Source organism: Ambystoma mexicanum, chromosome 8 (genome assembly GCF_040938575.1).
Source record: "Ambystoma mexicanum isolate Mex_15411 chromosome 8, UKY_AmexF1_1, whole genome shotgun sequence".
Lineage (NCBI taxonomy): Eukaryota > Metazoa > Chordata > Amphibia > Caudata > Ambystomatidae > Ambystoma > Ambystoma mexicanum.
In genome coordinates, this window is record NC_090929.1 from 1,556,387,230 (window position 1) to 1,556,459,318 (window position 72,089).

Genomic DNA, 72,089 nt, shown 5'->3' on the forward strand with positions numbered 1-72,089 from the left:
ACTGTTCATAAATCACAAGGGTTGACATTGGAAGCAGCACTTATTAACTTTGGTCATATAGTGTTTAAAGAAGGAATATCATATGTAGCATTGTCACGTGTGAACAATATAAAAGGTTGATTTGTACTAAACTTTAATGAAAGAAAAGTGACAGCTGACATTTCTTGCCTTGAAGAATATAATAGGTTGTGGGTAATGTATGCTCCTCACCTGAACCTTAAACCTGTACCTGCTAAGCACTTAGCCAGGAAACATAAGAAGTCAATTAAAGTACATTCAAATGAAATCATTACTTTTAGGACTAAGAAACAACAGAATCTACTGGAGTTGGAGAGTTGTTCAACTATAAGATACTCTCAATGCAGCTTTATGTATGGTGTTTCAAATGACTCCATTGATACAGGAAGGACCTTCCACACCAGAGAAGCAGGTATGTGTGGAACTTTCATTTCTTAAAATATCTGTAGATGAAAAACCACACAGTACACATTCAGCAATGTCAATCTGAAATGTAGTATCTGTTAAAAGTGGAAATCAACAATGTTGTCAAAATACACAGGAATATAGTCAAGAATTTGTCATGACTGTCTTCAATGTGTTAGTGCAGGAAAGTGTTAGTGTACATAGTTATGTAGGAATTAGTTAAAAGTAGATTCATATGTGTCCACAATTTAAGAAAGATTGCATTACTCAGGATCTTTCTGAAAGATTTGTAGATGCTCCTATCCCTGATTAGAAACTTGTAAATTGTTCTGATCATATAACTAAAGCATTCCATGACATGCAATGCAGCGACTGTGGTTGTAATTTACAATCAACACTGCAAAATATAGTTTTTACTAAGTATGTATTGATTATGTTTCAAATATACTGTGTAGATGGTGGGACAATTAACACATCTGTAAAGAATTTTGGAACTAGTCAAGGTTCTGTAAGTAAGAAAACTTTTAAGACAGGTGCAATTATTTTTCATGAGGGAGCATCCATTCACTGGGGACATTTCACGACATTGGTGGGTACAGAAGTAGATTGGCTTGTTTGTAATGACTCTTAAGTCACATACCAAGCTAGATTGCCAAACAGTTTAAAGTATGCTTACTTAATGCTATTAGAACCAAAGTGTTAACATTACATTTTTGTATTCTTTGTGAATGTAAACATGCAAAATGTAAGTTTTAAATGGAAAAATAGCATAATACGTGTTTAATGTAAAGTAGAAGATGGATTGTTACTGGGATGTATTTTAAGAACAGTGCAAAATAAATGTAGAGGTAAGAACCTGAAGGTTATATTAATAAGAAGAGAAAACAGCATTCTGCAATCTTCTACTTCTGTTTTATTGTGTATAACAGTGTATATTGTAACATGTACAAGTGTTCCCTATAAGCACTAGGTTACATAAATGGGTGCATGTACATTATTCTGAGTGTAAGGGAGTGAAAAAGCTTGTGACTGTTTACATATGAAACAAGTAAACAGTAGTTTGTAAATACAAAAACAATCAAGTACAATGTTTGTAAAATAAATGAGATATAACTACTGATACCAGATTTAGGAAAGAATTTAGATATACTGTGTTTACTTGTTATGTGTATAGGTGGTGAAAATAAGTGCGCACACGTTTTAAGAAAAGTTTTCCAATTCAATAAAAAAACAGCTTTCTTTAAGTATTTGTTTGTTCAATGTTTTAATATGTTCTATGTGTAGTGTGGATGTTTTCCGAAAAGTTGTACAATGTACTTAGTGATTAAATTGTGGATGTTTTTTCTTTTTTTATAGTAGGTTTTAGAAAATTGTCATTAGCTTCTTAGGTGTGTAGGTGGCCAAAAAGGATGCATACCAAATTAGAAAAGAAGTATTGTAATGGTAATGTAGATATACATTTCATATTTTAGAATTAAAAATTATTCCACAATGCACACATCTATCTGTACCAAAAGAAGTTTAAATAACCATTCCTAGTTTTTAAACATTTTAAATATGATGGGTACATTTTGAAAGGTCATTATGAACTGTAGGTGAACAAATAAAGTATGGACATGGCATTTGAACTTTATTAGTGTAGGTTTTGTAAATGTTAATGTGTTTGCACGCACAAAGGCTTTTATTGTCTACCTATTATTTGAAATATTGGTATGACTATAATTTAAAATAAAATGTATACTCAAACTAATATTACACTATTGGCATGTCTTCATTTATGAATTCGTAAAACAGAAGACATAGTTAGGTTATATGTCTTGGTTTCTTGGTTAAGGTTGCATACATTAATATGTGAATCTGTCATCATTTAATATTAAATAATGTTTGTACAGTATTTTAACATATCTTCATTGTAGTGAAATGCCTTTATAGGTGCAAAAACTATTGAGATTATGGGCAATTCTTTTAAGAATTTGCTGATGCAAAACCAAGTTTGTAGTTACCTAAATGATTAGTATAGTTGAGGTAATCATATTGCATTTACTTCCTGTACTACACTGCTGCAACCCTTTCTTTTTCAAAGTGTCATTTTTTAATGGTGTTTTTGATACAATGTTTATTGTATACATTGTTTACATTTTTATTTTACATGTTATATAGATATACTTGTAAAAAGTGAGCTAGAATCCAATTTGTATATGTTTATATATTTATTGTAAAATATTTAAAATAACTGAATAGAGGTGTTTTTTCTCTCCTCTATTACATGCTTAATGAATAAAACCATTTATTGGTTGTGTACTGGGAATGCATTAAGTATATATATATATATATATATATATATATATATATATATATATATATATATATATATATATATATTATTATTTTTTGTTTAATTTTTTTTTCACATAACTGTTTATTTTAAACAGTCACAAAATTCGGGCCACACTCTCCATAGCGAAAAAATTAGTTTCAGGGCACTTCATTCAAAATACTTTCCTCTTTATTAGATTCAATGCAATGGAATCAAGGCAAAACAAAGTTAAAATAGCCATACAATTTAGGCTCTCCCATTAAGTGTAGCAAGGGATATGTGTGACGCGTTTCACGTCTTTCTCACAGCTTTTTCACAACAAAATGCATACTCCTGAAAGTGCTTGTTAAATTGCACATTGCATGATGGGATTCAGAGGTAGAAAGAGGACTAGTATAGTATACGTTAAAAATATTTTTTTCTTCATGGCCTGTTCAAATATTCAGCAATGAGCGAGATAATACACCCACATTTAAAATCCATGTTCTCTAATTGGGATAAATAATTATTATTTGCTTCAATGTGACATTGTTGATATAAAGTGCATTGTGCATTATTTCTTTCTAAGGTGCCATAGTACATAGGTTGCATATTTTTCTAATATTGACAAAAAATGCCCCAATACATTGATAACATATTTTTTCTCTATAAAGTGCTATAGTGCATTAAAAGCATACTACTCCATAAAGTGCTAAAGTGCATTAGCAGCATCATTTTCTATAAAGAACTATAGTGCATTAGCAGCATATTTATCTATCAAATGTCAACATGTATTCATAGCATCATCTATGCATAGTGCTTCAATGAATAAGCAATATACCTTATTTTGATTTCCTAAATGGGGTCACCATAAAGTGCATAGTGCATTAGTGCATCAACAACTTTAAATGAACTCTACCCAAATCCTTGCATAATGCTAGCAGCATATCCCATGGAACAAACCTATTTTTCATCACTTAGTACTTGACCAACATGCAACTATATCCTCTGCATTTTGAATCATTTTATCATCCAATTCATTATTGAACCTCCAACAAGCATTGTGAATTGTGAAATTAAAACCAACTTAGAAAAGATTTAAGAGAAATAGCAATCACCATTAAAAAACTAATGAGTTAAAAACAAAAAGCATAGCAAGTCAGCATTGTATAATCAGTATAAATATTAACCCTCAGTGTTCATTAGGACATTTGAAACTACATTGGATGCATAATTTTGAACAATATACACAGTCTGACTTATTGACCCAAGAACGTATATAATTCTTCGTCAATGTTGTGCCCATTTGGTTGTTTGCTTTCATAGTCGAAAATACAATGGTTTTCTTTTTGTCATAACGTAGGTACTCTATTGCCTCCCCGTAGACGAGTTGCAATCTTATGAATGCCAAAGAACCCAAAACTTTCCATATTATTTCCATGCCGTTCCGCAAAATGTTTGGCCATTGGATAGTTTGCATCATTATGTGCAATAGCTCGTACATGCTGTTGTATCCAGATCTTTAATTTGCACTTCGTGCTCCCAATGTACCATTTTCGACGCATACATGTCAAAACATATACGACATATTCAGTCATGCACGTGATCCTATCCAATATAAAGACAGTGTTGCCCAATACTGGATGTTTAAATGTTGCACAATTTGTGGCATATTTGCAAACATTACATGTTGTACACTTGACAAAGACTTTTCTTTGGGTACCAAGCCAACTTGACGTATTTATATCTTCTTCTTTAGCCATGTAACTTTGTACCAATGTGTCGTTGATGGAACGATTCCTTCTAAAAAATAATTTCAGGATTTAACTTTAGATTGTGACAAAGATCCTTGACTGCCAAAAGGATTTTCCAATGTCTTTGCATTATTTTTCTGATCATTGGGGCTTGTGTATCAAAGGTTAGGATTAGATGTGTAGTATCTGTATCTGTTTTTGACTTTATTACTTTGGAAGGTGCCATCAAAAGGTTCTGTCTCTCTTGTTTCCTTGCCTTAATGTATGCTCTTTGAATTACTTTTTAGGGTATTGTTGTTTTCTGAAGCCATGAGCACAGTAGTAGTGCTCCTACGTATCCTGATAAATTCCCCATATGGGACACACCATATTAAGCTCTTACGGTGTCCAGTTGTAGCATGTAATGGGGTATTTGATCCTGTCGATTTTCTATGTAGCTTGCATCTTACAGTTTGATTCACTACCCTCAAATTCACATATAAGAAAGTAATAATGGTATGGCTGTGTGTCTCCGTAAATCTTAAATTATTTGTATTCTGATTTAACCATTTCACAAAATCCAGCCATCCTTGTACTGGTCCTTTCCAAATTACAAACAGATTGTCTATGTATCTCAGCCAGAGAATCCCATTTTTTGTTATTTCTGAGTTCTGTTCAGACCATACCTCAAGTTCTTCCCATGCGCCCATCGTTAAGTTGGCATAGGGTGGCGCAAAGATTGTACCCATAGCAGTTCCCTGAACTTGTCTAAAATATTTGTCGTTAAAAAGGAACACATTGTTTGTTAGGCAGAGATCTATCATTTCCATCACCATTTCTATGTGCTTGAGATAGTTCAGAAATGTAGTATTCAAATAGTGTCTACCTGTTCGTTTGCCGTAGTCATGGCCAATTGATGTATAAAGAGGGACGACATCCATAGTTTACATTATATAGTCAGATTCCCATGGTATATCGTCAACACGGGATAAAAAGTCTTTGGTATCTCTTAGATAGGATGGAAGGCTGGAGACAAATGGGAACAGAACCTCATCTACATATTTTGCATTTTTTCCAGGGCTGACCCTATTTGAGAAACAATGGGTCTCCCTTGGGACTTAATATTTTTGTGTATTTTGGGGAGAAAATATATCATTGGTGTGATTGAATTGGTAGTTTCAAGAAATGTGCAGGACTCTTCCGTCAGTATTCCTTTTTCTTCCCATATAACAAGAAATAATTTCAATTTTTCCTCCAATTCTTTAATCAGATTATTTTTAACCCTTTCATAACATTTTGCATGATTTAATCTTTTTTGTTTTGCAGGACAATATTTCGTCCCTTATCGGAGGGTTTAATAGTGCAATGTGTCAGTTCTTGAAGTTCTTGAAGTGCTTTCCTATCTTTTACTGACATATTGTCTTTGAATCTTCGTTTTTCCTTTTCACACATATCCTTTAAATCTACAATCACAAGGTTTTGAAAAGCCTCTATACTGTTCCCCATATTGGATGTGGGATTGAACTTTGATTTTTGTTTCAATTTGCTTTTTGCACTACAATCCATACTTATATTAAGTTCCGTGAGATTAACTGGTTCTTGTTCCATGCCTACAGCAAGTCCCTTTTCCAATCCAATCAGATCTGACATTATATTTAATTCACCAATCTTAACTTCAGTTCTTCCTTTTGCTTCTTGGATGGGACATATAATTTGTTCATTGTCTGAGAAGAATTTTTTTAAGTGTATTTTACGTATAAAATGGTCAAAATATATTCAAGTTTATACATAGTAATTATTTGATGTGGGGCAGAAGTTGAGTCCCAAACTTAGTATTTTTCGTTGCTCGGCAGTGATGACATGCTCCGATAGATTGATGATCTTCAGATTATTCTCATCAACTTGACTATCTTCTTTCATTTCCCAGAGTGCAGCAATCTGATAGGGGTATTGCTCATGGCATTTGTTGTCCCTCTGCCCCCTCCTCAATTTTTTCGGTCTCCTCTTCCTCTTCCCCGAGTTTGGGTACCTCCTCGTATTGGTTTGGTCTTCTTGCCATCCTGTCGTAATAGACGCATCTCGTCTAAAACATTTAGGCAGATATTTGGTTCTTCATTGTCACTCCCTGTAACATCTGACTCAGATGCGGATGAGTTCTCTTTCATATCTCTCTCTACTGCTTCCACTGATGTCATTGGTTTGTTGTTCACCACCTGTCTCAATTAGTCAAACCTTCTGGCAAAGGTGTAAACCATACCATGCTCGTAATCTTCCCTGTCTCATAGGAATTTCCTCTGTTTTCTTTGTTTTATCTCTTCTTCATAGGTAACAAGATATTTTCCTATGTTAATTTTCAATTTTTTACCTTCTTCACTTTCCGATATTAGTTTTAACTTGTCTTCCACCTCTTTAATTTTATCCAGTACTTTAATTCTGTCACTGCCACCATACTTCACTAATGGTTGTAATAAGGTTTTGGAACATCCATTCGTTGCATCTCTCCATTCTTTAAGCATATGTGGATCTTGTTCTTCAAATGAAGGAATAATCAGGATTCTTAAGACCCGGGGAATTCTCCCCACTTCAATATAGTTCTTCAAGGAATGTTCCTCCCACCATTTGCTCACTTCCTTTCGTTGCAGCTTTTGAAATTCCTGTATCAAACCAACTTCTCTGTCACTTTGTACTTCTTTGATTATATTGGGTAAAGTTTTGCTGGCTTGCAATGCTTCATCAAACAAAGTTATGGCATGTGCCTTTCTTGTAGCTTCTCTACTTGCTTGGGAGTTTTCCATTATAGATCCCACATTCCGGAAGCTGTTGCAGTGTCCTTCCTTACTTAAATTGTTCATGTTGTTACTTCCTTAAACAATCCACGTGGTTCAAAAAATGCAGCTATGGAGTTTTAAATGCACAATAATTATTACTCTGCACAAGCCGTGGTTTTCACTTAAGGTTGCATTCTATTCTCAGAATATACGTACAGCAGTGATTCATGCATGCAGCACGATGGGGGTACTCACCCTGCTTTGCTTCACCAGTTGTTCTCCAGTTCTCAGTGCTTTAACCGTGCACTTCAAAAAGATTTACAGTTCTCCCACTGGTGCTCACCCCGTGTTGACACTTTGCAACGTGTAATTATTCTTTCACATAACAATATGCAAAGATTCTGCTGTTCCACGTCACTAACAAAACGAACCATGACCAATTAACATTACAAAAGTACAAATATATATATATATATTCAAAAGAATTTCAAGGAAAGATGCAGGATAGAGTATACACAGTACCTCCAACTTTAGCCAAAACGTATTCCTTTATTAATCACAAGTAGTGCAAATATTCAGTAAAAAGCATACATGACAGTACCTGGCCAGACCAGGCATGAAGCAGCACTCACCCCAACGGGTGGAAAAGACACCACGCATTCCGCTCAACTCGCGAGCTTCCTCAGGCTTGTAGTTGTTCCCAACTAATGTTTTCTCATTTATAAATAGCCTCGCAGGCCATGTGGTTGGCTCCTCCCAGCTGCCATTCAGGCATCACGTGATCGCCAGATTGAATTAACTGGAAACAAACTCTATGGTTCAGTGTGGTGGTAAATCCACCATCTCGAAGTGTCCATTATTACATGGAACATGGGTGTATTTGTTGTGGAATTCAAATACTATAAAGCCAACTAAAATTCTCCACAGTGAGGCAAACAGTCCGCATGGTGAAGTGAGTGCACAAAAACGGCTGCAGCTGCCACAGCTCAATTTCAGTAATGTCCGCCTGCATAATACGCAGTGCATTATGGGCCTGCTAGTCGCCAGCTCACCAAAAAGTGCAAGTGCATCTTGGGAGAAAAAAAGGGTGCAGAAATAGAGATAAAATGCAAATGCATATCGTCCCATGTGGGATAATACAGTACACATTTTTGCATTTTATCTCTTTTCCTGCACCTTTTTTCTCCCAAGATGCACTTGCACTTTTCCTGGGTATTAGTCTTAGCAGTGCATGGTGGTGGCACGAGTTATGGTTGCTTAGCTTACCAGAACTGGCGAATTTCAGGGGTTTTTCGGTTTTACTTGGAACCATAACGTCCCTTTAAGAAAGTTTTTTTTTACTGAATTTCATAGGTTGTTAGTAGCACAATTTAACCATAACGTCACTTTAACAAAGTTTTTTCATGGCCCACGGTAGCGGCCGTGTAGTTATGGTTAAGTTGCTAAACCCATAGGAAGAGCACTTTTTGGGCAGCTTATAACTTAGCTCCAGGTGGACGAATCTTCACCAAACTTTGCAGAAAAAAGTATATGGCCCACTCTAAATTGTTTTGCAAACTTTGGTGAGGTTTCATCAAGGATGGGGACCCACATTTTTTTTTTCCATAGACTGAATGGAGAAATAATTTGCTCACGCCTACAGCCCAAACCGCTGGACGGATTTTCACTAAATTTGCGGCAGCGGCTTGGTCCCGAAAACATGTATTTCTTTTTAAAATGACCAAAAAGTAGGTCCAAAAAAAACTGTGATATCTGTGTCCTGTCTGCGGACACACTTCCCTGTGCGCTCCATGGACAGGACTCCAATTGGCGAGTGGGTCGTCATCATGTCCGCGGAAAAGCAATGTTTTTGCTGATTGGTTGGAGTGAAGCATGAGGTGTGTCACATTTTCTTGATGCGCCCGGCATGTTGGATTTGTGGAAATCCGCGGAGAGCGCTGCATGGAACAGAGCAGAAATCTAATTTAGGGGAGTTTGTTGGGGTGGAAGAGTGGCTGGAGAGGGTGGGGAAGTGAGAGATGGTTCAATTGCTGTATTTGTTTAGCTGGAAGAAGGCCGTGATGGTATTGCGGTGTCCGCGGTCACCGCAGACATACTAAACACTGGCCACACTACTGGGTATTTTACTATGCTTGATGTATTGGTTTTGGGTAGTTAGTTGAGTCTTGGGTGAAGAGGGTATATATTGAAGAGTGTGTGTTTTGGCTGTAATTATTGTTTTAGGATGTTATAGGTCTTGAGGTGGTTGTGTTATGTTTTTGGGTTGTGGTCAGCAGGCAGGTGTTTGCTTGCATAGGTGTGTCATGCTGCAGTGGTTGTGGCCAGGGCCTAGAGTCTTGGGTGCAAGCAAACATTTTGGGTTGTGGTCAGTGGTCAGGTGTTTGCTTGCATGGGTGTGTTATGTTGTGGTGGTTGTGACTCAAATCATTGTATACTTACTGTTTGCTTTGTTGAGGCTGTATGCAGTTTTTTGGCCAGGCCATGCACCCAGGACTCTAGGTCCTGGTCACAACCACCACAGCAAAACACACCATGCAAGCAAACAATTTTGGGTTGTGGTCAGTGATCAGGTGTTTCCTTGCATAGGTGTGTTATGTTGCGGTGGCTGTGACTGCAATAATTGTATACTTTCTGTTTGCTTTTTTGATGCTGTATGCATTTTTTTGCATGGTATGGGAACATGGAGCAGACATTGTTTTTTCATTCTCTGTGATAAAAGAAAAGATCACATGTTAGTGTAGGTAGTTTGTAATGAGCTATTGCATTGCATAGCAGACATTTCTGTTGATAGTCATAGTTAGTACTTTACAAGCACTATGCTTCGAACCAGTGTACCGTGCAATTTGCTCAGTTCCTGTGTTTGTTCGTATAATAATTGTGTCTTTGGGAAAATAAAATCCATGCAGGATTAAAAAAAAAACTTTCTACATTATGGTACAATCTTTTTTGGTGGTTGATTTCAGTAGGAGGATTTCAGTAGGAGGAATTGAATGGGGTTTGGTTTTTGGTTTGGAGGTAGTGGTACTATTGTTGCAGTTAGATATCTGTTGGCGTATTCTAATTGTTTATTTCTTGTTGCATTTTGGCAGTATTCATTTATCTGTTTGGTTGTTGCAGAATTTTGGGGCAGTTAGATACCTGTTAGCGTATTCTAACTGTTGATATTTTTGAAGTTGTTAAGGGTATTTTTATATGTAATATGTGTTGCAGAGTTTCCTTAAAAAAAATGTACATTGCAGTTTTCTGGTTGTAGTTAGATACCAGTTGGATACCAGTTGGCGTATTCACTGTTAGATAGCTGTTGCCTTATTCTATTAGTTTATGGATTTAAAGGTTATTGAGGACATTTTATAGATGTTCATACTCAGATTAGTGAATACATTTTGGAATATTAAGTAAGCATTTACAAGATTTGCTGGTAACATCTGTTCTAGAGTAATGGAAGTATCATTACATTGGAACCATCAATATTTTTTTTTATTCATGCAATGTAGTGACCTGCATTGGTTGTGGCTCCTGCGTGGTAGATTATGCATACTGTTGTGAAGGTTTCTTGCCAAGTGATACTTGTCCATGTGTGAATCCAGTCAGCTTGCAGTTGTTTTGGTACCATCTGCATTGTAACACAAAAGCATTACTATTACGTATTCACTATGTGACTGTATTTGTAAGGTGGAACGATTATCGAAATTGCAAGTAGTACATAATCTGCCATTGTTTGCATTTTGTACAAGCTACTGAAATGGAATGGATTCACAGTTAGGTATGAATGAATACACAAAGCATTCATTAGGGACTTGTTCCTGTGCCACATGGCTGCAGAGAGTGCATGTATGTTTCCACATATATGAAATCTGAAAGATTTCATGTATAGGTATGTTTTTGTTTTCCAGTACTTGTAGTAAGTACATTAGAAATTCTTGTGGATCTTCTTTTGTGGTTATAGTGAATCTGACCATTCCAGCAGTAGTCCAATTCCTACCTTATTCCAGAAACACTGTAAGTGTTGTCAGTATTGTTGGTTGCATTTCTGTGAAGGACTAACATTTGCAAACATAATTGGTCTGTCCTGTTTAAGTAAATGTTTTCAACAATTGGTGGTATTTGGAATAGAATATTGATTGCTACATTTACATAACAATTTACACCAGTTGTATTGGAAAAATTTGATGGAAGTGCACATTGTTTCTTTGAAGAGGTAGTTGCTTTTGTTTGTGCAGCATGTCCTTCTTTGGTTGTGGTCATTCATGAAGTATTAGCTTCTTTTAATTTCTTTGGATGTATTGTTATGAGATCCTGCATAATTTGAATCTGAACTAGTTTTCTTTTGAAAACTTTTGCTTTTTGAGGAACAGGGTAGGTTTTGAGATGGAGTGCGTAGATTGCACATAGTCTATTGTATTCTACAATACAAGGAATATCAGGACTTACTTTACTTGCATCAAAGTTGACTAGAACTAGTCATTCAAGTGTACATAGGCATGAGAGTGCTACATAGCTCATGCCTTCTTTAAACACTGTGCTGCCAATATCTATCAATGGTTAATCTAGGGTAAGACCTTGTGATTTGCCAATGGTGACTGTGTATGCTAGAGATAGAGAAAATTGTTCTCTGTGTACATACATGTCTTTGAAAAGAAGGAATCAGGCTGTTGCGCATCCTATCCTTTTAACTTCTGAGAGTTTGTCAAAGTGAATATTGACAAACTGAATGTTGTTGTCACGTGGGTATGTTTGAAAGCCAACAACTGTACCAAGTGCTCCATTAACTAGTCCTTGCTCCATGTCAAAGTTATGTTTGAGCATTTCTCCACAGTTTAAAGACAATTGTAATATTTTCTCCAAACCAGCTGTGTTAGAGATAGAGTTTTCTAAGGTATTAAGTCGTGCTGTGGCTTGTTCACACATGGGTAGGGTCATACCGTGCACATCCAGTTTGTCTGTAGAGTAAATTTGAACTATTGGTTGCATTTCTTTTTTCAGCATTGTTTCATTGAATTGTGCAAAGCTTGCAAGAGTTGGCATCAAGGACATAGAATTTACATTTTTGTGTGCTAATTGTTCCATGACATCAGTAGCAAATGGGTTATGCCCGTAGAGTGCATGGATGTGTCTGGTATTTAATATACCTTGTGCTTCTTTAGATATTACACCAACTCTAATACTTTTCAAAATGTTGCCATAGGTGATATCTGCAGGCTGATGCATGTTTTCAGTTAATTCTGTGGTTTGGAAATGTTGCTAAAGATTGACATTTCCTATGCTGCCAAGAGTTATATGGCATAGTTTGTGCCTTAAGTTTTTAAAAATAGGTTCACCTTTAGCTCGTGTTAACTGAAGAAGTTCTCCGAAAACAATAATGTGTTTTCATCCAAAGAGTTATTCGTAGTCTGTTTTGAGGACCTCCTGTAATCTGAGGTAAATCAAAGCCAACATTAGGTTGCAGACCATGCTCACCTCATCTATTAGGAACATTTTCATTTGTTTCAAAACTCTGTGTAGTTTCATTTCAGCTTCTGGTGAACGTTTGTAGTAGTCTAATTTGTTTTGGTGTTCTACTGGAAGGAGTAGCAATTAGTGTAAAGTGACACTGCCTATGTTGTAGGAACCTAAACCTGTGGGGGGCAGTTACAACAGCTGACAGTTTGTTGTTTGTCAATACAAGTTTTAGTTTCGTACTGGATACCATGTTCAATTTGTTTAGTTATTTCCAGGAAATTGCTACACTGTTCATTGTTTAATTGTGATTTGAGTATGGCAAAGTCTTCTGTAGACCCTTCATACTGGCACATGGTGTTTTCTACTTCAGTCATGGCTAATCCTGCCTCATTTGCTATGAATGGCTGTCCAAGTGAATCTTGGCTTTCTCTTAGAGAGGGTTGACTGCTGTCAGGAGTGTCTATATTTAGTTGTGCCTGGAGTTCTTCTTATTGTTGCTGTTCATTGTCTAATATGGTTTTGTTCTGTGTATAATTTATATCTGTTATAGTGCTTTCATTTGCTTTGAAAGCATCTTTATAGGAGACATGGGTATCTGATAAATCTTCTTTTCTCCATGGTTTAAAAAGTTGTAGTAGGGCCATCTAATAAAGTTCTTTATGTTGAGGAGTATTTAATGACAATTTCATATGATTAATTAGGCTGCATTTGGTAAGTTTCACTAGGCTGCCTTCACAGTTTTCGACTCTGTATCTACCTTTCTTCTAATCTGGTTTAATATTATTTTTGTATGTGAAGTTTTGGGCTACGTGGTATAGACACATGGTTTCCAAAGTGATACTCCTGTTTGGGTGGTATGTGTCTAGTAAGTTGTTTTCCAAAATGTCTTGTCTGTTGAGATCATTTTTGGCTATTGGTTCTATGTCTTCTTAAGATTTGAGAACTCTTTTTCAGGATTTAGCAGGACCAAGGCTTAGCCATATTATGTTTTCAGAATTCCCATACAAGGCAGTACTGGTTAAACAGACTGCAGCTTAGTAGCAGCCACATTCTCTATGAGAGAGCATTTTTATGCCAAAGCTGTACAATTTCTGTGACAGTGTTTTGTCAGATGATATGTCGTCCCAGAGGTCTATCATCTCTGTTTTCTCTGCTTTGGTTAAGAAGGCTGTGACATATCGTACAACTGCAGTGGAATTGTCTGCAATGTATTGCACATCTATATTTGTAATCCATAGGAGGGCAATGATTGCATTGTAATCATTGATGTACTTTGATGTACTTTGAACCTTCTGTTCTTTTTATGCTGTATGTGTTCTTAGGTGATGTACCTTTGACACTATGTCTAACCGAAGACATGATGTTGTTCACTTGTCATATATACAGCAATTGCCAACCCTAGTTACATTTTTTAGTGACCATTTTTTGTTAACCCTTTTCCCATTTCCTACCTCTGTTTTCCTTATTCCCCAAAACAGTCCTTTTCAGGAATAACTTTTCAGTTATAAAAATAGACAATAACAACACATACTGTGTATATGGATCAAAGACCTTTAATTGATCCTTGCAATACAGTGTGTAAAAAAAGTACATAGCATTATGTATTTCATCATATCCATGGATATAACCTGTGGAAGCTGCAGGTAAACCACCCCCACCCAGTCATTGCTGCACTTAGCCACACCTATATCTTGGTAGCCCGGGCTAGAAAACCATTAAAAAATAGAAATATGCACATATATATGTGGGTGGTAGTCTTGTAAAATGTTATTTCAGGATACATTGAGTGTACTCTGTGTACACATTTAATTTAATACTTTTATAACTTTCCATTCATCAACAGTACATAAACATGTAAACACTTTAAAAAGTTAAGTAAATATGCAAAGTTTTTTAAGAACTGGTTTATTTGGGTGGGAATCTGGTTGCACAATCTCTTTTTATTTGACTTGCTACACATGTTTTCACTTTTTAACTGTTTGCACCCACAGACACTGTTTGTGAACAGGCCATCATGCCGCATGGGTCCAGTGACATGATGAATGTGTCCTCTGTCATCCGCGAACATGATGGCTATCCGCATACACCCATCAGGTGGGAATCGCAGTACACATGCGTTTGGGTGTCCGTAGAACAGGTGTGGTGTTCGCAGGCTAATTAAAAGTGCATCATGCAAAAACAGACATGTCGGGACACCATGCCTGTCCGTGGGCACCTCCATTTAGAGTGCAGACAGTGGTACTGACCACAGACTCATAAATGGTGTTTTAATAAAAAAAGAAATATCACAAATTGATATACAACATATTTATGGTATGAAAATACATTTATTCATGAAAGGAATGGGGTATCGGAATGGGAAACATAAATAGGAGAATTAGGAATTTCTGCATAATAATGGTGATGGGAGGAAGGGAGTGAGGATTCATCAAAGCTTCTTTGATTTTAATTTTCAGAATTTGATGGGGATGATTGCTGGGGACAAGGGGGACAGGTCCAAGAAGGACTGTCAAAGGGAACATTTTTAATGACATGATTTTTCACATATTGTAAACGTTCTTTAAAATCATTACCTGGTTCATCTCATTTTGTAGACAAGTTCATGATTTGATTATGTACACTTGGGGATAGGGGTACTCTTTGTTATTCTTGGGGTTGGTTATAATTGAATTGGGGTGTGGTTTCTTCATGAAAATTATGAACTGTAAGACAAAAATAAATAATTAATTTAGTGAGGTACATTCAAATGACATTGTTTGTTTGCATTAAAACATGTATTGTAGACCATTAGAGATGTTATCACCATTCATTTCTTCTTTTGGGAAGTTCTCCTCTAACCATTCAAGTGTGTTTGCCATTTCTGTCAAAATGAAAAAAGCAGGATTTTTGTTTATAATACATGTTTACGTAATGAATGCTAATAATAACGAAATAAATACAGTGTAATTACTGTTTGGTGAGAGATTGTTTTGGAATAAGCGCTTGGTGTATGTTAGTTTCTATGAACAGTTGTATTGAAGTGATAATATCAGGTGTACCGTTATGGTTTATGCTTGGTGCATTACATTATATTGTGTTTTATAAATACAAAATAATGTGTACATTTTCAAGTAATCATTTCTACAAAAGGGTATATTTGGGTGCAGTAAATAAAAGTAAGTTGTTTTATGTATATGTGTTTGTTGGTTGATGGGTAGAACATCTTCTGTTGTCCCCTATGCTTCTGGGCTGTGTGAATGCCACCTGATGTCCGCAAACGTATGTACTGTTCACGGACTCCACAGATGCTACATTGTTGATTAATACAATGGGCCTCATTAGGACCCAGGCGGACTTCGCGGTGCTAAATGCACCGCGAAGCATGGCGGAAAGCCGCCGATAGCGCCATGGGGGTTGGCGGATTTACCGCCCCATTCCGACCTCGGCGGAGCGGTAAATCCCCAATCCCCATTCTGCCCTTCCCCATTCCCATTTTTGCCCCATAGGGTATAATGGGAGTGGGGAAGGAGTTAATTACGCCACCGTAAAATACGGTGGCGTAATTAACAACGAGGTCCCGTAGCGCCATGGTTTTCTCCGCCTGGTAAAACCAGGCGGAAAAGGCCGCCATGGCGCTACGGGAACTCGTAGTATGGCGGAGAGGTACGCCATGCACTACGCTGGCGTAACACCCTCTCCGCCAGGGTCCTAATGAGGCCCAATATAAGTAACTTGTAGCAGATTAAGGGTGCACTGGTAAAAACCTATGAAATTCAGTGAAAAAACTTTCTTAAAGGGACGTTATGGTCACAAGTAAAACTGAAACTCCCCAGAAATTCACCAGTTATGGTAAGCAAAGCAACCATATCTCACCCCACCACTGTGCACTGTTAAGACTAACACAACATACCCCCACCACCCTACTTACCTTTCCTTCCTTCGTGCTGTGTCCCTGCAGCACTGGTTCCTTTTCACTTCTGTGATCGGGAACCAGTGCTGCAGCGTCCTTTTCTTTTTTTATTTTTTTTTGGGGGCAGCTGCAGGGGTTTCCCCCGCCGCTCACTATACTGTACTGTATAGTATAGTGAGCGGGGGTTGCGGGCGACACCCCTGCAGCCCCCAGCTTTTTACTTTTTTATTTTCTTCTGGCGGAGGCTGGGGGGTGTCCCCCGCAAGCCCCGCTCGCTGTAGTGAGTGGGGTGTTGCAGGGGACACGCCTTAGCCCCATACCGACCCCACCGAAACACCTAAACACATACCACAAAATGTTTGTAGTTAGAACTTTTCGTGGAGTGTGCTTTAGGTCTTTTGGTGGAATATGTAATTTTTATCCAGACATTTCATCCGAAACCAAAGTAGCAGATGCATAGTCACCCGCAACCAGAATGCGCACTAACGTTTACAAGCATATTCACCATTAGCCACAGGAAGACACCAGGGTCATTCATAAGGAGAAACTCTGACTGACTTACCTCTGTCTTAAACTATGAGTAAGTTAAGGAGTTACTCATATCACCCTTTTTGTGATTTGAATAACCTTCTCCGTGTTTAACTCAAGGTTAGATCAGAGCAAATCATCTGTGAATCCAACCCATCTTCTTTACATTGAAAACAACTGCAGAACTCAGATTGCCTAACCCACTCTCTGGGACCATCGCTCTTAGAGAGAAAAGTAAGGGACGGTTTAATGCCAAAGTGCACCAGATTAGAATAAAGACCTGATACATGACAAAGAGACTGATTCGCGAAGAAGTTACTATGATTACCTCTGACATATTCCTGATGTAAATCAGGAGAGGGCTATTTTATTAATGTATTTATTGTTTAAAGGTGCCTATACATAAAAAAGTGTTTCAAGGCGCAAGACAAAGGGGGAGGGAAGGGCAGGGATTAAGAGAAAACAAAACAGAAACGTTCCTTCTAGATCTTGAGACATTCAGATTGTGCAAGTGCTGTAACATGAAATGAGGGGTGCTGGGGAAGCTGAGTGCAGGTCAGGGAGGAAAACAGATGACGAACAAAACAAAAGCGTTCTTACTAGGCCTTTAGACATTGCAATTAACTCTGACTAACAATGATTTACACCCGAAAAGGGAGGAGTAAGTTAGAACTAAGAGTTACTCATAGTAACTTCTTTTTGTATGAAAACATCTTCTCCAGGTTTAAGCCTGGATAAGTCAGAGTAACTTATTTGCGAGTCAGTCCCGAAGGCTAGTAGTGGTTAATGATAGGCTTGGGAATACAAGCAAAGTATTACGTCTTTTCAGGTTGCTGACATGCACAAACACATGTACAAACCATACACGCACACGCCATACACACTCACCCACGCACACACACATTCTCACACCATACAAACACACATACACAATCATAAACACACAACCAGACATGTTTCTTTATGTCTAATGGCTATTGACTCTCCTGCAAAGTTATATTTACTATCATAACTCCACAGACTTGTACACTACGGGTTGTTATCGTTTCTTCACATCGTGATTGTAAATGCACTCGCTTGTTTGTGTAAAGAAAACTTGTTTTAAGCATTATGAGGAATGGTCCCAATGGAGCCTTGATCCTCAATAGGATAATGTTCGTTTGATCCTGTCATAGAAACCTGTTTGAGGACAAAAACAGTCTCCATGGTGTGGGCTATGCATGTATGCTCATAAACACACAAACACACACCTTCTCTCTGCCTGTCTCTCTCTATCTCTTTCTGTCTGTCCGGCTCTCCCGCATTCTCTCTCTCTCTCTCTCGCTCTCGCTCTCAGTGTCTCCCATGCAATCAATTGAGCTTGACTTGTATATGACTTTGCAAAGTTCCTTTTTCTGCCTCACATAGCTGCATAGTTTTCTATAAAACAGGCCAACACAGGGATCAGACTGATGCATCCCATAAATACAGAAAATAAATACCAGTCAAAGCGTACATCAACTTTCCCCTTAGTGGTGCTATTTCAATTTATAATAAAATTGCACCTTGAGGGGCAAGCATCCTGATTGCATATAAATGCATAATTTACCTTCTTAACCTCTCCGCATTTCAGCATTAGACTAATAGCAGCTTGCAGGCAGACTTGGGAAATACTCCAGAGGGAATGACACTGCATCAATTCATAGTTAATATGATTATAGATTTACTTAAGATGCTGTTCAAAACAGTGCATTTTTTTTTAGTTGCTAGGTTAGTTTCCTAGCTCCTGTTCTTGAATATGAAAAACGAAATCTTTGCATATTCTTTATTGTGTGGTCATTGAATTCCATTTCAATGTCCCAATCAAATCAAAGCTCGTTTTTCTTTTCTGCCTTTCAGAGACTAGGAATGAACTCTGATGTTTGACTTTGAGTAATTGGCACAGGAGGTTACTATCTCCCGACCTCAACACACCACATAAACAGGTTTTGGCAAAGGCAATAGGTCTGCCTTGTTAAATGCTGATTTCCTTTGTGATTCAGCGCAGGGCAGGATTTAGAAAAAGAACACCAACCATAACAGTAACAATGTAAGGCAACACAAAAGAAAAAAAACTTCAATGTGCCAAGCCGCAGGGAAACAAACCGTGTTTTTATAAGCGTCATTCACACATCTCACCCCAATTTAGACAACTCCACTTTCTCTTCTTTATTTTCTGTCTTTCAGATCCTTCACACTCACAGCGCTGGACCAACAGCCCCACAAGTACGCGGTCTGCCCTGAGCCTTGGAAACATTTTAATGTTCATTTTTTGGGGCCTCGCAGTGCTTCTCTCATTGGCCCGCGGCCCGAGACCCAGCTTCCCCCCCCCCCCACAGCCCACCCTTGCCGCCTCTGATTGTTGCTCCAGAACATGTGACCGGGAACACCGAAAAGAGAATTTGTGTGAATTACCCATATCCGAAATGAATGAGGAAGAAAAGACTATTTGTTCGCAAATAACATTGTTTTTACTACCACCGGCCATTTCGGGATACCGCGCACCCACCAACCCCCATACTTACCAATTGACGGCACACTCCGCTGTGTGCCGCCGACTAGCCGTGCCCCTGCGACACACCTTCCCAATCACAGAATTGATTGGGAGCAGGCGTCGCAATGTCCTTTTCTTATTTTTGTTTTATGCGAACGGGTTTGGGGGAATCCCCCGCATCCCATGCTGACATTATGGTGAAAAAGGGTGTGGGGGGACACTCCGGAAGCCCCCGCCCTCCTTCTTCACTATAATGCCACCAAATGGGGCATTTGGTCGAATATTATGGCCAAAATTCGAACGAATGTCCCATTCAAAACATTTTATTCAGTCTTTTTGGGTGTTTCCCCAAGGTGTCTTTCTGATCCTTCATGCTCACCACGCAGGACCTCCAGCCCAACAGGGATGCGGTCTGCCCTAGATTAATTTTAATCTCCAGTTATTTGAGCGCTGCAGCGCTTCTCTCATTGGTCCTCAGCCCATGACTCAGCTTCTTCTCCTCCCTTCCACAGCCCGCCCTCACTGCTTCTGATTGTTGCTCCGGGTCAGGACGCCCGGAACACCGAAAAGACATGGCGAAGGCGGACAGAAAGGCACCTTTCTGATCTTCTGCGTTGACAGTATAGGACCCCCACCGCCACAAGTATACGGGCCGCCCTGCATCTTGTATTTATTTTAATCACCATTTCTTGGAGTGCCGCAGTTCTTCTCTCGTTAGCCCTCAATCTGAGACCCAGCTTCTCCTCCCACAGCCCGCCCTCACCTCCTCTGATTGGTGGTCTGGGTCACGAGACCCGAAACACCTATTTGAGCCCTCCACCCAGGGCAGCCAGCTAAGGGCCAAGGCAAAGGGCACCTCCCTGGGCACCTCCGTCACTTGTTTGCCTGTATGCCCAGGTGCCCCAGACCTACCTGGCCCTGACACTTGTGGGCTGCAACAATAGGTATGGGGTGACAAATGGTGTGCCATATAGAACTGTTATAGGCCAATCCAGCTACTGTTTAGTGCTGTAGGCCTGTAATACAAATCTAGCTACTGTTGAGTACTGTAGGCCTATAATTCGTATCTACCTCCTGTTTAGTGATGCAGGCATGTTATTTAAATCTAGGTAATGTTCTGTGCCAACTCCTGGCATCTTTTTCAACAAAGATAGTGCTGTAGGCATGTAATTCGAATCTACATACGGATCTATGTGATCACTGCAACCGTCATAATTACGACGGCCGAAAATGCCGACTTTTTGTTTATTCTTTTTTTAAACCCCCTTTACACCACATACATATGCAAGACCCCCCGCTACCCCCCATATTAATATTATATCATATACCCCCCCCTACATATATATTAAAAAAGTCAGCATTTTCAGCCGTCGTAATTGTGAGGGCGACATTTTGGGCCATTACCCTACATACTTGTAGTGCTGTGGCTTGTAATTTGAATCCAGCTACTGTTTAGTGTTGTAGGCCTGTAATACAAATCTAGTTACTGTTTAGTACTGTAGGCATATAATTCAAATCTAATCTCTTGTTTAGTGATGCAGGCATGTCATTTAAATCTAGCTAATGTTTTTTGCCACTTCCTGGAATCTTTTTCAACAAGGATAGTGCTGTAGGCATGTAATTTGAATCTACATACTTGTAGTGCTGTGGCTTGTAATTTGAATCTAGCTACTGTTTGTGCCACTAACCTGCATCTTTTTCCATGGGGACATTGCCATAGACCTGTATTTCGAATCTAGCTGCTTGTTGAATTTAGCTACTGTTTTGTGCCACTACCCTCCATCTTTTTCCACAGGGATAGTTCCATAGACCTTCATTTAGAATCTCGCTGCTGTTTTGTGCCAATACCGTGCATCTTTTTCTACAGGGATAGTGCCATAGGCTTGCTTCTACCTCCACTGGTGTAGGTGCTGTTTCTTTCAACTAACATCCCTGCCGTCTCCTCCTCCTCCCTACGCCTGCCTACACTGTACTACATATAAGAAATCCACGTGCATCCTCATCCAGCTGAAAGAACAAAGAAATATCGAGGCTGAGTACCACAAAGGAGATACACCAATCACGGGCTAAAAAGATTCACATATCTTTTATTACTGTACAGTTTACAAAGCAAAACAGATATCTATCTGGCTCCCAACGCCTCACAGTGTGTACCAGCCAACAAGAAGAGGTGAGAGAGAGCTGAACATCTAAACATTTGTGCTTTTATACAATTCGTGTAATATTGTCCAGCCTCTCTTCACGTTAATAATTCGTGGTCTAGAGTTCGTGCCTAGTTCACATAAATATTTTACAATATTATGCAAAGGATTACATAGGTTTGCATTTCCATGAAGACATAATAGTGATATATGTTCTCGGATCCCGCGGTAAGCCTTATACTAAGTTTCTTCACAATGTAGTTCGGCTAAAGCATACTCTCGACGTTTGTTCTTCATTGTCCCAATGTTTAACAAGGATAAGGCTTGTGAGCGCAGACAACACTTAAATGACAGTAAATATGAAGCACAAGGTCTCTTTGCTCAGTCTAAACAGTCGGCTCTTGCACGACCTAAACATTAACAGAACTCAAAAGTTGGAAGGCTTGACTGCAAGTCGAAAACATAGACCACCATTTTAGAACGTAAAACACACAAGTGGAAATCAAAATGGCAGATCAATTTTAAAATGGCAGCGAAGTTTAACCCACAAATTGGAATTTTGCAACACGGTTTTCCGTGTAGCGCGAATAGGCTCAGGTCAATATAAATACTAAGGAGGCACTATATAATTACCATTTAACACAGCTAGCATGTACGGTACACTCGACTGTGGCTGCTTGCATATCCCTTGCCACACTCATACATCTCCCTCTCTGCCATGCCAAGCAGCTCCAAAGTTAGAGGGGTACTCTGGCACACCAGAAACTTTTCCACACCATCATCCAGATCCCACCCCTACTTACCACCTCTTCTTCCTCGAACTGGCCCCCAGGAGAAAACACACACCCACTCTGTCCTTCCCAGACCAACCACCCATCTCTCACACCCAGACCTCCCTACAGACTCTCCCTCATGGGTGAACTATAATTCCCAGACTAGTTGGTGGGGGCATTGATGAGTCATGTAAGGAGTCAAAAAGACAGTAATGAGAACGCACAGAAAGTATTCCAGTTGATCTGTATGGTATGATATGATCTTCACTCCCTTATCACAACTATATATCAGTCATGACTCACTGGTATGTATTGCACTCACAAATACAAACATATGACACTATCTGTGTGGAAAAGATGCAAGGTAGGCGCACAAAACAGTAGCTAGATTTGAAATGCAGGCCTATGCACTATACCCATGGAAAATGATCAAGGGTAGTCTCACAAAACAGTAGCTAAATTCACAGAAGAAGTCCTTGTTGCTTAATGCAACACTATCCAGAAGACCCTAGCAAGAGTCACCTCTAAACCTCATCACCAAATGACCTTCAATACACTTTATCCAACACTCCTAAATTTCCTTAGTGAAGATTCCTTAAAAGCTTTTAAAGGTTCTTGCCTTAACACAGCCCACCTCTCTAATTTACTACTCTCGCTTGATACCTCCTATAGTGCAGTTTAGGCACATTCTCACTGTGCATCACCATATCAGTGCAGTTTTCTCGTATGTTGGACTGCACCATCAGTCTAGATGCCCAACTCCATACTCCACTATTGCCAATACACATCCACAGGAATAGTTGAAGAAAAACAAAGATGTTCCCAGTCTCACTGCGCCAAGAAATTATAATTAGTTGTTTGTGCAAAGAGAAGCCTTTATTGTTTGTGCGAAGAGAAGCCTGACACGTGTTTCGAGCTGTGTACAGCTTTTCATCAGAGGCTTAGGTTGCAGCAATAAGAACTCCACATTTAGAGTAGGACAATGCCAGATACAGTTCTCGAAATGCCTCGCAGTTGCGGAAAGCTCCAAATGCCTCGCAGTTGCGGAAAGCTCAATGACCGTTTGTTTCAGTCTACTCGTGTTACCATTGCACCATTGTTACCATTACTCGTGCAATGGTAACACGCGCAGATGGAATTAAACTAGGCTTGTTATGGGCCAGGTATGAATTATCACTTATCTTCTCCAGATCTATGACTAAGCCATTATTAAAACAGAAGGGTCTTTAGTTTGTTACGAAATGAGGTCAGAGATTCAAGTCTCCTCATTTCCAGCAGAGGGAGACTGTTCCAGAATCTTGGCCCAAAGACTGAGAATCTACAGTGACGATGGGATACACAGTGAGTAGATCTTATTGACCGAGAAGGACAGTACAGCTTCAGTCTATTCGCCAGATATCCGGGTACTAAATTATTAAGACATTTGTAGATCATGTAGCGGATTTTGAATTTCATCCGGTCCTCCACTGCTAGTTAGTCGGAGTCAATTGTTGAACCGACTGTTGTAGACCCAAAATTGGTGCAGATTGTTTTACCCTAAAACTTAATCTAACTGCTGTATTTTGGGCTCTTTGTAGTCTATGTATCTGTTTGGTAGGATCACAGAGCTAGCTCAGGAATATCACAGGGAAATGTGGTTTGGGAAGGGAGGGGCAGTTAGTGGGTGGGAATAGACATAGGAACTAGCATGGCCATAAGTCAATGGGTGGTTAAATAACCGAACAGCACCCACAGAATGTGTGCCTCTGCTCACATCACATCTCCCGCCTATCTTCGTCATAATAGGCACAACTAAAAAAACAAATCTCTCAGAAACCCGCCTGATTCAAAGGTGGAGTAATCCAGGGGTTCCGTAATTTCTTAAATAAAGGAGAGCGTAGTAAATGAATATCAGTTTCCTTTACGTTACTGGAGAAAAATAATCAATCTTAGGTATGAGGATGCCACTTAACTGCAAAAGTTGTCAAAGGCAAACAGCTAACACAGAATTTCAGACACAGAAGTCTGGTGTAGCCAGACAATGTAAGGTTCAATTCCTGGAGAAACCTGATAGTCCAGGTACATCAGAAATAGTTACTGGTCAAAGCTGGACATAATCATATCCTGCAAAATGCAATCTGTAAAGGCAGTTTGAAATAAACTGATAATTTGTGCGTTTGGTTCATTTACTGCAAAAAGAGATCCACTGCATACATGAAAGTCTCTCTTGCCCATCAGAGTCAGCCCGAATATATTGATGATATGATATGATATGAAATGATAAGTAATTCATAACACACCTGTACACAAGTGTTTCTAGGCGCGACAAGACAAGGGAGGGGAGAGAGAGAGAGGACAAGACAAACAATCTTACTAGAACTTGAGTCATTAAGATCGTGCATGTGTGAGAATGAGAATGCAAGGGGAATAGGAGGGGGGAAGTGCAAGGGAGAGTGGAGGGGAAACAGCAGCAATGCTCTGAGTGAGTGCAGCCAGGGAAGGGCGGCTCTGGGTAGTGCAAGGAGAACAAGGGACTGTAGTGTTACAGTTACAGCCCCTAAGTGCATGGTAGCCCTGGGGGCAATGCAAGGGTGACTAATCAACAAAGAGCCTTGTACCCAGTGAGACTCTGAGTGTAGCCAAGCAACCAGTTGGAACAGCAGACAGGTATGTCAGCATGGCAGGCAGAGAGAGAAAGCAGAGGAGAAGAGGAACGTTTTGAGCTGCTTCCGGAACTTGAGGTGGTCCGACTCAAGTTTGAGAGGCCATTCCAGAGGGAGGCACCTGCAGAGGAGATAGATCTATCCCCCACTCTCTGCCTGGAGAAACATCTAACCCTTAGAGAGTTGGTGGTAGCTGAGCAAAGGGCTTGAGAAGGAAGGTATTTTGGAAGGGAGCGTTGGATGTAGTGCATGCCCCAGCCCCAGAAAGCCTTGTTAACAATGCAATGGGTCTTGAACTTGATACTTTCAGCCACTGGGAGCCAGTGGAGAGATTTCAGGGCTGGAGAGATATGGTCCCTGGGCTTGAGGCCAAGGATAAATATTGCAGACCTGTTCTGAATTAGTTGCAGAGGGTGGAGAGAATAGGAAGGCAGATGGAGAAAGAGGCTGTTGCAGTAGTCCAGCCAAGAGAGAAGCAGGGCTCTAGAGACAGTGAGCTTCTGGGGACAGAGAGAAAGGGAAGGGTCCTTTTGAGAAGGTGCAGCTTGTAGTGGGACTTCTTGGCGATGTCCGAGACGTGAGGAGAGAAAGAGAGAGTAGAGTCAAAGATGACACCAATGTTTTTTGCCTCGCAGGAAGGCAAAGGAAGAGGGTCTAAGGCGGCCGGCCAGCATGAGAGAGGGAAAGCAGGGGCAGGGGTCCCAATGAGAAGGATCTTTGTCTTACTGGCATAGATCATTGTACCAATCCTGAATCACGGATAGACAGTTAGGAATGAGCGAGAGAGGATAGGAGGCTGAGGGGAGCCTGAAGGAAAGGTGAATGTCATCCGCATAACACAGAAAGTTAGAGGAAGGTAGACATCAGGTTGGCCGAATGGGCCAAGTAGAGGTTGAAAACCCATGGTGAGAGGATAGAGCTCTGGGGAACGCCACAGGTAGAGAGAGAGTGTTGGTGGAGAGGAAGGAACCAAGTTGGACATAGGAGGGGCGATCCAAGAGGAAGGAGGTCAGCCACTCCAGGGCCTGATCCGTGATGCCCAGGTTCTCACTCACAGAGTCGATTGATCCGGATGGTGTGGTTGTGTTTCAATGTAAGAGAATTGGAAAACCTGTGTATGAGATGTTGATTTAATATATTTTAAACTCCTGAAGTAAGTGGGGAATGGGTGGAGAAATCACTTGAGTTCAGATATTGCACTGTTTTGTGGGAATGCCGTAATGAATTTGATTATATTTTATTATGTGGGTGTATATGTAATGTATTTATTTATTGGTGTATTTCTGTTGCTCTTAATGCATGTAATTAAGGTTTTTATAAAGTATATTATACAATTTATAAAAATAAGTATGCCATCCGTTTTTGTGTGCTGAACATGAAAAATAATCTAAGCATTATCACATCCATTAGGTCTTCCTTTATAAATGCAAATATTGTAAAGACAATAAATGGCTACAGCATGAATGAAAATTCATTTCAAATATCCTGTGGGTGATGTCAGGCACATGCCGGACTGCAGGCATTTTTGGTCTCTATTTCAAAGTCCTGCTGTGAGGAATTCGACCATCTACATGCTTGTCATGTGCTCGCCTGGGCTCTTTGGACATTTTTAGTTAAATGAAATGATGGTAGAACAACCTCAGGAAAAATTGTGGGGCTAATCCACACACATTTACCTATGCACACAGAACAATAGCATACACACGTGTACTCTGGTGTGGACCCAACCTATTGGCACGGTCCGCCCATCATATTTAGTTGGAATGTGACAGCAAGGAGTACACAGTGTCATCTCCAGGAAGGTGGCAGACCAACCTTCCTCCTGCCATGGTCAGTCTGATTACCTGGTAAAGGTTCCATGGAACCGCCCTGCTCTTTTGTTGGGCCCTGCAGCTGGTGGCAGCGATTAACATACCAATAGAGGGTACTTCAAAAAGTCCCACCTGGGGTCTGGCTGCAGAAGTTAACAAAGGGGACAGGGCACTCAACAACCTCTCATATGTCCTGCCCTCAGTATCAATGACAGTGAACTGTCATGTCTGGGTCTGTTGTGCACAGTAGACCACTCCGTTAGGGGACCCCATTCATAAGGTACAATAATGTGGTTTGCAGGAGCCAGAGAGTCTGGTCTTGCCATAGCTTCAAGGAAACCTGCTGCTTTAACATGGACCACATAGGGAGGGGCATTAAGAAGAGAGACTCTTCAAACATAACAGTCAGGAAGATGGGTGGGATTTAGTAGTACAAGGGAGGGAGCCAAGAGCTATTTCTGTTGTGAGAAGGGTTCCGCCATGTTAGTTCAGGGGCACATATTGTTCCTGTTTTCACCCCCTTACCTTTCCTGTTGCAAAGCACTCTGGTTATGACCTCACGCATAAAGGAGATTGTTGGTAGGGGCCCAAAGATGGGTTAATTAAGCTAGACTTAGCCTACACCAATCCCTGTGGCCCACTTGGCTTTCAAAGAGGGCTGAACCCCTCTTTTGGCAGATCATCTGAAGACGTCACAAGAGGTAGCAAGAGCAACTCAACCGTGGAACCTGGCTGAGGATTCAAACTGCCTTACATCTTCTGCCAGTGAAGGAAGGTCAGGATATCCAAAGAGGTAAGCAAGATACAGAACTCAGAGGACCCTCCAGCCGCTACAGAACCTGTACCCAGCCAGCACACAGTATGCTCTGTTAGGCTCTGCAGCAAGCTTCCTAGAGAGGAAATTCCAGAATGTCTCTGAACCTACAACCAAGGACAAGGCAGCTGCTTGCAACACACTCCTCAGCTTTGGGCCATCCACCTTAATGGACAACATAAGCCCATTGAAGAAGCTGGGAGAAATGCCTCAGCGAGCATCTATCAACGTCTGCCGTAAAGGACATTTTCTAGCAGAACCGTCTTGCTGTCTGATACCCACAGCTAACTCCTGTCTCCAACTCTGTCACAGAAGCCTGCAAAGTGCTCTGAAGCCAGCTCGACCCCATCGAGTACCAAGAGCACCAACAGCACAAAGTTCATTGTGGTTCTGTCCTCATGGCCCTTCCAAGGAGGCCCCTAGAGACATATTAAGACCCATTGCTCCCTTTGTGTTGAGCCAAGAAACCATAAACTGTTGTGGTTGTTATCCATACCGACTACCCTCTTGTCAGTATCCAGAGTGCATCCCTTTTCCTTCTTTGAAACTGTCTGTCCTCTGCATTCCTTTACAGGGTGGGTTGTATTTCATAGTGGTGTTAGACTGTCTTTTGTGACTAATGAAGTAGGTATTTTTAATACAACCTTGACTGGACACTCCTTTTATCATTGGGTAATAATTGCATTGTTGCTGTGCTGCAACTACCCAACGATCCACAACTTTTTGGAGATAAACCTGCCGTTCTGTCCACCTTACCAAAATTGGACAAGGAGGTTTATAATTTGCTTGTTATTCCAATCTGTTATGATCCCTTGTAGTGTGTTAGAGGTGTGGGGCTGATTGATGGGTGTGAAACCGATATTCACCCCTGAATCACTAATACCCCGGAAGTTGATTTGTCACACCTATCTTGTCACCTTTAGAAATGGAAAAGACACAAAATAACTTACTCTGCGAGTCACAAACCAAAAATAAATGCATAAACGGTAGTAACCTCAAGAAGGAACTAACGGTAACTTTGGTTAACACACTGGATTAGTAAAAAGTGTGATTCTGTACAACACTAGCATGTCATGTTAGTGTTTTAGTAAAGTGAACATGAAAATGAAAATTTTGCATGAAGGCAGCAAATGCAGGCATTAACTGCCTACCTAAAAACCAAACCAGGTTCTCATCGAACTGATTGCACAAATCACATACTATGTGAAAGTCAATGGGCTTATTTATAAGTATAGCATCAATGTAAAAAGTAGTGGTAAAAGGGCGGTAACAGATGTACCGCCTCTTTACTGCCACTTTAACCCACCACCATACTCCAGCACTTGACTGGTAGTTTTTCCTCCATCTTACCATCACAGAATAGGCGATTGCCCATATTTGAAAATCCTGCCTGTGATAGATAAATCCTCCAAATACCGACCAGAGTCCTATGGAACTGCATTAATGTGTATGAAAATTGCCAACCACCCACTCACAGTCAGCCAGGTATCCTGCAATTGCTAGTGGCAGTAACAGTATTTGAATTTGGCGATATTTCCCTGACTTGCTTTGTATCATTGCAGATTACAAATATCCTTAAATCTCTGGCCTGCTGTGGATGCTTCCACTTCAAATTTTTCTAATGTAGTGCAATTTCTCCTAATTCTAAGAAATTGTCCAAAAGGGATGTTTTGCCTTAGTTCTTTCGGGTGGAAGCTGTTGTTATGCAGTATGGTGTTCCTATGCGTCGGTTTTATGAATAAGCTGAGTGTAAGTTGGTTGTCTACTGCCATAATGGTGAGATCAAGGAAAGGAATGGAATTGATGTATTTGTCCATGGAGTTCAATTGATTAATCCAAGTGAAGAATTCATTTACATTCCCCTCCCCTCTCCTTCTAGGCACAGACAAATCCTGTCTCCCCGACTCAGGATGCAACATATTGGATATGCAATGTCTCCTCTCACTAATGGGAGACAAACCCGTTGTCAGCTGGGGCACTTTTTGGTCTCCAATGGCAACTCCGCAGCTCTGCGAATACGGGTTGCTATGGAAACACCCAGGTGTCTCTAGTCCTTCATCCATTTCCAGGGCACCGAAGCCAGGTACCTTAGCAACCGCCGAAGTCTTCGCCTCCTTCTGACAGTACAGATACAGACACAGCAAGGCTATACAGAGGCCAACCACTCTCGGGCGCAATATTTTCTTAGCATAGAGGCCAACCCATTGATCCCACCGCCTTGGTAAGCAGGATTAGATTAATCTACTACTGCTCCCCATTTGTCCTGCAAGCTTAGCGAGGACATTAGAAATTGCCTGAACCCATTGTGCACAGCGTGTTAATTTCCATTCTGACACACTGCACTTTATTATGCCTCCACAGACTAGATACCAGATGCCAAACGATGATTCCCGGAGGCATGCATTTTGCCCACTACCTTTCTGAAGAGGGTTCATCTTCCATGGACACTGTAAGTGAAGCTTTTTACCGGAACTCTTATTTTGATTCAACTCTGGTTTGAGAGGTCTGTGAGGAAGAAGACTTCGATGCCAGAAGGTATGGTGAAGTAAACTTTTTTCAAGTGGACCCACCATCTGAACTCGCCAACCGTCAAACTTTGAATGCTGCGTTCCAGTTTCACGAGCTCCGCAGGACTTGGCAACGTAGCTCGTGAAACTGGAACGCGGGCATGAATAGCAAAACAAAGATCATTACATATCTCCCTCCCTATAACAGAAAGTAAAACCCAACAAAATCAAGATAACAAAACTAAACAAATACCAAGTAACAAGAATAAGAAATAGAAAAGAGAACATTTTCACTGAACAAAATCCTTCATCCAACTGGGTTTACGTGTAAGTCTCTTTGCAGCATTACTGTTGAACACTTTAGAACATGTGCTTGAGGCATCAATTTCCCCCTCCTCAGATGTCATATGCTCATCACTCCCACTCTGAGCTTCCTCACATACACTCTTCACTCCCCACAGTCTGAGCTTTTGCAACCTGCCCTGAGACCACACTTCTCCTCCGTCCAAGATGACAACACTTCCACGCACCGCAGTAATTTTCTTCGGTCCAATGAATTTACTATCCACACACTTTTGTTTAGACCTGGGGTTTTTCACCAACTCCCAATCTCCAACTTTCCACTCTCTACACCAATGTGAGGAAGAAGACTTCGATGCCAGAAGGTATGGTGAAGTAACATTTATTCAAGCAGACCCACCATCTGAACTCGCCAACCGTCAACCTTTGAATGCTGCGTTCCAGTTTCACGAGCCCCGCAGAACTTGGCAACGTAGCTCGTGAAACTGGAGCGCGGGCATGAATAACAAAACAAAGATCATTACAAGGTCCCATCTTTGGTTTTAACACACACTATTTTTATTATCACATGGGGTTTGTTATGGACTTTGTACTTTTGTTATGGACTTACAACTATATTCATTACCCGGTTGGATGAGTACCTATCATTGTTAGTCTGGACACAATAAGAACCTGATTTGTATTGATTGTTGGTTTATGTATTGTACGATGCATTCAATATGATGATACACAAGGCATTCACAAAATGGGCCTCATTGCCGGTCCGGTGGTAACCCTGCCAGTGATACTGGTGGGTTGCCGCCAGACACGTAAAGAATTTCTGGCACCTGACTTCCTGGTAACACGGAGGTATTACAATCCCGGCGGCCGCGAAGTCAGGCGCTGGTAATTCTGTTAATCCCCATTACCATGGAGTCCAGTAAGACTCCATGGGAGTGAGGACCACGGAAGCACCAATACCATTAATAACGGTGCCGGTGCTTCCGTGACGGCTTGCCTACCATGGCCGTTGTGTCCGGCTGGATCTGTCCTGCCGGGCACAGCGGCTCCGGCAGGCAAACCCACAGTGTGCGGGTCCGGATACATCAGTGCCGGAAAGCTTATCAGCACCGTTGTTTTCCGGACCGGTACACTTGTAATGAGGCCCAATTGTCTTTGGTCTTCTGGGACCAATATTGTTTGTATGCATTGATTTACACATGCTTGAAATTTGTAGTGTTAGAGAATTGCCAAACGATTTAGGCCTGGGATAAAAAGAATATGTTTTTGTCTACAATGCATGGTGTGATTTATTTCTTGTCAACCTTATATACACCTTTGTGTAACTACTATGATGGCTAGCCCCAGTATTTGAGGTTGTAAACAGGGGCATACCTACCAGTTCTCTTAAACACGGTAAGGACAAAAGTCAGAAGGTTGTATAGAGCTTTGTTATTTAAATGTTTCCTTAGTGGAGGGACTCATTTTAGATATACTGTAAGTGATGTGGGGGAAGTTTGGGGGTTACTTTCCCATGGGTGAAGTTTCCATTGCATCACCCTGAGAACTTACATACTGCTACCAGCACCTGGTGCTCTACGTCTCCTTCTTGTGCCATTCTCTCACGTTGGTGTCATGCCCCAGGGCCAATTCCAATGGTCTTTGGTGCTCCCACCAACGTTAACGACTTCATTGGAGTTGTAAATACGCTACTGGTATCATAAAAGGCTTTCCTTCCGCCACTCGATTTAAAAGCACTCTTCATGTCCTTCACTTTTTTCTGATAAAAACAAGCATTGGCAAAGCCTCTGAAGTCCTGTTTAAAACAATAATTGGCAAAACCAAGATTTTTGGCTTGTGCATACGTTTTAAGATTTTGCCAGTCACTGCTACTAGATGGTCAGCTACTTGCACCATTTTGCACCTGCTACCAGCAATGAGTAGATAATACCACTTTGCCTGTGCCTTGCTAGTGCCTTTCCCATTCCTACACAAATGCCCAAGCTGTTGGCATTGCCAATTCTTGTTTTGCTTTATTTTGCCTTTTTGTGTGTAAGTTTGGATTACCCTGAGTTCCCATCAGCTATACTTATCACGCTTTGCTTCCCTGATTCGTTGTCTGCAGCGACATAACTGTGATATCTTGGCTGCAGCGTTTTGGCCCACTCCTGTGGGTACGTAGGGAACTCAAGGTTGAACTGTGAGCTATTAGTGGGGCTTTGTTGAATACTTGTGCTGCATCTATACTGGAGGTACGGATAATGCAGGACAGTGATTTTGGAACACATTTTAGGATTATGAAAGCTATGAGTAGCAATGGTGCCTTCTCCTTTAGCAGCCACACCACTCTTCATGCATATGTGCCCCGGTGGAAACAACGCCACTCTGAAACAATGCCCTCTTGCAAGTAGCCTCCGCAAGTTCTTTCCTGACAGATTTAGCAAGCCCCTTAATTGCACCTGCAGACTGATCCCAGATAGCCTAGTGGCCAATGTCAAGTAGGGTTCCCCAATTGAGCGTGGTCTCACCAACAGGGACCCTACAACCAACCCATTGACTCTGGGCTTTAAAATGGTGCTTATGGTACTGGGTGCTAAAATCCTTTTATCGTGTTGAAAGTGGCCATTACAATTACATTTTTCTGGTAGGAATGGCTTTCAAGTGGAAAAAAAACATTCCTTTGTCCCACTCTACTATCCTCATTTCTCCCCCTCCCAAGTACTTTTTTTGAGTTGTACATTTTCTTCCCAAGTCCCAACTAATACATTATTGAAATATGGCACAGGAATTCTGGGTGTCTTTCAGACTGATATGTGGGCAGTTACGGTCAACAAAAAAACGACATGATGTGCCTACTCTGGTTCCCTCCATCACTTTTTTGTATTTATTGTCATTTATATAGCGCTTTCATCAAAGCCTTTACACGGGTAGAAATACAGCAAATGATAATGAGAGAGATACATGAGCAAGTGCAAACAACATAGGTAGGTTAGGGGTCAGACAGGAAAGGAAATAGATGGTCTTTGAAATAAGTATGGAAGATGTTGTAAGAAGCTGAAGAATGGACAACAAAAGCGAGAGTATTGCAATGTTTAGGTGCCAAAAGTGAAAACGAGGGGAAGGGAAGCAAGAGGAAGCAAGAGGAAGCGCATGGGGGTTTGGAAACGGAGAGTAAGAAGCTGGACTGAGGAACAAGTGGGAGAGGGGGGGAGTAAAAGGTAATCAGGGATGCAAGACAACAATGGGAAAGACCTAGAAGACACGTGAAGACACGTGAAGACACTATAAAGAAAATGGAAGAGCAGGCGAGAGTCAAAAGGCAAGATGATGGCTGATCGAAGAGAAGAAGAGATCAGAGAGGCAAGAGAAAAGGAAGGCAGATAGCAGAATCATAGATTAAAGAGAGAGACAGCAAGTACAAAGCAGGAAGACTTATGAAAAGAGCAGAGCAGTAGTCGATGTGGAAGAAGCGTCTGGAAGCGATAGAAAGTGTGGAAGTATGGAAAGAAAGAAAAGGTCGTGTGCGACAAAGATTGAAAAGATGAAAGCAGGCGTTATGTGTTGTAAGGAAAATTCGAGAGGAAAATGAAACTTAAAAATAATTCAATAGTTAAAACACTGGTAAAAAGGAAGTCAAAGAAATGAGCATGGGTTGTGCCATGAGGCGTCAAGTACAATTCAGAAGATAGCTATGTAGCGTGTAAGTACTGTTTACATGTTTAGTGCACAGTCTTATGAAATTCACATGTCTTACATGAGTTCTAGACGTATGAAATTTCACACTAAGTAAGGTGTAACATTATTGTGAGTTTTAATACGTGTAGGAGGCATATTGGAGTTTTCATTTTATACTTGAACGTACTTTACATCTCATGAATATTACATGTGAAAACTTGCATCAGTCAGTCCAGATTTTGCTGAGAGTTTTCATATGTATAATAGTGTACAAATACAAAATGCACATCCTCTATATGGAGTATGTATGTTTGGTGTGTAAGTGTCTCACATGTGAGTCTTTGACATATAAGCAGCATAATGTGTACATTGGGAACTGGGGATGGGCGAGGACAACCTGTACAGATTGCCAACGTACTTTCACACATACATATGTACGGGTGTGGAGCAAAAGTTATTTTGCCATCATCGATTATTGGGCACTATTTGACCATCCAACCAAGCTACCTGTCCCTCCAGGTGTTATCTAGCCTCTGATGTCTGTTTTGGGTGTGCTGCCTATCTAGGGCGAGGGGACAGAAGAGTGGCTGACCCTATAACTCAGCTATAATATAACCACCATGAGACACATGGGGGTATGTTTATATAAAATGTTCAACACAGGAATCACAATTACCTTTAATCTTCCTGCTCACTTGAACTGAATTACTACAATTAAAATAAAAGAATATGTGGACCTGATGGTTGCACATATAGTTATTATCAGGCATCCCATAATTATTGGGAAATCTCTTGGTAATACTGGGTGACTGGTTTCAGTGACTCATGAAATAGAGAGGTCAATAGGTGCACTCCAAATTAAAGAACCAATGTCAATTAATAAACCAAAGACTTAAGTATTCCGGGTGCTGGGGAGGAATACAAGCCCTGACACGGGGCTTGTGACAAACATGAAACAAAAAAAAGTGTCTAAATCTAAAGACACTCGCGTCCCCTGCACACCGTAAAGCTGATACAAAATCAGTCAAGTGTAATTATAAATTTTACTTCAAAGAAATAAATAAGTATTTGACAAAGCAAACAGATTTGACAATATGGTGACCAGAACACTTCTGGTTAGCATTAGAATATGCAAACATCCGAACACTTAAATAAGGCCAACGTGAGAAAGAGTCATCTTAGAAAAAACAAATGAAATGCTTTTTAGAATAAAGAAAAAAAAACGCAGACAATATTCTTGCGATGTACTGAAGGGCTCTACGCGTTTCGGGGGAACACCCCCTTCTTCAGGAGCAAAATGATCTGGAATTATAGACATTATAAGAAACCATCAGTATGAGAAACTCAATGCCATATTTACAGTATACACAGAGCTTGAGAAATCCAAGACATAAAAAGTACAGAGTATAACCTAATTTGTGAACCAAGTAATACAATAAACACAACAATCCATATTTGTACAATTACAATAGTTTAGTAAAAATCACAGGGAAAAAGATATAAATATGACTGTCAAACATCCCATAGGTGTGACTCCAAGAAAGAACATAATAAAGCCTCAAATAGGCACTAAAGTATAGGGTATCCCAAAGTAAAATATACCAGATAAATTGAAAAGCAAAAAACGAAAATGCTAGGTTCACAGCAACGATAAATCAAAGGATCTGGTAGGATGAAAGGTCCAATGGCAGCTAGGGTACATATTAGCTAATTTCAAAAGTACGGTCAGTGCCCTGTAAAGAGAAAGTAAAGATATAGGCCCTCATTACAAGTCCGGCGGTGGACCATGGTGCTATTAGCACCATGGTCCATGCCGGATTCCGCCATGGTGGATGGCGGAATTACCGCCCCATTCCAAGCTGAGTGGGGCGGTAATTCCCCATTCACCATTTGCCCTTCCCCATTCCCATTTTTGCCCCATAGGGCATAATGGGGATGGGGAAGGCGCTAATTACGGCACCGTAAATTACGGTGCCGTAATTAGCACCAAGGTCGCTTAGCGCCTTGGACTTTAACGCCTGCAAAAAGCAGGCGTTAAAGTGTGAATCAGGCATTAAGGGTTAACGGCACCGACGGCGCCGTTAAACCCTTAACGCCTTACTTGTAATGAGGGCCATAGTCGTGAATGGTGTTGTAAGGTTAACCTCAAGGTCAAAGGATAAAGGGCACATTAAGCAGACTAAGGGCCTCATTAAACAGACGGCGGTAAGGGTTTACCGGTACCGGTAAGGGCACCGGTACCGGTAAACCCTTACCACCTTACTACGAGGTCCCTTTGCGGGTAGGTACTTTAACGCCTGCTGTTTAGCAGGTGTTAAAAACCAACCCGCAAAGGGACCAGGGTGCTAATTACAGTACCGCAATTTGCGGCACCATAATTAGCGCCTTCCCCATTCCCATAGAGCCCTATGGGGCAAAAATGGGAATGGGGAAGGGCAATGGGGGAAGGGGGAATTACCGCCCCGCCAACCTTGGAATAGGGCGGTAATTCCCCTTTCCACCAAGGCGGTACCAGTATTTTACCGGCATGCACCAAGGTGCTAATAGCACCTTGGTCCTCCGCCTACCGTGTAATGAGGCCCTAAATATCATGCTTACCAATGGTTAGGGCCACGGTCACTAAGTCAATTATTGAACGAGGTAGGGTCCAACAGGGACCATCCAATAAGTGGTTTGACCAATTCCCAAAAAAGTCCACTGTCACTGTGTATGGTACCCGTAAAGTATCAATGCAGAACGGGTGAAAACGAATAAGCCACTACATGTAAAAAGAAAAAGGAGAGAGGGAAAGGATGAAAGGGCCATAGAATCAGTCTATTCATCTAGCATACTAACTTAATATAAGTAAAACGATATTTGAAAAAAGTCTGAGTTAGATCGGCACCAAGGAAAAATATAAATAAATTCAACTAAAGTTAACTACCAAAGAAAAAGGACACGAAAATAAATCTATCCATTGAACTCACCACAATGTAAGAAAGGAACTCAGACGTACGCCACGGCTCGTACTAGCTATGCGTTATACCACGAATGATGTACTATTTATACTTTGTTAACGATCATGTGACAAAGACACGTGATCTAAAACGTTGGAAACGTACAATGTTGTTGAAAAGCTGACGTCACCATATATCGTTATACACGTTATACAACGAATGATGTACTATTTACCCTTTATTAACGATCATGTGTCAAAGACACATAATCTAAAACGTTGGAAATGTAGCGCGTTGAAAAAAAGCTAACGTCACCAAATATCCTTTGTTAACGGTTATGTGACAAAGACACGTGATCCAAAACGTTGGAATCGTAGCGTGTCAGAGAAGAGCTGCCGTCGCCATGTATCAGATCTAATGACCAACTAAAACGTATGAACGGAGAATATGAATCTTCATACGGATGTGAATAATTAAAAAGGTGAAGAGCCGAGACAAAGCTCAGGAGCATGTGCCAAGGGACTACTATGTAAAAAATTGTGTAAAAAATGAGAATAAGAAACACGTGGCAAAAAATGAAATGTACAGGAATTGTAACCAAGCCTTATCATAATTCACATTAGAAACAATGGGCCTCATTACGACCCAGGCGGTAAGTTACCGCCTGGGTCGTACCTTTACCACCATGGCGTAAACTATGTTTACGCCATGGTGGTTGGCGGACTTACCGCCCCATTCCGAGGTTGGCGGGGCGGTAAGTCCCCAATCCCCATTTACCCTTCCCCATTCCCATTTTTGCCCCATAGGGCATAATGGGAGTGGGGAAGGCGTTAATTACGCCACCGTAAATTACGGTGGCGTAATTAACAACATGGTCCCTTAGCGCCATGGATTTTAACACCTGCTAAAAGCAGGTGTTAAATCCGCCATGGCGCTAAGGGACCTCGGAATCAGGCGGTAAGGGTCGGCGCTGTTTACGCCGCCGTAAACCCCCTACCGCCTGGGTCCTAATGAGGCCCAATGTGAATCGAAAAATGCAGAAACGGAAAGAAGGAGAACGGGTAAGTAAGATGAAGAATGTCCAGACACGGTAGAGAATACCAATAATTGGATAGAGAAATTCCCAAAACATAACAAAACATAAACAGAGAGTGTGCATCTACATACGGAAGTGAAGGTAAGGTGTCCAGATAAAGTTCAGGAGCATGTGCCAAGGGACTAATATAAAATAAAAGAAAAGTGTCCAAATGAAAATAAAAAAAAGTGACAAGCAATGAAATGAACTAGAATTATGGCCAAGCCTTATGGGAATGTTTCATAGTTTCAGTGACTGGCAACAGTAATGCCACTTTCTTCAGGACCTTGGATGCCGCTATTAGTTTTATAGCGATATTATTTTTGTGCTGCTGGATTCTATTATCCTGTGTATTTCTAATTGGTAGGACACTCAGATTACTATGACTGTAGGTTGAATGTTGAATACTTGGGAACAATATGAGGGCATTATATGAATATGGACTGGAAATTCAAAAATATTTTGTAGAGTGACCACAGAGCATAAATAAATTAATGAATCTAAATATTGGCATAAGGGAATTGAGAGTACCATGTCTTTATACCACTACAATATTGGGTATACCAAGAAAAAATATCAGAATGTAAGCTTGGGGTTTCACTAATATTACAGCTGGAGAGGTCAACATTACTGAAATTACTTTCTCCAGAATCGTGATATGATATTTAAATCCCTTCCTGGTAAAGAGGCAAGTGTTCTCAACGACCACCTTAATGCCTTCTGGAGGGGTAAGCTATACTTATAACATCTAAGTTGTATACAGTAATTTGGTATTGTTCCTTAGTGAGATATCTAGACTTTGGAGATTCCCTTGATAAGAGAACATTGACGATTGCATTATAATTGTATGATTTAAACTCTGGAATTGTGATATAATGTTGTGACTATCCCGGACCGAGTCACGCACATGACATCTTCGCTCCATAACATGATGATGTCATGCGGTATATAGCGGCCACTTTGAATTTGGCTGGCTGAAACTCAGTCAGTGATCGGAAAAGCTGCGAGTGGATGCAGAGATCAGGTGGGTCTCACAAGGCAGCTTGAGTCCATGTGATTAAGTTTTTTTCTAAATGCATTCGCCTCAAGAAATTATGGAAAATATAGTACATGGAGCATTATAATTGTTTACACCAATATGCAATTAGGAGCCGCCTGAGATCTACCCAACCTTAGCGGTTTGAGGGAGACATTACAGGTAACAGGGTGTTTGAAAAAATACCACAAAGGAGAATAAGGTAAACATCTTTTCAGTTGTACTGAATCTCTACTTACCAATATAATACAGTTGTGTTATTAATATTCATTGGTTTGAACTAACTTTCCATTTCGAACGGGCGTCCCATGCAAGAGCAGTCCCATATTACTGGAAAGAAAAGGGAGACTGACCCTCCATGTGAGGTGAGGATATGCATGGCCACTAGTCTCACTAGACCAAATATCTTGTAAATGGTTCTCTAATTAATAGGAACCGCTGGACTTTCCAGCCATCTGCACCAGTTGCAATAGTACTGTCTGAACATAGTGCTCACATGTTGGAGTGGGCTCAATAGGCTGACGCCAGGTGAATATTAATGAAAAATCATGATAGATACTTACTATTTGATGTACACATAGAGTAAGGTTTTGTATGGATTTTCACACAAAATAAGTATACTCCCTGTTTTTTTGCAAGTTATGGAAAGCAGCAAGCAACTTGACCCATGATAAGTATCATTAATAGCTACTGAAGAAGGGAAGGAATTTCCCGAAGCACGTAGAGCATGTGATTGTTGTATTGATGAATTATGAATTGTTGATTTATGAATGTTTGGTTCAATTTGAAAAAATACTAAGAATATAATTATATATTCAAAATTATAAATGGATTACCGCATTTTCTGTTGATTTATAGAGTGTAAAAGAAAGTGACTACAGAAAGTTGTATGATCAAAAAACTATTTATATGGCCTAAAATATCGATTGGATTACATTACAATTTGGTGTGCAGGGGACGGGAGTGTTCCACAAGTTTGTGGACACCTGTTTTGTTTGTCTTATCATTAACACAACCTAGTGTCAGGGTTGTCTTTCTCCCATGCAGCCTACTACTAATTTAAGAATAAGGTGTGCGCCTGTCCCATAGGGATTTGCAAATAAAATGTTCAACACAGGAATCACAATAACTTTCAATCTTCCTGCTCACTTGAACTCAATTACTAAAAATTAAAAAAAATTATATGTGGGCCTGATGGGTGCACATATTGATTATATCAGGTGTGCCATAACTATTGGGACATCCCTTGGTAATGTTGGTTGACTGGATTCAGCGGCTGGCAACAGCAGCTGGCAACAGTAATGCCACTTTCTTCAGGACCTTAGATGCTGCTATTAGTTTTATAGCATGTTTATTCTGGTGCTGCTGGATACACTATTCTATGTATTTCTATTTGATAGGTGTAGGAGGGTTCTGCTGCCCAAATGTGCAGAATCTTATCACTATGATCCCGCAGCATGGCAGCCTCTCAATTGTATATGGCTTCCAGAACCTTATCTCCCGCTAGTCTGTCGAAAATCGAATGGTTGGGGATAAGCCGCACGGCTGAAGAACTTGGTCTGAGGGTCAAATAGTGCTCATTAATAGATGATGGCAAAATAACTGTTGCTCCACACCCGTACATATTTATGTGTGACAATATAAGTAGCCGATAATTCTTTGGTGAAAATTAATATGAAATGCACATATGCTATATACCTCCTATATGTTTAAAACACAGGTTAATGCAAGCTTTGACGTTGATGTGAGTTTTGATATGCATAGGAGAGTTTCGCATTTTGTACAGATATGCAAGTTACATCTTGCATTAGTGTACCTGTAAGAAATAGCATCTTCTACACGTACCCATATAGTTTATCACCACATCTCTCTCTTGGAGTGACCACTTTCTCCTTTCTGCTCACCTCTCTCTCTCTTTCCCACAGGTCAAGCTGATGCCAGCACTGCCACCTACCTTCTTGGTCATCCGACCCATGAAGCATGTGTCAGTTGAGGCTTTCTCTCCTCCTCCTGCACCTTTGTCTGACTCACACCCTGACACAGCCCTCTCTAACCTTCATCTCTCTATCTCTAACATTCTGGATGGCCTTGCACCTGTCATGAGGATCTTCTTGAAGCCCAAATCCAAGTGCAACTCTTGGTATGATTCCGACCTTGCCGACCTTAAGTGCAAGTGTAGAGCGGCGGAGAGGAAGTGGAGGGCCTTGTACGCACCCCCTGAAAAACTGGCCTGCCGCCTGCTCCAAAGACAGTACAGACTCTCTGTGCTCTATAAGAAGAGAGTCTACTTCCAAGCCTGCATACCTGCGGCATCTAACAACTTGGCCGAACTTTCAAAAATCTGCAAGAATCTGGCCAATCCTGCTGCAATCTCTACCTCTCCTGTTCCTTTCCAAGCCCCTCTGCACAGCCTTGGCCTCTCATTTCACTACTAAACCTCAGGACATCTTGTCCACCTTCTATTCCTGTACCTTGTCTTCCTCCTCATCTAACATCTCCTGGCCCGTCTGAGGCCATCTCTACTCCTCCTTTCCCCTGTTCACCCCTGACCAGGTTTCTAGACAAGTCTGATCTCTGAAAGTCTCATCAAAGCAGGTTCTACCGTGCTCATCCAGAACTATCAAGGACCACATTGACACCCTTGCTCCAGCCTTGTCCGAATTCTGCAATCACTCCTTTGCCACTAGAACATTCCCTTACCCCTTGAGCAATCTCTTGTGCACCCCCTCCAAAAGAAGCCCCCGTCCGATCCTTCCTCTCTGGCTAACTATCACCCAATCTCCATTACTCCTTTCCTGGGCAAACTCTTGGAAAAGCTGGCCATCTCCCAGCTTAATCTACATACTGAATCTGTTGGTTGCCTCCATAACCTCCAGTCTAGCTTAAGAGCTGCCAAAAGCACGGAAACTGCTCTCCTGAACACTGTGAAGACCTGTTCGCCAATCTTGACTCTCATCTCCCTTCTGTCCTCATTCTCCTCAATCTATCCTCTGCTTTTGACACGGTCAACCATGCCATCCTGCTCAATTGCCTCTGCGACAACCTTGGTATTAATGGTTCAGGCCCTGGCCTGGTTGACCTCCTTTCTCACTGTCCAACTGGGTCTTTCCTCTATTCTATCTATCTCTCTACTTGTGGTGTTCCCCATGGGTCTAACCTCTCTCCTTGGCTCGTCAACCACTACCTGGCACTTCCTGCCTACTGCATCACTACTTTCTGCTCCAATTTTCAATGTTATGCTGATGACACTCAGCTATCTTTCAGGATCCCCTCAGCCACCTCTGATTCTTCTCTCATACCAGACTGTCTCATTCCAGACTGTCTGGCCGCAATTCAGGAATGGTATGCCGCCAATTATATCTGCCTTACTGCCAGTAAGACTGAGATCCTTCTCATTGGGACACACATTCCCTCCTTTCCTCTCTCTCTATGGCTGCCCACTCTGGGCCTCTCCCTTTTCCTTCCTGTGAGGCTAATGAGCTTTGGTGTCATCTTTGACTCCATCCTCTCTTCTATCCTCACATCTCTGACATCTCTAAGAAGTCAAACCATCATCTGCCCCTCCTCAGAGGTATTCTTACTTTTCTTACGTTCGCCCAGAAGCTCACTGTCTCCAGAGCTCTGGTCCTCTCTAGGATGCACTATTGCAACAGCCTCTTTATAAATCTTCCTGCCTCTACTCTTTGACCTTTACAACTTATCCAGAACAGGACTGCGAGACTTGTCCTTGGCATCAAGCCCAGGGATTGTATCTCTCTAGCTCTGAAATCTCTTCACTGGCTCCCAATGGCTGCAAGAATCAACTTCAAGACCCTCTGCATCATTCACAAGGCTTTCTGGGGCCTGATACTGCTCTACCTCCAAATGTCTCTTCCAGAATATCTTCCTTCCCGAGCTCTCCGCTCAGCCACCTCCAACTCTCTGAGGGTCAGACGCTTATCCAAGCAGAGTGTTAGGGGCAGATCTATTTCCTCGGCTGGGGCCTCCATCTGGAACAGCCTCCCTAACTCTCAAACTTGAGCAGAACCACCTCTGGTTCCAGAAGCAACTCAAGACTTCTGCTTTTTCACTTCCTCTCCCTTGCTGATGCACCTGACTGCTCCGTGCACTGGTCAACTGGTCACCCTCTGAACTCTGTCCCAGGCTCCTGCATGTCCAGTCGCCCTCGCACTGCCTCCAAACTCCTTAGCACTTAAGGGTCTGTATCTGCAACCCTACAGTCCCTTCTCTCTGAACCTATGAGCCACCCGCTAGCGGCACTTGTGAGTTAACTGCACATTCCCCTTCCCCTCCCCTGGCACTTCTTCCCTTCCCTCTTCCCCGCACTTGCATGATGTGAATGACACAAGGCCTAGTAACATCTTCATTTTGTCCTCCCTTTGTTTCCCCCTCCTTGCCTTGTCGCTCCTAAAAACACTTGTCTACAGGCGCGTTATAAATGCCACATTTTATCATATCATATAAAAGATGTACATTCATTGTGCTCATGTATTATACGCCTCCTATACGTATACACTGTTAACATTGAAGTGAGGCATAACTTTGATGTCAGTTTTTACAAATGGAGGAGGCATATAGGAGTTTTGCACACAGGTGCACAATTTATCGCAGGTGCTCAATTTACATCTCCAATATGTCTCATACAAAACGTGCATCACAGTCATTCCTGACTCTGATGTGCATTTTCATACGTATAGAGCTGTACTTGTACAAAATGTAAATTTTCTATATGTATGTGTACAGGACGAGTGTGTGGTGTAAAATTGCATGTTGTGGAAGGGCACAGCAAAAGAAAGTGGCTAACGTGGGCCGTGTAAAAAGCATGGCCTGCATGCATGTGGCATAACAGTGTGTGGTGTACAAGCACATGATATAAGTGTTTGTGGTGTTAGAGCATGTCATTAGAGTGTGTGCCACAAGTATGTGTGTGTCATAAGTCTATGTGGCTAAGAGCATGTGGTCTAAGAGCGTGTTTCTTAAGAGCATGTCATAAAGATGTGTGTCATAAGAGTTTGTGCCAAAAGAGCATGTGTCGTAAGAGCATGTGGCCTAAGAGCTTAGGGTGTGTGGTGCAAGAGTGTGTGTTGTAAGAATGCATGTCAGTGTAATAAGAATGTGTGCCACAAGTGTGTATGTCATGTGTATAGTGTAAAGGCATGTATCGCCATGTGTGTTGTAAGTATGTGTGGTGTAAGGCATGTGTGCAGTTGGTGTGTATGTATCTGGCATATGAGTGTATGGCATAAAGGTATTTAGTGTAAAGTCATATGAAATACACATGTCCTATACTCCTCTGATAACAGTGAAAACTCACATTAAGGTGAGGTTTCAGTTTGATGTGAGTTTTTATATGTATAGGAGTCACATAACAGATAAGAGTTTACCATTTGTGACGAATCCCAGGGTATTGTTTATTGCTCCCATGGAGGAAGCCAATTCCGATGAGTCCAGTGAGATGAGGCTGCGACCCGATATTCTGCCTGGGGGTGGTACTAAGCAGGTGGATCTCATCGGGAGGGAAACCTTCCATGGGACCAGTAGCAACTATCCTGGGAGAACATGGTATGCACCTCCACCTTCTCTGTCACCTCACTACTCTCACCACACTTTCACTTCTATAATTCCCCACAAGTCCATCTACTGCTGTTAGACAGGAAACCACAACCACTTTGAACATACTTTGATGAGGAAGAGTAAGAACTACCCAGTCGGAGTCCCTCTTACTACTGACACGAAGAAGATTGGGTAAAGAGGAAGAGGTCCACTGCAGAACCACCATATAGTCAATCAAACTCAATGCTAATCATATAAAGGAACAAGGACTCTATGCAGGGCAGATCCTCACTGGAGGAAGTGAGAGCTGGTGAACGGCTTGCCGCTAAGAACAGGGGATCCTGGTGGAGCATGACCGAACACAGGACGTATTCAGAGCAATCTTGGTTGGTGTATAGAAGGTCTGGGAGGCAGACCACATGATTGAGGCACGAACCAAGAGAGATCAGATCGGAAGCATGGCCGGGAGATGGCGACATAGTGTGAAGGTGTGCAGAAGCCCACAGCAAGTAGTGACAATCCAGTGAAGACACCCAAGATAGACGGTAATACCACAAAAAGGTACCAGGGTTACCGTAACGGGTGACATGGACATTAAGAACTGAACATTATTGAGACATTTAAATCGTTTTCTGGATATAAAATAAACTGGACCAAGTCTGAAGTGATGCCAGGCTCCACAGCTTGCACCTGCGCATGTGTCACCAGGTTTGCATTACGCTGGTGCCCGGAAAAGATGAGTGATTTGGGAGTATGGCTCACCAATGAGGACCGTCAGATGTTGGATGTGAACATGCAGTGCATAATGGCAAAATTGAAGTTGGAACTAGCAAGATGGTCTGAGCTGAAACTGTCTCTTTGGGGGAAGATCAATGCCATTAAGATGTCTTCTGCTCTGCTTATCAACTATGTCCTGAGCATGCTGCCCCTGCATGTTAAGAAGTGTTTCGAGGACATTGACATAATGTTTCAGAGTTTTCTGTGGGAGAACAGGCACCCTGGCCTGAAGTTTTGAAAGTTCCACCTCCCCTGTGAGACAGGTGGTCTGGCAATTCCAGATTTTGCGATGTACCACGAGGCGTTGTCAGCGGTCCACCTGCTTCCATTCCTTGATGAGTTGCCTGAGTGAGTGAGGGCAGAGTCAGGGCTGAGCACTGCACCGGCCCCTGAAGCTCTCTTGACGTCTACAAATATGACGAGGTACACAGCTTCAGCTGTGACTGATTTCTTGAGAACATCATGGTGTAAATTGGAGGACTTGACCAGGGCAAAATTCCATTCAGGCTAGGTCATCTATCTGGCTAAGCACGAGCGTACAAATTAATGGGAAGCCTTTCTTTTTGTCTCATTGGTTTCTGTGTGGGGTCCATTGGGTTGAGGACCTGATTGTGAACAATTAATGGGTACCTTTTCACACATTGTCTGCATTGATGGATCACCAAGACTGCACATATGGTGAATACCATAAATTGGGGATGGCACTTGGCGGGGTGGAGGTGTTGGAGGATGATTTTCTTAGAACACAGATGATGATCGTGAAAGTTAAACATCACGGTGCATGGAACATGTATACGCTCCTGATCACCTATAGGTGTTCGAATGAGCAACTTCTCAATGCTTGGTCTGAGTCACTGGGCACAGAGGTGAGAGCTGAGAGGTGGGAGAAAATGTCCCTGAATCTTGGGGAAAGGGCGTGTAAGGTTTAAATTCTAAACAATGTTTACTGGACACCTGTTAGGATGTGTCAGGCTGAGATTCTGGTCTTGCGTATGCAGAAGCTGCTGAACCCCCGACAATCCCCCCAAAATGTAGCACTTAGAGCTCTGAATAGTTTAACAGCTCAGTTTACCACACTTTATAGAGAAAGGGGGAAATGGATAAAATAACAAACACCAGGCTGGAAGCTATTGACTATCTGCCTCATCACCTGTAGATGAAACATAAGCATATACAACACCTTGATTACTCACTGAGTCACTGACCTTAGAAACTATATCCTTGACTAAATAGTTTTAAAGACCATACCTGATACTCCTCTTGATATTGCCCTGAAAAGTGTATATGTAGATAAGTTTTTCTTACAAGATGTTTGGAATCTTAATGATCATTCTGCCTTCAAATTTAGGTCCTAGAATGCATTAGCAATCTTTTTCTGCGACTCCTTAATCTTCAAATAAGGTTCAGTTCCAAATAAAACTTTTTACAAACTTCTGAAGTTTATCTTGAAGCAAGAAAGTTCCAAAGAAATCCAATAGGAAAAGTCTTTCCATGCAATGAAAAGTCTCATTGAAATGGAGAGCTTGAAATACGCACTGAAACTTCACGTAGTTTGATGATCACGAACACGCGCTAAAAATCGATGTAGCAAAGACTAATGCACACGCGCTTAAAATTCACAATCCAAAAAACGTGTACATGCGCTGGAATTTCATGTAGCAAAAACACGCACACGCGCGATTGAATTCTTGTAGCCAAAGTTCTCGCACACGCGCTGTTGATCCACGTAGCAAAATACACGCACACGCGCTGCCTTTTTCACATAGCAAAAACACACACACGCACAATTGAATTCTCATAGCCAAAGTTCTCGCACACGCACTGTTGATCCACATAGCAAAATACACGCACACGCGCTGCTGATCCACGTAGCAAAATACACACACGCGCAGTCTTTTTCACGTAGCAAAAAATAAACACGCACATGCGCTGTTGAATTTCTCTTAACCAAAGTTCCAGCTCACACGCTGTTATTTCACGTAGCAATACATACGCGCACACGTGCAGAGAATCTTATGAAGCAATACACTTGCGCTGTAGATACACGTAGCTTAACGTTCGCGCTCACGTTCACACGTGCTATGCTTTACTTAACGGCACCAACATGCGCTAGCTTTGTTGAATCACGTAGCTCATAGAAACACGTGCACGCACTACAGTGTTTACGTGGTTACGATGTACGCGCTCGAGCTCTTGAACCTTTTCAATTTAAATAAATTATTTTCTTAGAAAACGTCTTTAAATAAATTAAGTAGAATATATAAAGTTCTGAATTCATATTTACACCAACATTGAGAAGTAAAGAAGTCACTTATCTCCTGAAAGAGTCTTGAAAAAGTTCTTCTTACTGCCATTTGAAGTTTCTTACCCTGTCCTGAATCCAAATGAACTCCAAACTCAATTCCTGTAAAATTCTCAGATGAAGCCGCTCAACCGCTTGAAACTTGAAGCCCCTGATCAAGTTAAGCAGGAGCAGCTTTTACAAACATCCTCTCAGCTGGGCTTCGATGATGAAAGGCAGTTTAGAACGTTCACTGTCCTTCCAATAAACAAAGGCCAGCCAATCAGAACTTAAGTTGGACACCTCCATCTTGGCTTGGGGAACTTTCCAAAGGCTGCAATTAGGGTTAAGGCCAAACTTTTTCATCTAAATAAAAAACAAATCATAATTCACCAAAACCCTCCCGGTCAATGTATGTGCCTAACCTGACCCCATGTTTGTATGTACCTGACAGGATGTGTGTGAGAGGGACGGTCGACTCTGGTGATTGACGGAGTTGCAGGCACAGGGTGTCCTCCTTTGAGCATGTGATCTGAGAGTGCTCCAAGATGAGGTCATTCTGGCAGGAGGTCACTGTGACTATAACCCAGGTCTTACTGACGGACCTTGATTTTGACTTTCAAACTGTGATTTTGCGGGAGGATGTTAAAAAAAAGAAAAGTCATATTGAGGGATTGGAAAAGTGTTGTTTTTCCCTCTAGGTCAGTTTGGACTGAGGACCTGCACACAATGTCTTTGTTAGAGAGGGTGATTTTAGGGATTTTCTTTGGGGTGGGGGGAGTTCTGGAGTTGCTGTGATTTTTGACACATGCTTTGTTTTCCTGGCCTGTTGGTTTGTATTGTTTTATTGTTTTATTGTAAATAAGTTAATAAACATCTGAATACAAAAATATCTGAATATTTTAGTTGGTGTCCAGAATAGGACAGGCCCACTTCTGGATCCAGAAGGTCACAGTTTTCCTTAGTTAATTTAGTGTTTTAGGGATGGAAATATGTTTAGACACAGGACGGTGGACATTTTATGTTTTTGAACTTCCTGACAAAATCCTTAGTGTTTTGGTTGAGGTAGAGACACCTCTATTAGAAATAGAGCAAGATACATGTTTTCTTTTCTTTAATTTTAATAAATGTATTTGCCAACAAATATGCCACCTTTGTGTTAGACTGGTACTTCTGCACCCTTACATATTTCAATCATGTATGCAATTTACACCTTCTGTAAGTCTCATATAAAAACTGCATAATAGTGTAGATGTATGAAATATAAATCTCTAACATATATGTGTACAGTTTGTATAGAATATGTACATTAATTCTGTGCATGTCTTATACGCCTCGAACACATATAAAAGCACACATTGAAGCGATGTCCCACTTTAATGTGAGTTTGTATATGTGAAGGAGGCATATAGGAGTTTTCCATTTTGTACATGTGTGCAATTGACACCTCGTTTACGTCTCATGTACACATGAAAATGCACATTAAAGTCAGTTCTGATTGGCATTTACAATGTGTACATCTTCTACACATATATGTACAATTAATTTAAAAGATGCAAATTCATTCTGCGCATGCGTGGCAAAGTGGCAGAATGAACTCCAGCACTGGGCCTCATTACGTGGAAAGCGGCCGCGGATTGAACGGTGCCGGTAGGGGACCGGCACCGTTCATTCCGGGCCACCACATTTCTGCCTGGCCAGACCAGACATGAGAGCGGGACCCGCTAGCAGACCAGGATGCTAACAACGGGACCATCATTAAAGGGCTCATTGTTAGCATCCTCCCCATTCCCATTGAGCCTATGGTGGCTCAAATGGGGATGGGGATGTACTGAGTTCGGGTCCCGTGAATTGGAATTACCGGGCCCGCCAAAGTCAGCATGGCCCGGTAATTCCCTATTTCTGGAACCCGGACCGGTATCCGGTTTGGGGGCGAGCCATGCCGCTAAAAACGGCATGGCTACCCCCAAACTCGTAATGAGGCCCACTGACCAACTCTGCCGAGTCCTAGAAGTAAAGCAGTGCTTTTATCTCCTTCTTACTGTTAGGGGGTTTCTAAGCCTACAGTTTAAAATCAAAGAGGAGAAGGCGGCATGCAATACATTGGAAATGTTTAAACTGCATCCAGGTGTGCTGTCTCCAGTACCTTGATTATATTTTCGGTTCTGCCTAACCACCTGTAACGAGCAAGCATTATTAATATGGAAATGTCGACTGAGTGTTTTCTTCAATTCGAACGCCTTGTTTTGTAACACATCTTGAGAAACGATTGTTCATGTCAATGAAGACACGTGCACACGAGGACTTCTCCAGCAAAAATGCTGTTAGCATTTATTAATTTAAATTCAGACTTTGACCTTTTGCATCAGTAGCACTTCTCAAGTTCTTCAAGATGCGAGTTAAGCGTTCCATGTGTTAGACAGGATGAACACACGTTGTGCTGCAAATACATACAGGGTTTAATAAGGACAGCGCACAGCAAAGCGGAGAAACGCAATGTTCTTAGCTGTCCCGCCCCAGTAGGCAGAACCTCATTCTGCGAAGTTCTCCGTCAATGATTGACAAAAGGTCAGGAATCTGGAGAAAAATAATGATAACTTGCAGTACCACTTCAGTTCTTTAGAAAGTGCACGTCCAGTGTCACCACTAAAGCATTTGGAAATAGACAGAGGCCACTTGAAATCACAGTCTCCTTTTGGTTGGTGATTCTGATATGGGGCTCGTAGTCACCATAGAGGATTTTCATCCGCAAACCTTATAATGCATAGTCAGGAGCCTTGGAGAACCCGGTGGGTGGTGTCTTTATAAAGTTACATTTGCCATGTCTTTATTTTATTGGTTGCTGTTCGAGGCTATTCAAACCAACACGTGGGGCCAGTTTGTGTGGTGGCTGACTAATTAGTGCCTTCATCTAACTCATTGTACCTGTTTACCAGGCGTTCCTCTGTGCTAACGGAACTCCTACGTCACTCAGCAAGGGAAGAAGAATGCCCTCGTGCGGTTTTGAAAGGGAAAGGTTGCCCCACGAGTCAGACGGCGCAGTTATAATGGTGGGTTCTTATGCATAACAACTCTGGTAAAAAGATAACTGAAGGCAAGCGCATAGAAGAACATCAACAACATTTAATGATCTAGTGATTATCCCACATTTATATTGGGGTATACCGTTAATGCAGGAAGCGACATGGTACAATAATGCTATGTAACTAGCTCTTTGAGGGCTCAAATAAAATTACTGATATCCTTGCTCCCCTCCTGCTTGCTGGGAGATATAGAGATATTGGAATCACCCATAAAGCCCAAATAAAACAGCCCGAATGGGAGTTTTGGCCGAAAAGTTCAACCAAATTCCCCATTTGGTGGCAGGGATGCAGGGACTTTGGGGGAGTCCCTCGCACCCTTGTTCACAATACAGTGAATGGGGGTTGCGGGGGTGTCCCCCGCAGCTGATCCCATACAAAGTTTTTTTTTAAAAGAAAAGAAAAAGGAAAGGACCCTGAGGCGCCGGTTGCGAGGTGTTGCAGAGAGACAGCGAGTCAGCAGCCCACAGCGAAGTGTGCTGCCGCAAGGTAAGTAGCGGGTTGGGGGTGTGGGCGGGGTGTTTTTGGGGTAGCGGGGGCCACGCTGGAAATGTTCAGGGGAGAAAACACCAAAGGTTATTTCGGAAAAATTATCTTCTGTCTTTTCTCCCTCGAACATCTCCGTCACGGTCTTTCAACCGTGATTCGAGATATCCACAAGAAGCCTGGCTGACAGTGTTTTGCCAGCCTGTGACCCAACATTAGCAGCAGTATGACCAGGCCCTGAACACAGGAGCATTCATGTGGTTTGCTTATGAACCATATCAAGTGTCTAGAGAGTTACAATGCAGCCCACTCCAGTGATGCTTGATAAGCCCAGTGTACTGTATGATATACTGAATTGCCTTGAGATGTGGACCGCGAGGCAGATGATCACTGGCATGTTGACAGGCACGGTAGTCATGGGCAACGCATGGACAAATAGTTGGGGTAATGCGAGGGATGTAATGAGCAACCATGTCTAGTGATATATAAATGCTCGCTTATTGTTCAAAAATAGAAAATAAACTCATGCCAACTTACTCCCTACACCAGCAATAAAACCTATAAAAGAAAAAAATCACCCCTTTGAGCAGTAGAAATTAATTGGACTGCCTTAGAAAAGGACAGCAATACATGACAATATATGACAGCAAGCAGTAAGGCCAGACAGAAATATTGCACTTGATGGTGGGAAGGGGGTTTGGGAAATATGCGTACAAAATGAAGCCACATGTTCAAAATGGGGTTCTACAATACTAAAAGAACCTCCTTATTGGGACGCGAATGAAAGCCAAACGTTCAAAAGGCAGGGTTAAAAAAGCAGTATTCTGAAGTGGGGTCCAAACAGTCCAACTCATGTGCTGCTGTTGTGGCTCCGAAATGTCTGTGTGCAGAAAGACACTGCTACTAGGCGGCATGTGACAGCGACTGTTCAAATCTGGTTCCTTGCTTCCAGTAGATTAGTTTGATTGTGGAACTATGTGCAAAGCTCCCAGAGCGCTGGGTGAAGCTTGAGCAAGGGCAGAAATAGTTCAGAGGCCTGTTCGTGGCTGCTTTGGCTGCCACACCAACCTCAAGGGAATAAACGTCTGCTTCAATGTGGCCCTGGGCCTCCTCAGCATCAGCCTTTCCTGGTCCAACTCCACATCTGCCCTGGACTGGACGAGGTTGCTTTGGTCTCAGCCCTCATGGTAGCAGCCTCTTGTTGAGTTTCTGCTGCCTCAAACTCCACATGCCTCAGTAATCAATGCATCCCCCTAGGTAGTGGAGCTCTGCCCCTCTTTCTGCACCTGCTCAACATCTGATGCCTTAGTACAATGTGGGGGTTCATGCCACAAAAAACCACAATGACTTCCAGACAAGTTACAAGGTGTATATTTGTATACAAGCCGATACAATGGGCCTCATTAGGAGTGTGGCAGTCCAGTAACAATGGTGCCGGGAAGCCTACCAGCACCATTGTTACCGGACCGGCGCATTCCAAGTCTGCGGGCAGCTGCCGTCCCACCTGCCAAGTCTGACCTGACAAGCAGAACGGCATCTGCCCGCAGACATTCGCGGAAGCACCATCACCGTTACTAACGGTGCCGGTGCTTCTGTCATCCCCATTCCCATTGAGTCCTATGGGACTCAAATGGAAATGGGGATTAGCGATTTTCCGGCCCCTGACTTCCAGGTACACCGGAGTCGTAATCCCCCAGTGTTTCCGTGAAGCCAGGCACCAGAAAAATTCACACAAGTCCGGCGGCAGCCTGCCGGTTTTACCAGCACAGCTACCGCCGGACTTGTAATGAGGCCCAGTGCCTTTTGGTCTTAAGGTTCTTCGAGCTCTATCTGGGGTCTTAAGGAACTGGCACTTGGGCTCTCCCTCTCTATCTCAATTTCCCCAGCATTTTCCCACCTCCCTAGCACAGGGGACCCTAATGGGAATGTTAGTATCTCCCCTTTCTGTCTGATGTTTCTGACTAAGGCTGATGGTGTTTTCTCTAACACGTTGGCTAAATAACTCCCTATGGACTTTCTAATCTTTCCCTGACCTGGCCTGTTTAGTACTTTAGGAAGTAAGGGATGGTTCATTCTTTCGCCCTGTTTCACTCCTCCGTCTCTCACACCCAACGTCTCCTGAACCTTCTCTACTCTGTTTCCAAAGATGCTCTCCTCCCACCATACTAAAAGTCCCTCACATATCTCACTCTGCCTTTGCACTTTCACCCTTTGATCTTACTTCTCCTCTTCCTTCTTAACTCCTTCACTTACTCTGTTCTTATCTTATCCTATTTCCTTCCTTCATCTTGACCTCTTCGCCTCTCGTTTTTCTCCCATTTTAATCTCTGTCTCACTCTTTGCTTTTAGTTACTCCTCTTCTCCCACTCACTGTCACTCTTACTATTCTGTTTCTCCTACTATTTCTTCCTGGTGATCATGGGGGAAGCTGAAGAAAATATGCAAATGAAACAAAGCAGAAGGAAAAGGAGGAGGTTCAGAGCAATTAGAAAAATGTGGCAGGAGGGAACAGGTGAGGGAGGGAAGAACATTGAAGCGGTGATGGGATGCAACATCAAGAAGGTAAATAAGTGGATGAAGGGAGAGAAGGCTAGAGTGGGAACATGGCAAAGAGCGAAGGACTTTTATGGATGTTTTAGGAAACATCAAAAAGTAGATAGGAGTGTTGAGGAGATGGAAGGAACGAGTTTAAGGTGGCTGGAGGAAACAGGGAGGGAGAGGGAAATTGACCAGAGGAAGTAACAAATGACATCAAGGGTGGAGATGGTAGACACACCAAAGGAAAGAAGCAAGTGTGTGACAAGTGGATGGTTGGAGGGTCCATAGAGGAGAGGCAGACAAGAGTGTTAAGGTGGTCGTTGGAAAGAATGTTGAGTAGGTAGGAGGAGAGAACAACAATTAATAGGCTAGGATGAACATCAGTGAGGAAATTGAAGGAAAATACATGAAGGAGCTGAGGAGAGGAGAAGTTGAGGAGAAGGATCTCGTACTGTGTTTGTGAACAGTGAGAATGGGAGGGGTGGCTATACAATCATCTGGAAAATAATTAAGGAGAACTAGAAGAATGATAGACAGAGTAGGGAGTGGAGGAGATGAGGGGTAAGACAGGGCCCCTAAGGTGCAAGACCACTGTGATCCATTGAGGAGGAAAGAAAGGATGGCAGCTGGGGACTAAGGGTCTGACCTGAAGGCCTGATACCCTCAGCAGCAACACCTATAGATAAGCTTAAGTTGTCCGACTCCTGGTGGAAAGTCTGCCATTTTGTCTATCAATACCAAGCCCCAGCTTCCTCTGTGCTGCGGCACAATACACCAGCACATATGGGTCCCAGAGAGCTTGGAGTTTAGATTCAAAGATGAGACGTAGGAGACGTGAATCGACAGACAAAGAAGACAAGCAGAAGTGCAGGGACACTTAAAACCCCAGAGCAATCATTTCTACATTTTGTGAGGAGATGGAACCTGGATGGAGAGTTGAGACTTGATTTGGTGATCTTTAGGAGAATGCATCCTGCTCTTTTCTGTGCAATCTTCAGGGAAAGGCATCTGGTTGTATTACCTTGAGAAGGGGCCACGCTGTTCTTTTGCTGAATAATCCCAAAAGGATTCCCCCTGGTGATTTTGAGATACGTGCATTGATGCCGTTTAGTTTGGTTCATCCAGACAACCATTGCTAATAAACTTTGGCCACATAAACATTTTGAGCCTCATCACGAGTTGGGACTTAGCCTTAAATGCAGTGCTAACGCGATTACCACCACATTTAAGGGCTGGCCCAATCACGAGTTTTGCCCTGTCATGGCGTATTCACCTCCAGCTGTTAGCTGGAGGTGAATGCGCCGTCAGAGAGGGCATTTTCGGTGCATTTTGCGCCGGCGCTAATAGTGCCCCCAACCCCATTGGAATGGACCCAATTGGGAATTGGGAATTTCAGCGATGCCGCTACTTGTGATACGGCGCAAATTGTGCCGGACCGAGTGGGGGTAACGCTAATCGTATTGGTGGTTTCCTGGTGCAATTACTGCTGGGAATCCGCCAACCTCCTGATGAGGCCTTTTCTGTCTTAGTGTGGTGTTGATCCTTCTCAGATTTGTGACAGACCCACAGAGGCAATCAACCAATTCTCTGAACTCATCCTTGTTGAATTTAGTTTTCCTGACCTTAGGAGGCATGGTCCCAGTTGATGCTCAATGAAATGGGGTGGTAAAGAAGTGCTGCCGGTCAGTGAGGGGTAGGTCAGAGGTATTTTCTACAGTAGCAGGATATTGTCCTGGTAGGTTGAGGCAGGGCAGAACTATTTCTGTTAGTCAGCTGCATGGGTCATGCAGAGCACGTCCACAGCATCGGGCACCAGATCATAGAGGGCCAGTAGAGGTGATAAGAAAGGGTTGCACAGCAGTATGCATTATTCAGTGATCGAGGGTTTTTGAAGTGTCTTAGCATGTTCTGCAAGTTGATACCTGCAGTTTTGGTATGGCCAAAGTGGAAACAAATGCAGCCGCATTTAATGTGCAACCTTTGTGCTTTCTGCAGTTGAGGCAGACTTTGCAAGCAGTCTACATGTCTATGCGTGCTCCACATGCATTATCCATTGCATGCAGTGATACAATAACATGTGCCGGAAATAGTGCACATATCAGAGTCAGAAGCAGACTAGGGAAACAATGTGCGTGACTTTTCCTCATTTATCAGAATGAGGCTGATAGCGACCTGGAAGTACAAGAGAGATCTTTCTCCAAAATTGTGACAGTTTGTTCACCTCTGAAGATGGGATTGGATACTTTTTTGATGTTCAAAATACTTTTCAGTTCATATGAGAGTATTTGGATCAACCAGAGTGACCACTTGCGTTAATCTGATATAGTACTGTCACCAAAAATTCAATTAAACACATTGGGACCGATTCATGGAATGTTTGCCCGGTTCAACCTGAATTTGCACTGCTGAAAAGTGAATTTGCACTGCCGACATAATCCCTGATTCATGGAACCATGCAAAGTGTATTTTTGCACTGCAAAGGCCGGGCAAAGTCAGTGCATAATCATTTTTGCAGTACAAAATGACTTTGCCCGGACTTTGCACGTCAAAATTACACTTTGCACAGCTCCATGAATCAGGGTTTGTGTCAGCAGTGCAAAGTTACTTTTCAGCAGTGCAAAGTCACTTTGAACGGGGGTAATATTCCATGAATCGGGCCCACTGTGTTTAGGTGCATTATAAATACCCAATAAATAAATCAAATAAATAAATAAATGCCTGGGAGACAAGCAGTGAAGGTTGATGGCATAGTGCCACACATGTTTTACCTGGAACCTCAGCATGGTGTGGGTGCTTTGCATGGTTCAAACGTTCGGTCCATGAGAACGAACTTCATCTCTAAGAGGTTTAAATTGTATATGAAATAGTGGAGAGCAGAATTATCATGGATTGACTCCCCCTCCCTGCTAAAAGGTTCTGGAGAGGGTCTAGGGTTTGGTGTATTTGACCATTGCTTTGTAGGAAATCTTTGAGATTATTAAAAAACTAGGAAGTCCAAGAGGATCCAGAATGGGCTTCTTCAACAGTGGAATAAGCACGGCATGCTTTTATGGATTAAAAAATGTCCCACGGACCAATGATTTCTCAATGGAATTTGGGGAAAGGTTGCCCACCTTTGCAAGGACTGGGAGGGGATCTAGGTTTCCTAAATGTGCCTAACATGTCTCTTCGTGATTTCAGTGAAGTAAACTATCAAGTGGTAACTTACTTTGCCGAAATGACCATGCCTTTATTTATTTATTTGTGTTTAAGGGGTTTACTTATTAATGAGGGTGCCCCCATGTGCCCCTCACTCACGCTATACCCATCCCTCCCGATCCTTACCCTCTCCCGTATATATCCCTTACCCCTCTACAGACATATGCCCTTTTATACGACTGCTATTTAATTTCTGTGAAGTAAAGCAGCACTTTGTAATTTACTTTGCTGAAACAACAATACACCATCTAACAGCAGAGGGTTCATGGACAGAGAAATATGTCCTGGCTTTCTATCATTACTTGAAACAGGATGGCAGTAGGCCACAGGATGTAAGACTCCTGAGGGTAAAGTCATATCAGACAGGCATTGTGCTAGTGGGAGTGCAATTTAGATCCTGATATTTAAGTGCTGTAAAGAACTGCCTTTGGTAAAATGTAATAAATTACACTACTGTCTGCAACCAAAGCTAATTGAGATAATTTAAAAAGAAATAGAAAATTGCTGGAAGGTACTGCTTTTATGGGCAAACAGGTCCCATCTAGGCAACTTTCATTATTTAGGCAAAAGGGAGGTGTACAATTGTGAAGGAAGAGCCTTTATTTATTTACAATTCTTCCATCTGTCTAGTTCTCCATTTATCTCCCAGTGTTTCTATTTCCTCTGTTCTTCTTTCCCTCCACTAGCTTTCTTTTGCCTCTAGCTTACTGTATAATTTTCTCAATATTGTCTTTAAGTGTCGTTATGTTCTTGCTCCACCCTACCTCTCCTGTCCTCACCTTTTAGTCCCCATCTCATGCTCTCAGGTCTCAGTCTTAACGTCTCTTGTCTGTTCCCTGCCCCCCATGCATTCTATCACGTTTGTTTGTTTTCTCTACTAGCCTATAAAAACTGGAATGCTCTCCCCCTATTTCTGCTTTCCCTCTTCAAAATTCACCACACGAAACACTTGGAGGCCGATTCATGGAATTAATGTGCGCTGAAATTTTCAGCGCAAGCGTGCGAAAGTGTGCGAATCGCAGTGCCAGTGCGAAAATCGCAGCGAAACCCGCGCACAGCGATTCATGGAAGTCCGTGTGCGTATAAATCCCAGGATGTGCGCCAAAATTCTGCGTGGCGCACGCTGGCGCACACGTCTCCAAACAACGTGCGCTACGCGCACAGCGAAATCGCACATAGCACGGCGCACACAACAAAAGTAGGAGGAACAGGGGGTGTGACACGCGGAATGGGCAACAACTCGTGAAAATGTGGGTGTCACGGGGGAAGTACAGGAGGCAAGTGCGCGGAACGCCCACACGCACGTTCAAAACACGTATTCATGGAATCGAACATGGCTAAGGCGTGCGTCAAAAAAGACGCGCTAATCAGGAAACACGTACGCCAGCAGGAAGCAGGCGTACGTGGACCCGCGCAGCATAAAAATATGCGCAAACAACAAACAAGCACGGACGCCAGGATGAATATACCGTTCCTAGCAGCAGTGGTCGTGGGATACTGCAGGAGGAGGAGGAGGATAGTCAGGCCCAGAATCTTTACACCCAGAACCAGCCTTTTTGGGATGCCTGATGACCAGGTGTATGGGATGTTCAGGTTTCCACCTCACTTAATACTCAACCTGGTCAGTGAGTGGGAGGATGACCTCACATCACCCACCCTGTGCTCCCAAGCACTCAGCCCCCTGCATAAGGTCCTCAATGTACTGCACTTCTTGGCCACTGGATCATTTCAGCAGACAACTGCTATAGTGGGGAGGGTGTCACAGGCCACGCAGTCACGCTGCCTACACCAGGTCTTGGCCATCATGACTGCATGCCCATCAGTCCGCAGGCACATATACCTGCCCAGAACACCTGCAGAAAGGCAGGCTGTCGTCCAGGATTTTTACGGGGTGGCACACTTCCCCAAAGTGCTAGGTGCCATTGACTGCACCCATGTGGCTCTAGATCATCCCAGGGCATCTGAGCACATCTATAGAAACCGCAAGCACTGGCATTCCATCAACGTCCAGGTAGTATGTGATGCCAAGGGAATCATCACCTCAGTATATGCCAACTATCCAGCGTCCACCCACGACAGTTTTATTTACAGAATGTCAACCCTAAACCGGGACCTAGAAGCTGGGCGGCAGGGCGATACATGGCTGCTCGGTGAGTATAAATGCCACAGCACATGCATGCATGTCACATACTGAGCAATGTCACAACCCCACTAATGATACCCATCACCACCTCCCCAGCAGACGGTGCCTACCCTCTGAGCACCCACATGATGACGCCAATTCGGAACCCCACCACGCCACCCGAGGTAAGATACAACACAGCCCACATTGCAACCCGGGGCATAGTGGAGAGCACCTTTGGAGTGCTCAAGTCACGCTTTCGCTCCCTTGACCGTTCTGGCGAGCAGCTGTTATATGCTCCCCCAGTAGTGTGCAGGATCATAGTGGCAGCATGTGTCCTGCACAGTGTTGCAACACGCCGGGGCATGCCCGTGGACATGGTGGTGCCCCCACATCCCCAACCACATGCACGCCCACTGCTCATGGGAGGGGAAAGGGCACGGGGTGAGGCAGCCCGTACGCAGCTGGTGGCTAATTACTTCACCTAAAATCACATCCCTGTGGAGTGCACACAGCCCTGTCACATACCATCTGACAATCAATGATGTTGACATAAGGGACAGTCAACTGTCACAACCATACCAGCCTGAGATTGGTCACCTGGAAGTGTTACATTGTGTGCATCCCTACCTACACAAACACCACCAAAGCTGTGTCATCAAAAGACACACTTCAATGCTGCTAAAATCATTACCCCCTTGCAAAATAAAACATGACAACAGTGCCATGTCACCCAACCCCTCCCCAGCACCGCCACCCAACACACCATGGCATGTCATGCTATGTGAGAGCAAACAAAGCAATCCCCAAAACATGACACAAGTGTCAAAGTACAGTGTCCCTAATGGAAACTGCCCAACCACAATATGCTTCCAGTAATGTAGAACTAACAACACACATGACCAAATACTAACCAACAATACAATGCAGCTACACAACCTCAAACATAGCATAAACATGACAGTACTAAGTTAAAGTAGTGGTAGTCTTACAACCTGATCATGCCAGCACATCGGCCACTTCCAACTGTACAGTGTTGCTGCCACGCAAATGTGTAAGTGCACTGCTTACAACATGAACTCCATCTCCAAAGTAGACGGCCTTGTGAAGACATGAGGAATTAACCTGCAAATTAGGAGAAAGACATGGATGCACAAGCACATAGCAATACACCATGCAGTGTACAATTCAACACCAATATCCACTAGGAATGTATACACAGTATTGACTACAGACTGCCCACACAGCTCGTGGGAGTCCTACGTCACTGTGTAAGTCACTGTCACTTGGGCACACCCTTTGCAAGCGCATGGAAACTGGAAGTAGGAGGGGTGTGTGTCTCACGAACCCAAGCATCTAACCTAAACTCAGGACAAGCCTACATGTGCCCAGCCGGAATACAGTGGATGCCCACGGGAGCCACACAAGGCAACACACTGTAAAAAAAAAATCAAAAATCAAAAATGGCCATGTGGGGGTTGGTGGGGGGGGAGCCACCCAGGAGGTCCGAGGACAGGGTGCGCACCAACAGCCACCTGTGTGGATGTTGGGAAAAAAAACTCCTCCATGGGCTCATGGCCTGCACGGCTATGCCATTGTGGGAGAACTGCTGCTGTCGCTCTCATCACCCTCTGCTGCTGCCACAGGAGGTGGTGCTGCCACAGGAGGTGGTGGTGCTATGGGAGGCAGCCCACGCAAAGCCCTGGTATGGTCCTCCATGGCAGCAAGCATGCGGGTGTGTAAGGTCTCGTTCTGGAGGATTATAGTGTGGAGATCCCCATGCAGCACCTGACATGATGCCCGGATCTCCTCCCGAGTTGCCTGCATTTCAGCTGAGAGCGAACGTGTGAGCCGCTCCAGCTGCTGTTCTGTCCTCAAGTTAGTGGAAGCCTCAAGGTCAACAAGAGTCTCCCTGAGGTGATGAAGTTCTACCCTCAGGGCTTCCCTGTGGCCCTGGGACTCTATTGATATCGATTGGCGTAGAGTCTCCAGTGCCGCCCGTCTGTCCCTTTTTGACGCCAACATGTCCTCCCTGTGTGATTGGCAAATGGAGTCTGTTGCCTGCTGTAGTTGCTCCATCTGCCTTTCAGGGGGGACAATGGAAGTGGCCACCCTCTCCATTGCTTGAGCCATCATCTCAGCTGATGCTGCCTGTTGGGTTGCTATACCGTACATGGATTGTTCAAATGCGGTATTGCCTGGTGGTGTATGGCCACCGCGTCAGCGGGTACCACACCTGTTTGGGGCAAGGCGATCTGCGCCTTGCTGTGCCGGCACTGCCTGAGGCTGCAGGACTGCATTCCCCCTCTGATCTGCTGGCCCAGGAACAGGATCAGATGTTGTGGAGTGTGACCCTGAATCCGTAACCGCCAAAGGCGGATTTACCAACACTGACATCCCCATAGAGGGTTCTACCCCTGGTACAGGTGGGTTGGACAGAAGAGAATCCCTGCCAGAAACACTTACCTGCGACGTCACATAGGTCTCATCATCCGAATCAGCACCTGAATAGAGGTCTGGGGAGGTGCACCCAGAGGCACCCCTCCACAGAATGTTCTGCAGCAAGATTGGGTTCTCACCCACCACCACACCACGTCCCAGTCGTGCCTGAGATTCCTCCTGGGTCTGCACCATCTCCTCAACCTCAACAGCATCAAGTGCATCATCCCCTGCAAAAAACATGAAAGACAAAAAATGGAAACAGGCATTAGCACCATAGCACACAAATAGGCCTGACAAGCTACAGGACCAGTACATGATTTACACATGTCCCATATGACTATAACCCTCCCATGCATGCACTGTCACTGAGTTGGAAGGGGAGGCAAAAGACAGACACTGATAACACCAGGATGGAAGAGCAACACATTTGCTGCATGCTGGGTAGCACTGCCATCACACATTGGCCTGTGAGTGGCATGTCCAATACGCATACATGACACATGTCATCACACAGATGGCATGTACCATAGCCATGGTACATTCCACAAGTACTTCCATATGTCAGTGAATGAATACTGTCAGACATCCATGTGAGATGGACATGATGAGATGAAAAATGCTACATACTGTGACAAAATAGGCATGTGCCACACACTGCAACACATCCAGTGTACAAAAAAACAGTGATTGCAGGCCGATGTACACATCAATGGTTGTGCACTTCAACATGACAGGAAAGAACTATCATGTTCCACATTCAAACAGGCCCCAAAAATTCCTGTGATCAGGCCAATACTCAATTAGACTGAATGGTCAAATCATTCACCTAACAAGGTAACACATGTGGGCCAATGTGGGGTTCATCAACGACAGAAGCATGTTCCAAATGTGACAATAGGGCTGAGGAATGCGTAGCAAAAGTGGTATAATTGAAACAATCAGTCTGAACGAACACTGAAAAATACAAACAATGTTGTTGCAAGATGCCACTTCAAGGGCAACTGCCGTAATGTTGAGCAAAATTACTAATGTGGGCAGAAGGGATACTGTCACAATCAAATCCAAGGCCGCTGAATGTTTTGGATGAAGCACATGGATGACCCATACAACTCAGGCACACACACCCTCACCAGGCACTCAATCAGAACCCGTCACCCAAACAACATACATATGCATTACACACACATGAATGGGCACCCGCCGGACAATGCATCATAATCAGGTAGTCCTCCCACACCTTGGATCTGTTCCTCTGTGACGAAGGCCCCAGCAACAGACTCACGTTCAGTGAGTTTGTTGTCCTCTTGTGGAGACCCACCGCCAGTCACCAGAGTAGCAGCATGATTTCAGGCCAGCTTGTTCTTTGCTCTGCGTTTCAGGTCATTCCACCGCTTGTAGCAATCATCAGCTATGCGCCTCACAAATCCAAGGGCACTTATGTGGTCGGCGATGGTCTGCCAGTGTGCCTTACTTTGACCAGGTGTGGTCTTGCACCCTGCAGTCACCAGCATTTCGTGGCTATGTGCCGACATATAGGCCACAAGTGCATAAAGTTCCGGATCATTAAAGCAAGGCTTCCTTGAGGTACCGGAGTGTGTAGCCTTGTCTGGGGTCTCAGCCTGTCGTGCCAGAGCACCCTTCTTCCTCTTCTTTAAAGGTGGAGCAGAGCCAGAGTGGCTTATGCCGCTCTGGTCAGTAGGGGCAGAATCACCGGTGGACTGGGTAGTAGGAGTGTGGGAATGCACAATGACCATAGGTCTTGATGCAGGCATTGGTTGCAGGGTAATGTTGGCAGGGGGAACGTCAGTTTGATGGACTGGCTGGGAGAGTCAGAGCTGGGGCGGATGGAGCTGCAGCTGCCCCTGCAGCCTCCCCACCCTGCATACTTGGGGCAGCAGATGACATAGCTGCCCCAGATCCACGTGGATTGGTGACAACAACTTGCACCGCCACACGTGGCCTAGACTTGCTGACCTGGAAGTCCAACAGGGAGTCATCCTGTGCCAGGTCAGGTGCCACAATGGGCTGGTCCAACAGGGACTGAGCTTGGATGGTGTCAGCCATGTTTCCCTCAACCATGGGCGGGGGCATGGGTGTCCCTGATTGTGCCTCCACACATGGGGGTATACGGGCACCCTGCAAATCCCGGCCACGTACCCTATCGCGCCCACCACGCTCACCTTTTGAGGGTCGGCCACCTTTGCCTCCCTTACCGCTTGGTCGCCTCCCAACCATGGCACTGATGTTGTTGTGAGTATGGGAGTTGCAGTAAACTATTGTCCTGGGCAATTGGGGGTCAAAGGGGTAGGATACCAGATGGAATTCGTACCCTAGTGCTCTAACAAGGCTGTCTGAAGATGAATGGTCACGCAACGCACAGGCAGCCCAAAATCAAAAATTAATGTGCACGCAAACCCCTCGTAGACCACGTGCGTGAAAAAATGAACCCGCACTATGCTGTGGCACCCAGAAACACAAAAATAAGCGTACGCGTAATACACGCAGCCTACAATGACCTCTGAAGGGGAACGCGACACACGGGGCAAGCACAGTTGCTAAGTACGTGCGGAACTCACGGTCTGCCTGGAAAAAGAATGTGAAAAATACGCGCGTGTGCGCGTTGGCAACACCCCTGCCAAAAGAAGAACTGTACGATGTCTGAGGAGACAGGACAAAAGAAGAAGTGAACTCTGTTAGAGGAAACAGGCCCAACAAAAATTCAGAAAAGAGCTGTCAGAGGTAACAGGGAGAATGAACTAGAAACGCTGTGAAGTAATCGCGTGTGAACCGACAAGAAGTACAGATTTCACCCACTCGCTCTCCACGAAAAGCACGTACAAGGAAATGGCGTCCTATATGTAGCTTTTAAACCGGCCCACACGAACATGTCAGATACGCGTGTACGCGGGTGCTTTTCTATTACACGCGATGAAACTCGGACGTGCAGTTTTTCCACGTGTGCTCTGTCATCACGTGCTATGAGGGAAACGCCCGCACGCGGAATGTAACTTACGCGCTTACGCGCTAAGGGCCTTTGGTCCAATGGAATCGCGTGCGTGTGCTGACGCACTTACGCGCTAAGGCCCTTTCCTCGAATTACACGCTGACGTGCAATTTTTTCACGTGCCAAATCACTCCGTATCAAGCTGGCCACACGAAAACACACGGAAGACCACGCTCCTGCCCAGAAGGCCGAATTACTGCCCCCCAGCACGCTCCCACCTGCCATCTGCTGCTGCCTGACTGCCTGCTGCCCACGTGCCCTGCCATTTGCTGAGTGCACGTCAGCCAGGGGTGAAGTTGCTGTGACCACCCCTGCTGGAACTGAAGACTCACGACTGGGATTCCATCACTCCACAGCCCAGCCCCAGGACCCAGTTGCCCACCCACTCCTGCCTCTGGGGTCGCCATGTCCGGCACAACACCATCTGGCAGCACTGGCAACCCCCAGCCAGAGAGGCAGAGGGCCACCAGCTTCACTGCCACCGAAGTTGGTGTCCTGGTGGAGAAAGTCCTGGGGCAGTATGATGCCCTCTTTGGAAGTTTGCGCGCCGACAATGAAGGACGGACCAGGATCTGGATGGACATCGTGACTGCCATAAACACGGAGGGGGTGGCAGTCCGTGACTTACATCATGTCAAGAAGAGCTGGGAGGACTTCAGGTCCAGGACCCTCAAAAAGGCCTGGCGCCTCGCTAAGGCAGCGGATGCCAAGGGGCGCCGGGACCAGCTGTCGAACCATCAAATGAGGGTCCTGGAACGCATATGCACAGCGCTCTACGAACAGATCCTTGAGAGGCAGACCCATCTGGAGTCGAGCGGTAAGTGTACATGCATGTTGATAGTACGCTGTGCGTGTCGTGGTGTGCCAGTAGTGTGCAGGTTGCACATGTGTTTATGTAGGGGCATGTAGGGATGTGTATGAACATGGGTGTGAGGCAGCCACATGTGAGTCCTCTCAGTTGTGAGAGACATTGATGGTGTATGTGTTGGTAAGCATGCTGGGCAAATGCAGGTGTGGGAGCACACATGTTTGAATTTCTGTGAATGTACATTGGCATGGTTGTGGCATGGATGGTGGTTCATAATGCATGTATCTGCACTGTGTACATGTGCATGTATGTGTATCTGACAAGTGTGCAAATGTGATGCAACAAGGATGCACGTGACACTGATATGTAGAAGGATGAATGGCAGATGTGACATGTATGGCGATCTCATCACTGCAACAGTTGGAGGAGATGTAGACATGCATGTAAGTGTGGTGGTGTGTGTGCATGTCTAGTGCACTCCTTGTGTTTCATGTGATGTCAGGCTCACCTTTGGCTGTTCATGCTGTTGTATGTGTATGGATGGTGCTGCCTGGTGCAATGTTGCAGTTGAAATGTTCATGTGTGTGAGTTAAAATGACATGTGTGTTGTGGAGTGTGATGCCGTGTCTGTGGTTAAACAATGCCAGCCATGTGCAACTGTCATGTGTGTATCAGTCCATTGTACAGTGCCCTGATGCCTGTGTTTTATCTCTCCTTGTCTGCAGCGTCAACTGACGCAAGGCCCGGCTCCCCTCCCAGGTTGTCATCTTGTTGGGGAGTGAGGAGTCTGGTGCCGCGTCCCAGGCCGCAGCTGCCGAGGGAAGGTCCAAGAGGCGGAGGTCAGAGTTGGACTCCTCAGCAGCAGAAGGGGCAGCTGAGACCCCACAGGGTCCGATGGAGGAAGATGGCACAGAATCATCCAGGTTGGTGGGGGGTTTGGTGGAGGAGAAGGCCGTGCAAGGGATAGAGACTCGGTCTGGAGGTGGGGATTCCACTGGTGCCAGTGGTTCAGTGCAGGGGCAGGGACAGGAGGCAGCACAGGCCACCTCGGAGGTGCCTGTGTGTAATCCTGTCCCCGATCCTGTGACTGCATCATCCTGCACCAGCAGGGATGCCTACGTCCAGACCTGTTTTCAGGGAGGGGATCTGCTTACAACAACTGGCCTTCCTCTCCCTGCGGACGTGGCTATCCGGGACCGGGTTGAGCCTGTCCTGGTTGGTTTTGCGTTGCGTCAACGGGCCATGCGAGCTGACCTGCAGTCTTTTCATGAGGAGACTGCACGTCTTCTTGGATGGCTCGTTGACCGTTTAGTCCTACTGGGACAGCTCACCAGGGCCGGATTCCTCCGTTTTCTGGACCTTGTTCCGACCCCCTCCTCAACTGAACCCCATATGCCCCAGTCGTCCTCCCTGCCATCTTCCCATACATGTATCACCTGGGTACCCTGTGGAGCTACCTCTGACCCTGCAGCCAGGCTGGTGGAGGATACATCCTTGCCACAGTCGGGAGTCGGACGTCCAGCAGGGGTGGCCAAACTAAACAAGAGCACCCCAGCCAAAGGAGGATGTGCAGGAAGCAAGAGCCAGGGCACAGGCAGAGGCACAGCAGCAGCAGCAACAAGGTGGGAGCCATCATGGCTCGGGGCCTTTGACATCGGAGGGGCAGGCATCGGCCAGAGGGCAGGAGGACCCAGGACTGGTAGTGTCTTCCGTGTGGCAGCAGTTAGGCCATGCTATAGATGCGGAGTGGCAGCGGGCCGAAGAGACACGGCTAACGATGGTCAGGGCGGAGAACTCCATGCGGAGGGCCCTGAGGCGGGCCGAGTGCCTCGAGGCAATTCGCAGGGAGTTGGAGGAGAACATGTTGTCGTCCCTGTGAACCCTCGGGGCCATGGAAGAGGACCGCCTCCAGGACATTGAGCAGGAGTTCGATGATGCCCTGGCCCGGCACATCCAAAAGAGAGCCGTCGGACTAGCCCGCTACCCTTGTAAATAGTTTTTAGTGTTAGGTTTCCTTTACGTTTTCCTTTTATTTGTGGCCAATGGACAATGCCCCCCAAATGTGTATATAGTTATATTTTTAGGTAGTTAGTTAGGTAGGTTTCATTTGTTTGGTTGAGATCATGGACCCTTTACATCCTTGGACAATGGATTGTATATAGTTTCATCATGTATTCATTTTTTTTTTTTTTTTTTTTGCATTACGGACATGGAGCAATGGATTCATTTTTTCCGGACAATGGATTGTAAATAGTTGGACTATGGATTGATTTATCTTATTTTCTGTATTATGAACAAGAAGCAATGGAGATTTTTTTTTTACATTTCCTTTGGATTTGCGTTGTTGGAGGGTGACTTTGGACTGTTTTTCTTTCACATTTTTTTGGATTGGTTATCATTTTCATTCAATCATCTTTTTCACATGCTTTTCATTTCATGTTTCATATTTTAGTATGCTTTCATTTCATTTTTGATTTCATGTACATAATACATTTTCATTTTTTAGTTCCATGTGTGGGATTCGCTCATTGGGTTGATGCATGTGAAAATGTGGGTTTACACAAGCAATGCCAACCAGTGTATGTGTGTGACGGACATGTGCTGATGTACATAGTTGACTTTTGGTTTGTGTCATGAGATCGGCATTTCACTGCTGGGGGGTGGGGGTGCAGGGGGGCATGAGTGGGACATGAGAGTGGGCCTGCTGGCAGGTGCCCTGCACTGCTGGGGGGTGGGGGTGCAAGGGGACATGAGTGGGACATGAGTGTGGCCCTGCTGGCAGGTGCCCTGCACTGCTGGGGTTGGGGATGCAGGGGGACATGAGTGGGACATGAGTGTGGGCCTTCTGGCAGGTGCCCTGCACTGCTGGCGGGTGGGGGTGCATGGGGACATGAGTGGGACATGAGTGTGGGCCTGCTGGTAGGTGCCCTGCACTGCTCGGGGGTGAGGGTGCAAGGGGACATGAGTGGGGGCCTGCTGGCAGGTGCCCTGCACTGATGGGGGGTGGGGGTGCAGGGGGACATGAGTGGGACATGAGTGTGGGCCTGCTGGCAGGTATCCTGCACTGCTGGGGGGTGGGGGTGCAGGGGACATGAGTGGGACATGAGTGTGGGCCTGCTGGCAGGTGTGCTGCACTGCTCGGGGGTGGGGGTGCAGGGGGACATGAGTGGGGCATGAGGTTGGGCCTGCTGGCAGGTGCCCTGCACTGCTGGGGGGTGGGGGTGCAAGCGGCCATGAGTGTGGGCCTGCTGGCAGGTGCCCTGCACTGCTGGGGGGTGGGGGTGCAAGGGGACATGAGTGGGGGCCTGCTGGCAGGTGCCCTGCACTGCTGGGGGTGGGGGTGCAGGGGGACATGAGTGGGACATGAGTGTGGGCCTGCTGGCGGGTGCCCTGCACTGCGGGGGGGTGCAGGGGGACATGAGTGGTTCATGAGTGTGGGCCTGCTGGCAGGTGCCCTGCACTGCTGGGGGTTGGGGGTGCAAGGGGACATGAGTCGGACATGAGTGGGGGCCTGCTGGCAGGTGCCCTGCACTGTTGGGTGGTAGGGGTGCAAGGGGACATTAGTGGGGGCCTGCTGGCAGGTGCCCTGCACTGCTGGGGGGTGGGGGTGCAGGAGGGCATGAGTGGGGTATGAGTGTGGGCCTGCTGGCAGGTGCCCTGCCCTGCTGGGGGTGCAAGGGGACATGAGTTGGTGATCAGTAGTGCAAGGTGACATGTGGCTTGGCTGGAGGGCATGCCCATGGTGGATGGGCTGCCTGCGGGACATGACCAGGGGTGCAGGGTAGTCCCCTGTGCTGTGGGCTGCCTGCAGGGTCCATGGAGGGTGTAGAGGGAACACCTGGGAGGACCCACATTGGCAATTTACATGTAGGACTCCCCTGCACCCCCGAAATACACATACCCTGCTGAAATCGCGTGTGAGACTTCCTGCAAACCCCAGTAATACACGCACCCCACTCGCACAGGGCCCTTTCGCGTGTGAGACTTCCCGCAAACCCCAGTTATACACGTACCCTGCTCCAATCGCGTGTGAAACTTCATGCGTACCCCAGTTATACACGTACCCCACTCGCACAGGCCCTTTCGCGTGTGAAACTTCACGTGAACCCCAGTTATACACGTACCCCGCTCGCACAGGGCCCTTTCGCGTGTGAAACTTCCCGTGAACCCCGTAATACACGTACCCTGCTCCAATAGCGTGTGAAACTTCACGCGAACCCTAGTTATACACGTACCCCACTCGCACAGGCCCTTTCACGTGTGAAACTTCCCGCGCACCCCCGAAATACACATACCCAGATCCAATCGCGTGTGAGACTTCCCACGAACCCCCGTAATACACGTACCCTATTGAAATTGCGTGTGAAACTTCCCGCGAACCCCAGTTATACACGTACCCCACTCGCACAGGCCCTTTCGCGTTTGAGGCTTCCCGCGCACCCCCGTAATACACGTACCCTGCTGAAATCGCGTGTGAATCTTCCCGTGAACCCCAGTTATACACGTACCCCACTCGCACAGGCCCTTTCGCGTGTGAAACTTCCCGCGAACCCCAGTTATACACGTTCCCCGCTTGGCGTTTGCTGTTTGGCAGCCCTGTAAACTGGTCCAGGGTTAGCGCAGCCCTTTGCGCTGGATTGGGGATTTTGATGGCTTTTCCTTGTGCTAGGGGCGTTCTTGGGGGCGTAACTGGCGCTGCTGCAGGGTCGCTGTACCACTCTGCGCCATGGCTGGTTTTGGAGGCTAAAATCCATGAATAGGCTGTGCGCGGAAATCGATTTTAGCGCACACGGCTGGCGCAGACATTCGCACGTGCACACTGTGCGTCAGCCGCGTGCGCCACTTTTGTGTGAAATTCTATGAATTACCCTGTTGGTGTGTGAAAGATTGCAATGTTTTTAATGTGCTTCCATTTTATTGCACCGTTCCTATTATGTCCAGTGCTTTGGCGTAAATCACTATAAAAATATAACAAATACAAATGTATTCCCGATCGTTCTTTCTTCACGGGTCTAAACTTACTAAATATGTGACACTGATGTCCAGATTCTATGTAATGGCGGCACCGCCTGCAGTCTAGTCACTAAGTATAGCCAGTCTTTATGATTACTTAATCTACTTGCGTTGCTGCATCTGTACAGTTATAAAAAGGCTTGCGTTTTCGGCGTGCTCTTCACACAAGCAATCTTCACTCTGCATATGAACGTTTCCTCGATTCTTTAATTCGTCATCGCATTCTATAAGGTCTATGCATCTTCTTCTTCAACCCCTCTTCTCAGTGCATCACGCTCTTTTCTTGTGACATCACCAGGCTATTTTCCTCTCATCTTCAATATTCCTTCAAGGATCTCCTCCAAGAGATTGTCATCTCTACGGGGATACCTCATATAGGGTTTTCTAAATGGATCCCTTTGCTCGAAGAATTGACGTTGAATTGGCACAATCGCTGGTGTCGTGCATGTCGCGGTTACTGGTTTCCAACATATATGAAGAATGGGGTCCGGCCTTCCTGCAGAGGCATTCAGCTGCTCCTCTACACTCCCCCCTCTGGTTGATTCATCAACCACTCCTTAATCAGTTGTTGGGGAGAAGCTGGACCCCCACCAGGGCTGTGGGGCCCAGCAGCCATACCCTCACCAGCTATGGGAGACCCCAACACCTCCCATATGGCCCACAGGAATGCAAAAGAGTCCCAAGCAGGCAGCAGCATGTTCCAAACTGCGTTTATTTCTGGGCAGCAAAAAAGAAAAAAAAAAAAAACGCAGAGCGTCGTGCACATCGAAAGTTCAGGCGCCGTCTCCCCCAGGGCTGGCTTGCAAGCCAGCTTTGTAATCACACTGCAGGCTGACCTCACAGAATTGGATCAGCTCCCAGAAACCTATTTCCTCCTGTTATTGGCTGCTAAGTAATAGGTTACCTATGTAGCCCTTATAGAGAGCCTGATAATTGGACATTAGAGTTTTGCGTCAGTGGGTTGGTTTAGCTGTGCCAGCCCACCATTACCTAATTCTAGCTTGTTGCATTATGAATTTGTTCCCATAACTTTTTAGCTGAAGCAAGCATTTCGCACCTGAGCTCTGAGCGCTCATTGGCTAGGGCTGAGCCATTCTTGTTACAAGTATGTTTCAAATGTTGTGCGAGTCTTTGCGAAAATGTCTTTCTTTCCCAGAAAGAAAAGAAAAAAAAACACACTGGGTTGCCGTGGCTTACTCGCATTAGTGGAGAATTAAAAAATGTTTGTCTGCAGAAAGCAATGTTATCTGACTGTGCGACCTTGGCTGCTCGTGGGTTTGCGAGGATTATTGGTGAAGGCATCTGCAGCTAGTGTTCAGTGAGAGAAATGAACTTGGCTGTAATTTTCCTGAAACATGGCTTTACACTGTGCAATTAGACCATGTTAATTCATATAGGCATTTGCAAGCCTTTAAATAGGGATTTTTGTGTTTGTAGATTGTGATATTGCTGCATTGATTGTAATGTAGCATGGAAGTTGCACTGTTGGTGAAGTGGGTGTCTTTCAGCA